This window comes from Sturnira hondurensis, unplaced genomic scaffold, assembly GCF_014824575.4.
Source record: "Sturnira hondurensis isolate 20B ecotype Veracruz unplaced genomic scaffold, ASM1482457v3 Scaffold0018525, whole genome shotgun sequence".
Taxonomy (NCBI): domain Eukaryota; kingdom Metazoa; phylum Chordata; class Mammalia; order Chiroptera; family Phyllostomidae; genus Sturnira; species Sturnira hondurensis.
The window spans coordinates 5,134,225-5,205,649 of NW_028091156.1; the positions used below are offsets into that span (position 1 = coordinate 5,134,225).

Here is a 71,425-nt window from a genome sequence, read left to right on the forward strand (position 1 = left end):
TCAAGAATGCATTCTTCCCATCAGTAAGCTGGGAGCAAAGGCAATGTTATTAAGAAAATCACAAGGAAGAGAAAATACATTTACAATATTTATGGAAAAATCCACATGTAAGTGGTCCTGTGTGGTTCAAATCCACGTGCCCAAGAGTCAAGCACAGTCAGTCATCAGATAGCTACTGTGCACCTCCTGTGTTCAGGCCCAAGTCTCCATACTCAGCATTCAGGACCTAAAGACACGGACGGATGGACCCACAACACGGACGGACGGACCCGCCCCACGGCCAGCTAATCTGTGTGCCCCTCTCAGCAGAGCAAAGTCAGCAGTAACCAAAAGGCACCAGATGACAATGGCAGGTGTACTGGGCTCGAAGGCAAGCCTGGTTAGAGCTGTCAAGAGAAGGAGTCAGCCATCAAAAATATTCACCGTAACAAGCTTCTTTGCTTCACAGAAAAAAAAAAACAAACAAACGTTTTTCTGGAGTCCCTTCAAAGATGCACCCGAGAGGCATCACTTAGTGGGTACAACGTGGGAGCTAAATCATCAGAAATTCACCTCACAGAGACAGCCGGTTGTTGCAGGGAGCAGGTACTGACAAGGTGGCCTCATTTCTGTGACTGACACTGGAGAATTCCTAGTGGCGTTACTACTCGTACAAGGTGTCGGATAGTAAGGCTTTTCCAGACGATGAAATGAACACAGGCCTAGTCACAACAACCAGAAATCAACCAGAAATTAATTTAATTTTGTAATTACCCTTTCGTGTGACCTTGAACAAGTCACTTCCTTTTGGCAAATTTCATGTTCCACTCCTGGGAAAAGGAGGGGTTCGTTGAACAAGTTCTAAGGTCCCTTCCCATCCTGACTGACTATTTCTGTAAGGCAAGATGAAGAAAGTCATCCCCCGAGATCAGTACAGATGGCATGTGGCTCAGTGCATGTCAGACGCAGAAGAAAAGGCACCAGATCAGCCAGAAGGCCCCCTGTCTGAGAGCCCGGATCCGTATCGGGAGCACTGAACAACTGATTTTATAGATTAGGAACATCACTCACCTGGGAGATAATTTTGTTCTTTTCCCCCTGGTCACAAGTGGTCCAAGACCAGGAATGTAAATGCTCCGGTGCTTTAAGAGTAGCTGCCCCTGCGTGCAGCCCGTTGGAAAAGGAGGTATTCTGCCTGAGCGAACTCCCAGAACGCCCCAGCTTACTTCTGCAGACAGCAGCACTCCTTTGACTGGCATCTGACCGATTTTCCCAATGTGGTCTGACCCCAGCTCCCTGGGCACGTTTCGACACGTAACTTTGGTTTTCGAATTCTTCCTTTTCCTCCCTCCCTCCCTCCCTCCCTCCCTCTCTTCCTTCCTTCTTTCCTTCCCTCCTTGCTCTCTTTCTTCCCTTGCCATCTATTCTCTCATTGCCCTTGCTTTTTTGTTTCCCATCTGCTTGTCTGTTCTGACATCACTGCCTAGTTGAGGGCCTGAAGGCTGTTCCACGCTTCCCCCACATGTGTCGCCTGAGTCTTTTAACAGCTCGTGTACCCAGAACGAGCTTTTGGAACTTTCTCTCAGGGCCACAGGGCTACAAGGACGATCTTCATGCAGCTGGTTGGGTATGAAAATCCGTATTTAGAAATGGAGAATTAATTCGTGAGGTAGAGAGTTGTTTGCTTGAATGAATCTCCTATTTGAGATAGGCAGGCTCTGGACTCTGTGAGTGAACACTGGAGGCAAAATCAGATATTGTCTATCGGGACAGGTTCTTGCTCTATGAAACGTGAGAGACCGTTTCTCTCTCTGAACTTCATGCTTCCTTATCAGCAAAATGAGAATAGGAACATGCACCACACCACAGCTGTGAAGTTCAAATGCAATGAAGTTATGAAAGCATTTTGTAAAGGATGATGGAAAACACAATGGTAACCATTGACAGGACAAAGCATTGCACTGTAGTTTCATGGGGATTTATCTCAACCTCTAAACTATGGGCTATTTTAAGACAAAGTTTGCCTGATATCCAAGAGTGATACTCAAAATATTTAACAAGTGGCGGGGCATCAGCCAATCAGGTTGGTCTAATCAAAGCAGATGCCGGCTTATGAATGGCCAGAATGCCTCAGCCAGTGCTTAGATGGGCCCTGCCCACACCACGGGATCTTCCAAAGGGACCAATCCAGTGCCTTGAGCTTAAGGGATGCTCAGTAAATGAATTTAAGACATTACCTGCTTTGGGAAACTTTATTTTACTCACAAAAGTTTTGAAGGAAATTTTGATGTAAAAACAAGCTCTGTGTCTTTCTATTTCCCCAAGATTTCTTAGGGGCATGTGGTCTGTCCCTGCCCTACTTGACTCCCCAGTACATTTTTTTTTCCCGAGCTCAGTACCAGGTACTAATCCCTGAACACCTGAAGCCTCTTTTCCTTTGTAAAGAGTTACAGATTCATTAACCCAGACTTTTCAGAAATGTTATTATTAGAGCTTTAATCACCCATGTCCTCCTTTTCAGTTCTTTCTAAAATTAAGTTCTGGCAATAATAATTATGTCAATCGGGGGGCAGCCAAATATACTGTGGCCCTTGAGCCAAATCAAGACGGGAGTTTCCAGCCATAATCTATTATTTGTCTCCAGACGATTGTGCTAGATTTCCCCCACCTCCTCCCTTCTCTGTCCTACCTGTCATTCTTCTGCCGTGAAGTGACAACGTAGTAAATGAAGCCCTAAAGACCAGGGTAGATTAGATGGTCTATTGCTATGCTGGAGTCTGGGGCCAGATTTTGCTAGTCATATCTTAAAGGAATGCAAAGGCTAAAAGGGAACGGTAAGTAAATAGGGTCTAAGTCCAGGGCAGAAGCCAAAATGGTAGCGTTGTTGGAGGGAGTTGGAAGAATACTTGGGTTGTTCAATTGCATGTAAACAAGGGGAGCCTGGAAATGAAAAGTAGCTGACAGAGTACCCAGGCGATGGGGTTTTCATTCTGAAAGATGGTCTCAGCCACAACTGCTTTTGGCACGATCCAGGAGAGCTTTCAGAGCGTACCAGATTCAGCTACAGCAGCCACCGTGGAAGCGTCCCAGTAATGCCCTCCCCCCCCGCCCCCGCCTTCCAGCCCCACAGCCTTCATCTCTCTCTCTAGAATTCTGTGACTTCATCCACTGGCTCAGCCCAGCCCAGGCACTGAGATTGACACGGCCACAGGCAGCAGTTCATGACCCCTTTCTGCCTCGACGTCACTTATTCATTCAACAACCAGGTAATGGGCGCCTATTATTTCCCAGGCGCTATGCTAGAGGTTGGTCTTGCACAGAGACTCTTTTCCAAGGGGTAAGGAACTGAGGTGACAGACACATAAACCAAAAAATCACTTCTGAAGGGAGCCGCATGCATGAATACTCAGAGGCCAATGGAAGGCCGAGTGCCAGTAGTTCAGAATGCCTGGCTGCGAGGACGGGACCAAAAGCCATTCCAGGGTCTTCACCTGGACTATGAGGAGCCCCTGAAGGGAGGGTGTAGATCTGAGCTTCGGAGAGCTCACTGAGGCAGCAGCGTGGAGGACGACTTGCTTGTGCCTGCGGCAATAACCAAGCAAGACTGTGGCAGCATAGATCGAATGGTGGTGATGAGGATGAAGAGAAGAGAATGGCTTTGAGAACTCCGGTCAATGAAGGAGACGATGTAGAAATAACTCCCCCTCCCCGCCCCCCACCGTGTTTCTGGCTTGGAGACCTGGTGGGGGGAGGCACCAAGTCATAGAGGAAGGTAGTAAAGGAGCAGAAGGAGGTGTAGGAGGGGAGAGCATTGAGGTTGAACTGTCGCGGGGAGGACGTGTTACCCAAAAGCGCCTGCTCTGTGCGTGATGAGAAGGTAACCTCATGTGCTGCTCCTTTCAAAGAGGGTGAGAAAAGCCAGCTGAGCTGGACAGTGCGCTTCATTCTCCAGCAAACTCCTCCCCTGCGTTCAGACCAGGAACAGTCTGTGATTGCCCACAGGTCTGTGAGATGCCCGAGTCTAGGTTAGGGGTTTGGGAGCGTCTGGGCTGAAGTATAGCAAGTCCTCAAATAACGTCGTTTCGTTCAAGGCATTTTGTTATAACATTGATGAGATGCTGTAGGAACCGAATTCTTGTTTAGATCAATGAGACTTGTGTAGAATCAGTGTTATTATTATACATTGTCTTGTTTCACGTTGTGGAACCTATCCATGACATTGAGGATTTGCTGTGATCTGAAATTATTAATGAGGTATTTTATCCAGTCTTTCCTACGGGATCTTCAAAATCTGGTGTGTACTTTGTACTTAGAGTCTTGGTGACTCCCAGGGTTCCAGGGCTCCAACAGCCACATGGGGCTGATGGCTACTGTCCGCCATGGTGTGGGTCTAGATTCGCAAAGTGTGCTCCATGCACCAGGTGCATCAAAGCCACTGGGAAATTGTGTTAGGAAATGTAGAACCCCCAGTCCTGGCCCTGACCTGCTGGATCAGAACCAGCACTCTTAACAAGATGCCCCAGGGTGTGTCCTCAGAGTTGGAGAAGCTCTGGTCTAGATAACAGGCAGGAAGCTTCCAGTCCACTAGGAACCAGGGAGGAAGAAGCCGAGTAGGATATTCACCGTCAAGCATGGCACACATTCCTGATAAGAAGCAGAAAAACTGAAAGCATTAGGCAGCTGCAAAAACAGAGTACATTTTTGCCTCTGATGGGGTTTTGTGGACTGTGACCTCTTCATTTTGATAATTGCTCTCCTTAAGCCCTTGGGCTGAGATTGTATAATGATTCAACCGTATGTTGATTAACTTGGAAAAGCAAAAGTAGCAAGAAATAAATAACGGCAACGAGATGTCCACATTAATTCTGCGGCTTGAAGTGGCTTTCTTAACACACAATAGAAAATTGGGAAGGCAGTCTGTACTTACCATGAAAACTGACAGCCTCAAGATTCAGGGTGTTGAGATAAAGGGGAAACATGCATTTAGAGGAAGGCACAAATATTCATCTCTTTTCTCCTTCGGGCTGAATGGGCACAAATCAGAGGCTCAGAAACGTATCAAAGGCTCACTGTTACCTTTCCAATCCCGAGATTGCTTTAGAATTCCAAGACCAGGGGGGTCATTTGCAATTTTCTATTTTTTTCCTGATAACTTGGGGGTTGGGGGGATTTATTTCTTTCGTATCAATAATTTTAGGTTAGACTTTTTCATTAAACTTTTTGCCATCTTCCATTTAGTAGGTGTATCCCCATTCCCTTTTCAGAGTGGTGTCTCCAGTGACACAGGACAGGAAGGGACACATGTTGATGTTTCACGCAGTGCTCATCTCCCCGGCTTTTCCCGGCTCTGTCCACGGAAGGCAACAAAGATGTATCATCAGTCTGCGTTCCCCAGAGAAACAGAGCCAATCTGATGTGCGCATGTAAAGAGAGAAACTTAGTTTGGGAATTGGTGTGATTACGGAGGCTGGCAAGTCCAAAAACTGCAGGGCAGGTCGGCAGGCTGGAGAACTAGGAAGAACCAATGACCTTGCCACAGACGTCTGAAGGTCAAGTGCCAGCTGAAATCTTTTCTGCTTGGGGGAATTCAGTCTTCGTTCTAGTGAGGCCTTCAACTGATTGGATGAGGCCCACCCACGGTATGGAGGGTAATCTGCTTTACTCAAAGTCCATGAACTTAAACATCAGTCTTATCCGAAAAACAACCCTCACTGAAATGCCCAGAATAACATTGGACCAACTGTCTAGACATCATGGCCAAATCGCCACAAGTAGAAATCACAGTAGCAGAAGCACAGGAAAGAAAAATCTCTGTATATTCACAGGAGGGGGGCACATTCTGCTCCTTTTACTATGGGATCAGAGAAACTTGTCTTTCAGGTCCTCCTAGGTTTGGATACAGTGACTCTGGGCCTGTGCGTGAACAGCCCTACATGTCCTTCTTCTGAGTTTTCCCAGAGAAACGGGGACTGGCTTCTTTCATCTTGGAGGTCCCTGGGCCCCCACACAGGAGCGCTCAGTTGCTGTAAGTCCTGGTGCAACTTTATAAAAGGCAGCTGTGACTCAGACATCTCAGGACGGTGGCCCAGGGACTGCTGGGGACAAGCACACTGAGCTTTAGTGCTTTCGCATTTTTTGGCTGCAAAGCATTCAACAACCTTTTTCTGTGGCCAGATTCTGTCCCAGTCTGCTTCGCTAGTGAAAACAAAAAATTGTCTAGAATTGTCTACCTTCCCTCTCCTTGTCCACTCCTTGCCCTCTCTCTGCCCAAATACACCCTTCCCAACCTGGAAGTCAAAAATATAAGCAAGAGGGAAATAGGAACAGGGGGAGGAAAAAGAGGGTACAGAGGGGGATAAATGGTGATGGAAGGAGACTTGACTTGGGGTAGTGCACACAATACAATATACAAATGAAGTATTATAGAATTGTACACCTGAAACTTCCATAATTTTATTAACTAATGTCACTGCAATAAATTCAATAAAAAATAAGCTATATTAAAAAAAGAAAACCATGGGCAACAAATTCAATAGCGTTAATACCTTTAAAACATACAAAAACAAGCAAACATTATAAAGAATTCCCAGCCATCTCTGTCTCCCTTTTGCCTCCTTTCTTTCCTTCTTTTGATTTTCCCTTCTTCCATGCACACGTAATTTTGGTGATTGGAGGATGGGAAGCGGGAAGGAAGTTTGACCCGCAGAAAAAGCTGTCACAAGTGCTAGGTAGGCTAGAAGCGACCATCAGCAAACTATACTGCGTGATCCTACTGAGTAAAACCCAAAGTCTCCAACTTTTCTAGTCTGTCCTTCTGGGAAACTCCCATACGACGAGGACTGCAACGGAAGGCAGTGTCTGTTGGCATTTCTGCTCTCTAAGGCGTGTAGAGAAAACACCTCATTGGCTGGGTGCTGTCATTAGTCTGGTGTAAAGTTCACAGTAGCCGTTTACCGAGTAGCATCAGTTTCCCTAGCATGAAGGTGGCTAGGGATTTCCCATGAATTATACGTCTTCATGCATTCCTGTGGAAAGGTGACACACGTTCTCAGACACCCACTCATGCTATATCCCAGGTCTCTGGGCATCAGCAGATGAATGAAATGCAGCTCAGCACTTTGGCTGGCCCTTCTCTGATCCAATCTATTTATCTTCTTGAAATTCTAAGTGTTTGTTTATGGAGCCAGTAACATTTCCTCCTTCTCCAAGATTCCTACCTGAACTAAACATGTAGTCATTTGCAACAGGGGTTTTTCTCTCACCCTGTGAATGACTTGACTTGACCTGGCCTGACTTGAAGTCACGTGAGTACCTATTATGTGCTGCGAGGGGTCCTGTGGGCTTAGTACTCAGCACACAGTGGACACTTAATCCCCCTGGAAAGGGACTCAGCCACCCCATTTGGACATTCCTGGCCCTTGCAGGCTAAAAGTTGTGGTAGCCGTATTCACCGTGTCAATCAGGGCCAACACTGATTTACAGGGCCAACACTGATTTTACACTGATTTACAGTTTTCACTTAGACGTCCCCCCAACCCCTCTGGGTGGGACGTCTAGGAGGACCCACGTCACCTTCACAGAACTCTAGGAACAGGACTTCTCAGGTCGCTGCTCCCCGTCCAGCCCAGCATGGGAGGCAGCATTTCTTCTCAGAGCACATCACCAACTTCCGGGAACTTGAACTTGGTGGCTTCCAAGCATAGGTATTGGATGAAAAGCCTCTTTCAGGGAAAAAAAGCAATTTATGGGCCTCAGTCAACATTGGCCTAGCCACCTGTTTGAGGCAATGAATGCCCTGGGTGCCGTCACTGGGAAGGTGCTGGAAGAAAAACTTAAGATATACCTTCATCCTACTGAAACTCAGTGAACAAGGAGACACATTTCCTCAGCACCGAAGGTGCAACAGGAGCTGAGACCTGCAAAGACACAAACAGGTGTGGCTCACAGGAGGAGGGGTGAGTGAGCAAGATGCTGATGTTCCCGCAGAAGCCAGGGAAACAGGGACCAGCGGTAAACTATAAACAAGAGAACACAGTAAAAACAAACAGCCAGAGTTGTGTGTAAACAGTAGGGTTCACCAGAGATGGACACTTGACTCATATCCGCATTTAGAATTCAGACGAGAATTGAATTTAGGGGTTTTCGAGGTCCCTGAACCATTCGCTATCCCAGATAGCCCAAACCAACGGCTGCAAAGGTGTCAGATGACCCAGGGTACGCAACTCGGAGGAGACAATGTAAGGGTCTGTTATAAAAATGCCGTCTGTTGATCGATTCATGAATTTGTTGATCATTCATTCATTCATTGGTTCAACAGAAACCTACTGAGCTCCCACTGCGTGCTAGCTCCCATGCCAGGTGCTGGGGGTGGGGCGGCCAACAAGACAAAATCTGGGCAGGAGATGTGTGATAGGCTCTCCCTTGGATCTGTCAGTCCAGCTGGCAGCAGCCATGGAAATGCCGATGAAGTGGAGACCACTAATTGGGAGGATTCTGGAAACAAAGTAGAGGTTTTAGCAAACCCCAAAGGGGGGGAGGCGTGATGCAGCAGTGAGAGCTGAGACCCCATGAGGATATAATGGATTCTGAGACATTCTAGAGAAAGCAAAGGAAAAGTTGCAAATTCTTCTGAAGAGGGGATTAAAAACATCCTGGCAGTCTATAAAGGCTGAGGGGGAGGGGGTAGAAGTTTGTAAAATCCACAAAGAAAATGAATAACACACTGGGTACATTCTGGCGTCAGACCGTCTGGGTTCAAATGTCACTATGCCGCTTTCGAGCTGTGTGACCTTGGGCAGATTACTTAACCTGTCCGTATGTGTTTCCCCATCCTTCAAGGCTAACAAGAGCACCTCCCTATTCCTTCGACGTGAACATGAAGATTTATACGAGTTAATGTACGTAGATCACTTAGAACAGTACTTGGCACAGAGCAAAACACTCAGGAGTGTTGCATGTTAAAATCTTCCCAATTGCTAGATCTTTAGAATCTGTTCAATGTTTAATTGTAGAGATAAACCAGGAAGATTGTGGCCCACTTGGTGAGCTGAAGGATCTCGTTATTATATTCAGAAGTGGTACCGTGTTCACCTAGGCAGAAATGCTGAGAAGGTTCCATGAATTTGGAAAGACCTGAAGAGGGGCTGCCATCCCAGAATAACCTTCTGCAACACAGTTAGACACCAAGGCTGTGGGGCGAATCCCACTTCCTAATGAGAAAATGATGGCTCCGCCTGGCAAGTAGGAAAATGTTGTCTTGATGTCACAACACATACTCATAATGGGCCATCCGTCTCAGAGCAAGGCACGCTGGAGACCTACGGCCAGCAGTTAGCTTGTTCTTTGTTATTTTCACGGAGGAAATACCTTGGTGTCAATGATGCCTAGCCAGCCCTCTCTTTTGACGAGGGGCAGCAGGCCCTCGCGGTGAGGAAACCACTGCTTGGAAAGGGGAAGCGCTAGCTCCAGCTAAAACGAGGACTTTACCAATTCCCCCGGCTGATCATCACTTCCTCTTCCACGTCCAGTAGTATCCAGGATGGACTTCAACAGTAGGTCTGAGGTCAAGCCTAGCTTTGCCCAGGCCACCTCCACTATCTTGGCCTCACGTTGCTGCAATTGCCTCACATTGTAAAGGAAAAAGAAAACGGAAGATTGGCCAGGATTAAAAACAAAACAAAACAGAACAAGAAATCAACCAGAATCCTTTCTTCGAATGATATGTTACTTTGGAGTCTCAGGAATTAAAAAAAAAAAACCCAAGTGTGCAGGGGTGGCGTGGGAGTGAGGTCTCAAGCCTGCACCAGCTCCTGGCTGCCCCCACATTGGTCACGTGCCCCGGCGTCCCTACTCCCTCTGGCTCAGCTTAACACAATTTGAAAACCACTGGCCTAGATAAGCTCCGAAGTCCCTTCCAGGCCCATCGTTCAGTGGTTCTGTTGCCTTTGGCACTAGAGTGACCTCAAATCAGAGGAGCAATTATAGGTTCTAGAACAGCCTTGCCAATAAAAACATGTAAACTGCACAAGTCATTTCAAATTGCATACTAGGCATATTCTGAAAAGTAAAAATAAACTGGTAAAATTTGTTTCATTAACGCTTTATTTACACCGGCATATCCAAACAGTTTAACATGCGACCGACATAAAAATGATGGAGACAATTTACATTTTCTGTGTTTTTGAAATCCAGCGTGTATTTTAAACTTGGAGCACATCACAGCTCATCTTTGCCACATTTCAAGTGTTTAATAGTTACATGTGGCAAGGGGCCACCACGCTGGAAAACACAGCTATGGAACCTTTAATGGCTCCGAGACTCTCACTGAGCTACCAGGACACCCAACCCATGAATTCAGAGGGCAAGACCTGTGGCCTCCTGTGTCCACACTCGCAGACCGTGAGAAAGCAGATGGGTCCACTTCTATTTCCACTGCCCCACCAAACACTGCACCAAACATTGGCCGGTTGCTACTCTTGCAGGGGTGAGGTGGGGAGGCTGCTTATGAGTCCTTCTCTAGGCCTGGGAAGTGTCACAGGTAGGCCTCAGTGACTTTGCCACCTGGCTTTCGCCTGCCCCACTTCTTGGTGATTTAATATCACCTTTATTCTGGGATGTATTATTTCTAAGTTTTCTCTAAACCCCCCTCTGCCTCAATTCTAGAATCTCCAGGAATCCACCTTGACTTTGAAGACTATTTGGAAAACCTAATTCTCACCCAGTCCCTACCTTCTGCCACTCTCCCCCACACACACATAATTCCTGGAGTACAATGTTGTTTAATTAATACACTTGTTCAACACTACCCATAGTATATCTTATATGTCGGCCTAAGTTAGCTTCACCTTTTGGATTGAACACACAGTACTTTGCACTGAAAGAAACAATATTTTTTATGATGCTTGTTTGTAGGACCAAAGAGATGGCTGAATATAATGTTAGAACACTAAAATACAGTGAAGATGCTTTGCTGTTTCTTTGGGACTAAAATTGAACACAAAGGCTTTGCCGGTCATTTGTATACAGTTCAGGTTCATAGCCATTGGCCGGTTGTTACTACAAATTTAAATCTAAGGGCACTACTTCACATAGCGTGTTCATATTTATGACTCAAAACGCAGGCACAACACCTCTTTTTGCAGGAAAGAAGCTCAGGGGAGTAGCAGCTGGAAAGATACCCATTTCTAATCTGATTTTTTACCACTTTATAATTCGACTATACACTTTGAGATGCCCAATTAAAACAGTAATTACATCATTGTATATGTTAATGACATATTGATTCCATGTTTCAGGTTTGACAAATAATGAGAAATTCTGCCATCATTTCCCAACTTTTCAGCCTGGATGACTTGCCTTTGTAGTCGACTAAGTTATAATCACTAGTTTGAAACTATAATAAAATCATCATGTCATTCGATGCGTTACATTTCTTTTTGAAGTTACTTTCCCCTTCTGGGCCTCAGAAAAAAAGGCTGCTAAGAACTCTCCTGCAACTGTCTACTTCGACTGGGCTTAGATTTTGAGGTGTTAGCAATTAATTTATAATTTATAGCTCATAGGTACCCTTACACAGAGGCACCCCATTTCCTGAAGCAAGGATCGTGATTTTTTTCCTGAATGCCTTTATCAGTAATCCTTTTTTCCCCTGAGCACTTTCACCAGAATTTTTTCCTTTTTTGCCCTTATTTGGGGTGTTCCCATTTCACAGGTGAAGGAGTGAATGCAGTGACTCTAGATGGATGGACACAACCGGTAAGAGTCAGAATCAGGACTGACACCCAGAGCTCTCCAGCCTCCAAGTTAGTGAACTGTTTTCTTCCCCATAATTATCTCTGGTGAGAGACGCCTTAGCTATTGAAGCACCAGGGTAGACCCTTGGGGAAGTTCTTTTATGATTTCTATAGAAAGTGCCCGGAAGGCAACTTTCCTGGCCAGGACCTGTTGATCCCCAAGGATGTGAGAACCAACTGGTGTGCCCCAACCATCGTGTGCGTGTGTGTTGGTGTGTGAGTGTAGACGGGGCTACAAGACTCCTTTCCAGCCTAAGATGATTGTATGCGTTTACTTCCATTTGAAACTCTGGTGTGAAAGCTAGACTGTGGATATATGCCTATGTATCCCGCGCCCGCCCCAGATACCCAAGGGGATTTCTCTGAACAGTGCACTGAGCAGAGCTGGCCAGCAGGCCAGGCTTTGGCATCTTCTGATTTCGGATCTGCACTTAGAGCAATTACATGCACATGTCGCTACCACTTAGCTGACTTATCAGGCCTGGAGCCTGAAGCATGTCTCCAAACACCTTCAGGCTGGTGAGAGAAAAACCATAGCCAAATATTCTATCATGCTCACAATGTCTTACTGCATCATAATCATTTCACTCTTTCACCTCCGCCTCTCTGAGCCAGGAGAGGGATAAATGAAACAGCTCTACTTCTTCAGGAAGAAGACTTGCGGACTCTCTGCAGTCCGTCTCCGCATCTCCACTTCTGTTCCTACTGCAAGTCAATTCTCCCTCAGTTTCCCTGAGATTTTCCAGACGCGTTGCAGGCAAGCCCCACTCCTCCAGATGCGCTCCTTGGCCAGCGACCCCTCGGGGTTGCAACTCTGGTGGTTTATACCGACTTCACGCTGCCTTCCGCCAGCCACGACTGCTGCAGAAGATCCGGCCTGGCAGTCCTCGGCTTGCCAGGGGCCCTGCGGAGTGGCCGGCGACTGCCTAGGCTCGCTGGGAAGGAGGGTGCAGCGCGGGCGCCCTGCGCGCCAGGCTGGAGAAGGGGCGCGGACGGTTGGTACCGGTGCCGAGGGGCGTGGCGGACGCACCCGGAGCCCCAGGACACCGGGCCTAGGCTGGGGGCGACTGTGCTACCGTTCCCGGTGCGCCTCCTGTCGCTTCCGGCCCGAGCCCAGGCAGCCGCCTCCGAGCAGCCCTCCGAGCCGCCGCCTTGGTGCTCCGGCTCGAGCCCCGGCAAGTAAGCGGGGGAGGCAGCGGCATGACCCGGGCTCAGAAAACCGCGAGCCAGAGGGCGCCGCGCCACCGCCGTGCGGGGTAGCAGTAGGGAAGCCAGAGGGGCAGCGACATCTGCGGGCGGGCGGCCGATGCTTCCCTGCGGCGCGAGGCCCAGCGGGGCGGCCCCCCGGACGCGGGCAGCGGCGAGCTGGCCTGGCCTCACTGCCCAGGGACGACCGGCCGGCTGGCTGGCCAGCTGCGTCCGAGCCCAAACCCCCATGACCAATGGCCCGGGACGCGGGCCGGAACAGAAGCGATGCTCCTGGCTGCACGCTCGCCACCGTCCCAGAGCCCGCGGCTCGGCGACGTCCGCGAACCTTGGGTCAGGGTTTGCCAAGTCACCTCGAGCCAGTCGAGGATCCCAGTTTTCCCACTGGGGACAGTGACAGTTCTCGTTGTCTCTTGCTTTCAGAAAGTTACTCCGACACTTTTGATCATCCGCCCCGAGTAAGAAGGAATAAAAAAGCGACAGTGTGGTCTGTCCCGCGTGACGGGGTCCCGTAGGATCCCGTCAAGTGGTCAGAGCCGGTTGGAGCCGGAGCGGTTAGTCCAGCCAATTGACAATTCAGCCCCGGAAAGGGTTAATTGCATCCTGCTGGTTCGGTTTACATGTAAATAAAGAGCAGCTGCTCCGCGCGGGCCCCGGCCGGCCCTTTTTAAGTTTTTGATTGGTTGCCAATGACATCACCGCCCGTGTTCTAACACCGTGGATCCGAAGCGGCGTAGAAGCTACCCTCCTTAAAGAGACGAGGCCACGCCCCCTGGCTCCTCCCCCCAGGTCGCTCATTGGCCGCGGGCTGCTGTGAGGTAACGGTCAGTTCTCTCCGGATTCCTATTGGCCCAACGCGCCGTCGGTCGGCACCCGGCCCGCCCCCCCAGAACCTTACATTTACAGTCTAGCAAAAGAGAAAGTAACTATGTTGTTGCTGGAGATCAATGAAGCCAAGTGAATGGGGGCTGGATGTGCAAATCCACACTGAAGCGGAGCGCCAGATGGTGGAGGGCTACACTTATTTATGAAGTAAGTGGAAGTCACCGCGGCTACTCCTAGAGCCTAGGAGTGTTAGGCGGCGTGAGTGTGAGTCTGAATGCGTGTGCGTGTGTGTGTGTGTGTGTGTGTGTGTGTGTGTTGCGATGCGCACGGGGCAACACAGCAGGTGAGGTTAATAGGGTTCCGGCTGTTGGCTCACGCCGCCCTGTGCGTTCACTGTCTCTGCAGTCCATTTGGATTTGGGCGAAGAACAAAAATGAGGTTTGTCGGGATGCTTTGCGGCAGTTTTAAATGCCTGGGGCTCGTTAGTGCGCTGTGTTGCGAAGGGGGGTGTTAGGTGCCCCAGGAGTAGGGAAGGAGCGTTCTCTCGCCGCTTGATCTTATCTCCAGCCTCTCTGGGAGGCTTCCCGGGCGATATATACGCCCGACCCTCGGTCTGCTGCAGGGATGCCGATCTCGTTATACACCCCGTGCATGTGCGAGCCGCGCATGGGGAGGCGGGGGTCCCAGGCTGTGTCCCCGTGAACACACTCCTGCGTCCCTCTCCGAGGAAGCGGACTGTCGATTCTGGGACGCGCCTTACTAGGGAACACAATAGCAAAGACTTTCCCCTCTTGCTCCAGCTGGGAAACAGTTATAGCTTCTGGAATAGTACTTGCTCTTCAAAAAATACTACGCAAGGGAGAGGAGAAGGCAGCAAGGGAGGGCGGGAGGAGAGGCGTTGGATCCTTCGCTCCCATCCAAAGGTGGGGAGAGAAACCTGAGTCGTGGGGACCTGCAGATGTGAAGGGTGCGTGCCCGTGTGTGCGCGCGCGTGTGTGGATTCTGCCTGTGACATTTGGGCTCTGTGTCAGAAAATGGTGACGGCCCGGTGTAGACGGATGATAGATGACATTTTCCCAGACATCTCTTAAAGTTCGTTTAGGTGAGTGACTCTTGCATGGGGTTTGGTCTCTTCGCTGTGTGCATGGCTAACAGGAGAGGAGCCAGCAGGGCCCCGTTGTAGGGTGCCCCTGCGCCTACAGGGAGGAAGGAACTGTCCCTTTCTTTACAGGCGCCCTCTCGAGACAGGAGGTAAACCCGGAGGGCAATACTTCACAGCCTCCTTTAACAGGGACAGGCTAACTGGGAAGTCATCTTTCTGGAATCCATCCCCTCAGAGAGGGGGATATCTGTGTGGGGTTGAAGTATCACGCACACCACCTGCCTCCTGTTGAGAGAAGCTTTAGGATCCACAGCCTGTGTCTGTGGGGAAATGGAGAGAGGAGAGTCAATGTGGTCCCTCTCTTAAAGTCAGGGGTAGGGGTGTGTGGTGGGGGCTGGCAAGAGAGGGCTGAGAGGTCCCCCAGGGCTGGGGTTGCCCGACCTGGCTCCTTGGCTTGGAGCTTCATTTCAGGCAATACCAGTTTGTAATGAAGGGGGAAATGCAGATTAATTAATAAGAGGCCAAGAGGAAGCATGGGAGGGTTTAATATGACTGTGTGTGCTTTTCAAAGGGCTCAGTCGGATGGAAAGCAAGAATAGCTCCCAGCTAAAGACATTCACTTAGGGGGATACTTTCATTCTGATGGGCAGAAAGTTGACGTCCGCCCGGTTGTATATTTAGCTGCTGTATATTTCTGTGAGCCATGCCCGAGCTCTTGGTCATTCCTTTGCCTTTGCAGTGGGTGAGGAATTACATGGAAAGTATGCAAGGGTGGACAAATGGGTCTTTCTCAGCTAATTGCCCTCTACTTCTGTCCCGGAGATGAGGCCTAATAGTTACCTCTTCAGAGCCTTCCTTTCTGTCTTCAGAGTTTCTAATTCTTTGTGCTTTTACCTTCCCCAAGGTTGAACTTTGATGTGGGTCCAAGAAAGGTGGTTATCACCATGTGCGCGGACTATATGCATTGTTAACCTTAGACACAGTGAGCGAATAGATGAGGGCCCTCGGGTTGACATCCTCTTTGAATCCATAAAATGAGTTTCAAGCCACAAGAGCAGCGTGATAAAGGGCAGCAGGACGGCTCTGCCCGGAGGGATGCAGTGGCCTCTCGTAGGGACTGGACGAGGCTGCCTTTTGTGTCACGTGACTTTACCCTGTCTTTCCCCCTCCCCTTCTTTACAGACTGTCTTCAGTTCTTCTTGAATTGCCAGCTTTCAGCCTCCTCATGCCTCCATCTCCTTTAGACGACAGGTTAGTAGTGGCGCTGTCCAGGCCCGTCCGGCCTCAGGATCTCAACCTCTGCCTAGACTCTAGCTACCTTGGCCCTGCCGCCCCAGGCAGTAACAGCCGCCCTCCTGTCATCGCCACCACCGCTGTGTCCCTAAAGGCTGCGAATCTGACGTATATGCCCTCATCCAGCGGCTCTGCCCGCTCCCTCAATTGTGGATGCAGCAGTACCAGCTGCTGCACTGTGGCAACCTACGACAAGGACAGTCAGGCCCAGACCCAAGCCATTGCTGCTGGCTCCGCCACCACTGCCATCGGAACCTCTAGCCCCTGCCCCGCCACCCAGATGGTCAACAACAATGAGAACGCAGGCTCCCTAAGTCCGTCAGGTGGGGTGGGCAGCCCCGTGTCGGGGACCCCCAAGCAGCTCGCCAGCATCAAAATCATCTACCCCAACGACCTGGCAAAGAAGATGACCAAGTGCAGCAAGAGTCACCTGCCCAGCCAGGGCCCCGTCATCATTGACTGCAGGCCCTTCATGGAGTACAACAAGAGCCACATCCAAGGAGCTGTCCACATCAACTGTGCCGACAAGATCAGCCGGCGGAGGCTGCAGCAGGGCAAAATCACTGTCTTGGACTTGATTTCCTGTAGGGAAGGCAAGGACTCTTTCAAGAGGATCTTTTCCAAAGAAATTATAGTTTATGATGAGAATACCAATGAGCCCAGCCGAGTGATGCCTTCGCAGCCACTTCACATAGTCCTCGAGTCCCTGAAGAGAGAAGGCAAAGAACCCCTGGTGTTGAAAGGTAAGGCCCCCTTCCTTCCCCAGCATGTTCCTGCCTCGCCTGGGGTCGCTCGGGGGCTTCTCTTAGAAGCACCAGCGTTCTCCTGACCCCTACCTACAGAAGACCTAATAGACGTTCTTCTTCTTCTTCTTCTTGTCTGTCTTCCCATGCCCTTCCTTAATTATTTTGGTTCAGAGAAAGAAACCCCACGGGAGATTTGGGTTCTGGTCTTGCTTCACCTTCCCATTTGCATGGGGCAAGTCCTTTCACCTTTCTGAGGCTTTTCTTGTCATTTTAAAAGGGGGCTTTTGAAGCACCAGATGGTGTCTGTAGTCGTGCCTGGGCCAGGAGCTCTATTGCAATCAATCACTGCTTGGAAAGTTATTGTTGCTCAGGCTTAACCCAAGTTGACGGAGCTGAGGAAGCAGCCACCGTGTAGGCTACAAGTAAACTTGCAGGTACCCATTCTTTGTTGTGGGAGAATCTCCTTCTTTCTCACCTCTCTGGCCAGCTTGGATTTCATGTGACTTATACAGGGACAGGTAGAGGGACAGAGATCCTTATTGTAACGCCCCACAGTGTATCTGTTTCTCTGCCACAGCTCCAAGGGGACAGAGTCATTCTTCTGTCATCGTCCCCAACACACTGTTCCCTCTGGCTGTACATGACGACTTCTGGCATCATGGCTCCTCCCAAGGTGGGGCAGGGGTGGGTCACTTCCCTTAGGACACTCAATGCAGAGTGACTCTGAGCTCATGGTCGCGGAGCCCTGGCAGGAGGAATGAATTGCCCACTATTCTCTATGCCCTGCCCTGACCTAGCAGGGCAGCCCTTGTCCTGCGTCTCTCCCCGGTGTTGCCTCTTTGCCCTCAAATACCAGCCCTCGGGGGGCACCACACCCCATTCTTCCTCTTTGGGGTCTTCTGTCCGGTGGGGGTGGCCCTGAGAGATAGTCATCTTTCTTCTCTTCTGTTGGTCTGAGCCAAGGTACACAACCCGGGCCACATCACCTCTGCTCTCCTGAACGGCGTGGACCAGAGGCTTCCTTTGAGCACCTTACATACTTAAATCGCAGCAGGCGCTGAGGTGAGCAAGGGGGTTGTTCCGTCTTCGTGAAGACGGCTCTGCCCCTCTCCCTCCCGTCTTCCCAAAGGTGCATCTGCCTCTTATTAAGTAGCCTTCTTGGAAAGGTGGTTCTGAATTCCTTTGCTCTAAGCCCTCTGCCCCACCCTCCACTGCCCTTGGACTTGCTCTCATTAGACCCAACTACCACAAAGGCACAGATTTCCTTAGGGCTGGTGGGTTCTGATGAGAAGAATGGCCTCAGGGAGATTGTATCCAGAGAGTTCCAGAAACGTCCAGTTATGATTTTGTTGCCGTTCCTGGGTTTCCTTTGGTTTATCGGGATGTTCAGATTTCTTCTGTGTAGCTCTGTATTTTATTGCTCTTCCGTTGACTTTGAATGATTCCTAGTAAGTTTACCCAGCTGGTGTTTTCTTACCATGATCTTGGCTTGGCTTGGCTTCTTTTGGATGAGAAAGTACAACCTACCCATTTCCCATTGGTGATAGTGTGTATTGGGGGGGCAGACAGAGGGGGTAGCCAATGGTCTTAATTGTTCCCGAAGAGTAGATACCATTGAGGAAAAGCAGTCCTTTTGTGCCTGTGTGATCTGGGGGTAGGCGTCAAACAATACACTCTAAGATGACCCTGAACTTGAACACATGGGTGATTAGGAGGAGCTGTAGATCTGACCTTCGGTTTGGCAGCAGGCATTGTTGTGTATGGGGGTGACTTGCCAATCACTGAGAAACAGTCCCCTGGCTGCTACTGACAAAAGCGGGGTTCCTCCCCACTTTCCTGTGGGGCAGCTGAGACTCCAGGCAGCCTGGGCTTGTTCCTCGGCGTCAGGGAGTGAGGTGGCCTCTGTGGGGCGGGGCCGGACATGCTGCTGACCTCACCACTGGGCGCCCGGGGCCGCCACTGGGAGGGCTCGGCATTTTCGGGTCGGTGAGACACGGCGGCGGTCGGCCTGGAAGACGCGCTGGTCGTAGAGGTCGGATTATTTGTAGCTTTGGGGTTTTTTTCTTCAAGTATTTGAGAATTTGGTTAAAAATGTGTATTTTAGAAGCAAAGGGGTCTACAGTCTACTTTATTTATTATTATCGTCATTACAATTTGGGACGCTGGGGGGAACGGCCTAGAACTGGGACCATGATGGGAACGAAGAGAGAGCAACTCCAGGATGCCCTAGCTACCTTTCACCTGGGCAAACCAAAGGGGACGCCAAGCACCATCGAATGGGGAATGAGGGGCCATCTCCGAGAAGGCACGGCCAGCGACTTCTTCTGGGCTCTTGAGTGGGGCCAGTGACCACTCTGGTCTGGCTTCTCTGCCGAGGTATATTACTCACCCCAACCCCCGGTGACGTAAGATTTTATTTTAACCAGGGTGGCAGCGGTACCATCTTGGAATGAGTGATTTTTGTCAGGCGGCTCTGGTGGTGGGGGTAGTGAGAGTCCGCTGAGGGAGGAACTTTGAAGGCCTCATTGATTTATTTTCAGAGATTTCAGTACAATCTCGGGTAATTTATGGCTGGCCCACCTGCTGCCCTTGTGTGTGTTTGTAAACACTGGTTGCTACCCTCCCTGTCCAAGTTTAACGTCCCCTGTTTCAATGCCACGTTCTCCATTTTTGGAGCTGCCTGTCAAGGAGAACGGCCGCTCAGCTGCCGTTTTAGCCATGCTGTGTCAGGTTGGGAAGAGGGTGAGCGGAGGTGCAGGAGCCCCTGAGATTAAGTTACTGCTCTGATTGACAGTCCCCTCCCCGTTGTGACCTGTGTCTGAAGCCATGTGTCTGTCTCAGCTTCTGAGGACAAAAATGGCATCAGGACCTGCGCTCCTACCCAGCCTGGAGAAATGAGTAAATATGCAGGGACTTGCAAAAGCTCTGAAAAGCATTATAATTTGTTTTATCGAAGCTCGATTCTTCATAGGATTTCTAACCACACTGAATAAGAAGGCTGGACAATGCTGGGCCTTCCAGAAGGAAAGGAAGCATCTTTGCTATGATGTGTCTAAGGCTTCCACGGTTGCGTCCAGGGGAATAATTTATGATGTACCTGAGTAAGAAAGGATAAGGCACTGTCACCTCCTTCTTAAAGATAGTCTCTGCCTTTACAGATTTTATTATAAAAATTTTCAAATACACAGGCAAGGAGGAAGCAGTATAGTGGGCACCCACATACTGGTCACCAGATTAAACAATTATTGCTCTTTTTCCCTAGCTTCCTGCTTTAGTTGAAAAATTTTATAGAGTAGACAATACTCTAATGTGTTTAAATATGTGCTGTGCTTAGACATAATGTTTTAAAATGAATGAGGCTGGGGAGATCTCATCGTACAGTATGGACAGTGTCACATGCCCACGTTTGAGACTTTTGCCAACTTCGAGTTCTGCTGTGACCCACAGGTGGTCAGGTCTGCGGAGAAGCAGCCCCTCCTCCGAGTGGGAGGCTGGTAGGGTCCCTAGCCCTCGTTCTGCACAGGTGGGTCAGGGCACCTGTGCACGGGCACCTGCTTGCTCTGTGCTGTCACCAAGCAGAGCCTGACGGTCCTGCTTCTGTACCAGAGGCATTTGTTGGGAGCAGGGGGAGGAGAAAGAATCCCTTCAAGAGGCTGTTACATAGAGAATGTTGAATGATGTCGGGAGCTAGACTCCAATACCATAAAGCTTTCCACCGTAACTCCTGAGAAATGAGCAACATAGACAGCACATTCTTCCACAGTCAACAAGGATTGGGAAGTAAACACAGGCAGTACGGAGTCTGATCACAAAATGAATGGCTACGCTCAGAAATCAGAGACCCTGTGCAAATATCCTTTCTCTTTCTTCTTTGTTTTGTGGGAGGCACACACTTGCCTCTTGTCTGTCAGGGGCGTTGTGAGTACATGTCTATATTCACAAACTGTTATTATTCTGAACCTCTGTTGCACATCTAAAACATGCCAAACATTAGCCCTGTAGTGAACGGTGGACTTGGGATTCAGTCTGAGTGCTAATTTTGGTTGCCCCCGCTCCCCTGACTTGAGGGACACATTACATAATCCCTCATTTTCTTAGTTCCCTCATTTCTGAAAAGAGGACCTAACAGGAGCAGTCTCGTGGTGTCGGTTCAGGAATACAAAGACCTAATGTGTGCGGCGTATCTAAATAGTTCTTCGTGCGTGGTAAGCACTCAGAAATGCAGCTCAATCTCCTGTGATGACTATTGGTTGAGCAGGGCTGATGGTGCTGGTGAAAAAGGCCATTTGGTCTCCTTTTCCAAAGGAGTACAAATAACGAGCTAGGTACAGCCGTGTGTGTGCTCGCGCGCGCATGCGTGCGTGTGTGTTGCTATAGCCTAAAAATAACTTGGTGACCGCTCCGTAATTTAAGCACTATACAGTCGGAGCACCAAGTAATTACAAAAACATGTTGGGTCAGGAGGCCAGAGTCATTGGGGCCTATCCTAGAATTATTCATTTGTAGGGGAATTTGTGAAAATGTGATGATGAATTTATCCACCGAATGTCCCATAACTCAGTAGTGAAAGCATAAGACTATTAAGCTTTGCTTTTCCTGGCCTCTTATCAGGCTGATTTATTTTTGGACCAGGGATTGTAGTCTGACTATAAAAGGGGAGGCGCCAGGAGGGAGCCGTGCACTTTGTGTTGAAAAGTTCTCGAAGCTTTGAGTCGGGATGAGATTCTGTGAGAGGGGAGAAGGGAGGAAGTCATTGAGAAGCCTGCTGGTTTCTTCCAGCGCATCCTGAACCCTCTCCCCGAACTGGTGCACAGTTGCCTGTACCCTCTCTGAGCCCTCGGACACACTACCCTCCTCCCTAATTAAAATGTAAGTGAAAAGAGATAAGGGAGCCCTCTCTCCGTCTCCCCTTTACTCTGTCTGCCCCTCGTTCACTGTGTGCTCAGCGGAGTGGCGCTGAGCTCACCTATACCTGGCTCCAAATCTAGGCGTTTCCGTGTGCAACGGTAGGTGTCCTCAGGCCGCTCAGGTTACCTCTCGGATCCCTGTTTTTTTTTTTTTTCCATTGTAAAATAGGAATAATTTCAACATCGCAGGGCAAACTGAGATGACGTGAATCAAATGCCTGGCACATAGACAGCTCTCCATAAGTCGGGCCTCTGGGCCCTGATTCCCAACCCCCATCCCTTTCAAAACCTCTTACATTAGACATTGAGTGTGGGTTTTGGGGTTTTTTTTTTTGGTGGGGGGGGGGATGTTAATAACTTGTTCTAAGTACACTACTGTGGGAGCGTGTTAAGGATGAACCACGTGGCCTTACCATGTGGCTCGTCAAGGACAAGTTCCAGAAACTCCTCTGCTGGCAGGGGTAGCTAATGGTTTTCAGACTGGATAAAGCAGGGTCAAGGGAGGGAGACTGGACAAAATCACAGGAACAGAAGAATGTTTCGCCACAGTCTTGTGGCTCACGCACCCAAAGCAGCTAGCTGGGAGCTTTCCACGAGGAGCCACCTGCTTCCTAAGACTCAGTATCACCAGCAGCCAGAGTCCCCCTGTCCCAGCATTGCTGGGGAGTGGTCTGGGCATAAAGATGTGTAGATTTGCAGGACATAGGCAGTTTGATTCAAGTGAGCCGATAAGGACACACTACCTACCCACTAAGGGCAGAAAGTCTAATCCCAAGGTTTGAGGGGATCAGCTCCTTTTGCAAACCCAAGAAGCCCCGTTTTGAGAACAGGAAGGATGCTCAGCAGCCCCCTGGTCCAGTTGTTTTCCCAGCAGGCTGCTCACTGGGATGAACTGGGACATTTTAAAACCTTTGGTGCTCAGCTCCCATCTCTGATCAAATTGGTGGGGGGGACAGCCTGCGCATCGGGCATTTTAAGGCTCTCTGGGTGATTTTAACATGCAGCACAGTTTGAAAGTCATTGATCTAGTCCAGTCTTCTCATTATTCAGTTGCAGAAATGGAGCCTAGAGAAGTTTATCGCTTGTTCAAGGTCACATGCATAATTAATTCTAGAGCTTTAGTCCTTACTGCTGAAATAGGTCTCCCAGGTCAACAGACTGATGTGTGTTCCTAAGACCTCACGATAACAGCATCTAATAATGTACAGCATGCATTTAGCAAAGAAGGTCATGGATCGAGTCAGTCACGTTGCGTATTGATCTTTTTGGTGGAATTTTCAGATTTCAGTCCAGAACAGAAAGGACCTTCAAGCCAGCAATTCACAATCCTACTGTGGACCCGAGTCCTAGAAATATGGGTCAAATATGAACACTGACTTCACCCCATCTTCTAGGGGATTTACTGGTTTCAGGAAGGACTGGAAAACCCGCATCAAAATGCACCCCAAGTGTCTCAGATTTCTGGGAACTTTTGGGCAGATTAGTCTCCATGTATGTAGGGCCTTCTGAGTACAAGAGATCCATTCAACAAGTATTACTGAAGTAGGTGTGCAAGGGACCCAGCGGGGAAGGTGCCATCGTCACCCTGCCATGTTCCCACTGGAAGGAGAGCATCTGCGTACCAGACGGGTACGCCTGTCCCCCCACTGCGATGGGCACAGACCCCCTGCAGTCTCCATCGCCTTCTGCCACACCACCCTGCCGAGGGAGCCGTCACCCTCGGCCTGCGTCATTCTCCTGGGAAGTGTGCGTCTGTGTGGGACGTGGCCTTTTTGTCTTCTCTTGTCCCCTTACGAGATGGGGCCCGGCCTCATCTACACATGTCTTCCTGGGCCAGCAGAATTCCTTCTCACATTCTTCAAATGAAAAGAAAGAACTTATTTTTTTCTTTTGCTGGTTTTCAGCAGGAAAGGGAATATATGTTCGCTCTCTGCCTCAGAAGCTCGGGGCTGACAGGGTCCTCTGGGTGTCAGAGTGGAACTTTGTAATTTGGACTTCACCAATTTTGGACACGATGTTGATAGGAACAGGGCCCGTGTTTGTTTTCCCTGCATGCCATCTATGAAAAGAGTACATGTTATTAAACAAACAACGCATTGTAAACGATATTTCAAAAGCAAGGTTTTGGCCTACTTAGAAAAAAGAAAAGTTTGCAAGTACAATTAAAAACCACTCTCAGAGACAGGGCTGCCGCCAGCCTGTCATTTCAAAGCTGCGCTGTTTCCCCTAAACCTGTCTCTCTCGGACTATTTTTTATCGGCTCTGCTTCCACATAAACCGTATGCACTACGTTCACGTTGCATGACCTTGCTGATTCAGAAGAAATTGGAAGAGAAAAGGATGAGTATAGGCCGTGGCCTGAATTTTATGGTAGAACCTTAAAAAATATACCTGTTCCATTCAAGCTGGTGTAGTCGTGGCCTTTCAAATTGTGAAGTCTGACTCTTCGGAAGTTTTTTTTATCCATTAGCCAAGAGGATGATCTTAGCATCGATTCCGCCCCCCCCCCACCTTATGTCTGTGTCATCTATTATTACTTAAAAGTTGGGGTGGAGGGAATATATATATTCCACTCCCTCACCCGGCAAGATTTCTACTGTACGTGCCTTGAAGGCAAAGCCACTGTGAGCCTCTATTCTGGGATAAGGAAATGAGCATGCACCTTGCCCATTCCTAAGGTAAAGGCTGTGTCTGGCGGAGTGAAGGGTCACCCACAGGAAGCTCTGGGCTTGCAGAGTCATCCAATTATCTGTGTGGCCCCTTCAGGTTTTATTTATGGTGAAGGCCTACTCGGCACTTTTTTTCACCCCCTCCCCCGCAAGACTCAAATTTCATGAAAAACAAAACGAAGCCCAGCTCTTCCCCACTGCTTCAGCAGAGGGTTTCCAGTTTTCTTTGTCTCCCTGCTGAGCTGGGACCCCCTGGCAGGCCTCTGTCTCCCGTTTCTTCCTGCAGTGGGCAGCAGATGAAGCAGTCAGACCCAGGGGGCCCCCATCAGCCTGGTGCTCCCTTCGAGGAGCATAAACCTCTCCTGGTATGATGTCAGCTCCAACGATCTTCTGAGCGCCCCCAGGTGAGGAGGCAGTCACTGAGACGTGTCAGACCATCACTGTCTGGTTCGTTAGTACTTTTACGTGTATTCAGCGGGAGAAATAGTCCCACAGTCTTTGAATCATGGCCCCGAGGTCTGCTACCACTGGGCTAACTATTACCAGCTGTTACTACTGGCAAGGGAGAAGAAAAAACAAACTGGGAGCAGAGGGAGGGGGAGCAGCGAGAACAGGACAGCGGGAGGGCAGAGAGCTCTATCAGGGGGACTGGGACAGTCTCTTCCTGCTGCTCCTGGACTTGAGGCCCAGGTTTCATTACCACGGAGGGTCTGCTTCTCCCCTCAAACAAGAAGGCTAGATGCAGGCTTGTAAGAGGATCTTCCTTGGAGCAACAGGGGACATTTCGTGGGTCTGGTATTTCAAGTTCTATTAAAATGGCACATTTTGACCATGAGACTTTGTAAGCATGGTCTTATGATTCTCATGCAATGGTATTTTAATCTGACAGCGGGATACCACTTAACCCATGTAACTACTCTGGGTCTGACCGGCCCATCATCCTTGAAATTAGAAAATTATTACCCAGAACATTTGAAAAAAAAAAAAAACCCACTAATAGCCCGTGCGTGCATGCTTTCTATGTGCTACATACGAGGTTGTCATCTACATGTCTTTTCCAGTTCCCAGCTCAGCTTCTGGAGACCGGTTTCAAACCTCCAGTTATTCAGGTGGGAATCTGAGGAACAGATTCAATATCCCCCCCCCCCCATGTTACTAACCAGTGTGTTGGAGACAAAGAATTGAAACCCAGCTCTCATGGTCTCAAAGCTCAAGTTCTCTCNGGAGCAGCGAGGACAGGACAGCGGGAGGGCAGAGAGCTCTATCCGGGGGACTGGGACAGTCTCTTCCTGCTGCTCCTGGACTTGAGGCCCAGGTTTCATTACCACGGAGGGTCTGCTTCTCTGCTCAAACAAGAAGGCTAGATGCAGACTTGTAAGAGGATCTTCCTTGGAGCAACAGGGGACATTTCGTGGGTCTGGTATTTCAAGTTCTATTAAAATGGCACATTTTGACCATGAGACTTTGTAAGCATGGTCTTATGATTCTCATGCAATGGTATTTTAATCTGACAGCGGGATACCACTTAACCCATGTAACTACTCTGGGTCTGACCGGCCCATCATCCTTGAAATTAGAAAATTATTACCCAGAACATTTGAAAAAAAAAAACTCCACTAATAGCCCGTGCGTGCGTGCTTTCTATGTGCTACGTACGAGGTTGTCATCTACGTATCTTTTCCAGTTCCCAGCTCAGCTTCTGGAGACAGGTTTCAAACCTCCAGTTATTCAGGTGGGAATCTGAGGAACAGATTCAATATCCTCCCCCCCCCCCATGTTACTAACCAGTGTGTTGGAGACAAAGAATTGAAACCCAGCTCTCATGGTCTCAAAGCTCAAGTTCTCTCCGGGCTGGCCACATGCTATTTATTGATTCAGGTGACTTACTGATCCCGTTCCTGACACTTCCTCTCCCTGTACTTGACCTCCGGAGGTGCCCTAAGTTATAACACTTTCTCCCTTTTCTGCTCTCGCCTCAACTGAACATTCAGTGCCAGGAAGAGTGGCCTACTCGGTGTCCTCAGAGCAGAGGTGACTTTTCGGTGACCTCACCCTGAGTCACATCCCAGCTTCTGGAACCTTCCCATTTTGGTTGTGGCAGAGGCTGCTAAGGAGTAACCAATGGACCAAAGAAACACGTGAAAGCTGCAATAATTATCTCTAACACTCACAAAATGCTGATTATACGCCAGACCCTGTGCTCGGGGCTGTTTATCTTGTGATGGCACTCCCGTTTTCATACGAGGGACCGAGGCCCAGAGAGGCCCAGGCACCTGTCCAAGGTCACTCAGCTGGTGCCTGGTGGAGCCTGTGCCCAGCACAGTCATGCTTTTGCACCCCGTACCATCAATGGAGAGAACATGAGAATGTGTTCTCGCGGGACCCCATGGGCATGAGGGTGCTGCTTCCCTCTTCTGCACGTACCAATGTCCTCACTCAGTTTCTGGAATGGGAAATAGAGGAGTGAGGAGCACGACAGACAGACACAGGGTTAGATGTGGTGGGCGGGACAGAAGGGATGACGATCGCGGATGACCATGTCCCGAAGACGCTAAACCCCAAAGGTTGCCTGTGTTTTATATTCACCACGCATGCCATTAGTGTGGAAAGTAATATTAACTGCAGATTATTTCGACCCTCAAGGGTGTCAAGGAAGCATCTCTAGTTAGGTTATCAGTACCGTTTGGGAGAATTAGTTCTCTGAGTGAATGGGGATCTTATCGAGCTCTTTGCTCTCTATTGTTGTTCTCTTCTGCTTTTCTCCCCTTCCTTATCTCTCTCCTTCCCTTCTACAGTCTGGGCCAAGTACAGCTCAGGGAACCTGGGAGTGGGGCAGGGCCAGGCCCTGGGAAGCCTGTGCCAGGGGCCGTGTCCATTCAAGGCCGGTTACTGAGCATCTGTCCCATTTTACAGACGGGGAACTGATGACTCACCCAACAGCAAGTAAGGAGCCGGTAGCAGAGCTGGCATGGGATCCCTGTTTCCTAAACTTTCAGTTCAATCACTTTGTAAAAAATCCCCGTGGGAGTATAGTCCTTCAGTTTGCATCTGATTTGTTATTAAATCAGAGATTCCACTGGGGCCACGTGTTGGGCCAGGTCACTCCGTGTTTTCTTTCTCTTTCCCTTTGTAATGAGCTCAGTAAGTGGCTTCTCAGTGAATCAGCCTGCTGTTTCGTATTTGTGCTCAGCCTCCCTGCTGGGACTGCATGTCTTTCCTAGAAGAGGGAGCAGAGTATGGGTGTTAATGGCCCAGGTTCGACAGCCAGGCTCCTGAGCTTGAATTCTGACTTTGCCACTTATTCAAAGTGCGAACTTGAGCAAATGAAATTGGGCGTGCCTCCACTTTATCATCCATAAAGTGGGAGGGTAATGAACGACACTTTTCTCATGGGAGCGATTGATGATTATATTAGATAATTTATGTACAAGTGCTTTGAACAATGCCAGACACTTAAAAGCTAACCTTTATTAAAACTTTACCATGATTATAATACCAGATACCTACAATAATAATTTACCTGTATCTACGTATATCCCAAGGATATATGGCTGATATAATTCAGTCCCATGATTTGATATTGCCACTGGTGGAGTATATATAGGACCTCTTTGATGCTCTGTAAATCATTTGTTTTAAAGGTTTGGAAAAACCCAGTGCTTCAAGGGGAGGGGGGGTGGATGGATAACTACATCAGAACTTTTGCTGAATCAGTGCCATGCTGGAAAATTCTGTGCTATTTCTCGGTGAGGAAATCTTATAAAATTAAGTCTTTGCAAAGACTCAATCGTATACCCACTGTTGGAATATTAGAAAAGTTTGAGAAAGAAAAGAACCAGATGATACATGAATCCCCCTGACCGGCCTAGTTTCATTTTCGCATGTTCTCCTCATTCTTTACCCATATATGTGCATATTTTGCAGAGCGTCTCATATAGAAACTGAAATTCATTTTCACTTGGTTGTGCCTGTACATTTGCTTCCCGTATGATCATCACAGATATTCTTTCTGTGTTAGAATGTCTTATTTTAGGGGTGTAGCACATCACCAACTCCTTTTACTTTTTTATGCCTGCTTTTCTCTTCAGAATACAAGAGTCAACGGCCTGTGAAAGTTACTGGTTCTTAAGGGAAGGCTTGGTCCTTGACTGCAGGGCTTAGCCCAAGTTCCAACTGGGTGCACAGCACCCGGGCCCTCATAAGGAGAGTGTTGTCAGTCCTGGGCTTCATCTTCGGTGGGCAGAGTGAGGAAGTGTGCAGGGCCCACTCAGCACTCTCCAAAAGCAGAAGCTCTTGTGCAAGTGAACGGTCCAGCCCGTCCAGCCCCATGTTCTGTTGTAAATGGGAGTCACTCCCAATTCACGCTGTTGATGAGACACTTTGACATTGCGAAAGGAACATCCTCGCGCTCACACCAGAATGAGACTGCGAGGTGCTGTGTAATTTGTGTTTGTGTCTTCCAGCCTCCCCCGCCCCCTGTCCCCGTTGTTTTTTTTTTAACGCGGGGATTTTAAGAAAAGGCCGAAGTCTTCGTAGTGCTTAAGCAAACGCAGTCAGAAAAGTGTCTCAGAATGGAAAGACAATTCCCATTAGTTCTTTTTGCTAAATTGAGGTAAAATGCCCTTTAAATAGGTGCTAATTCTCCAACAGATAATTAGCTTGTCTTCCTTGATAAAGTGTGTGAGTTGGATTGAATTCATTATAATGAATCTTACATATTATGTAAAAATGCAGTCATCTGCCCTTATTAGGTGAACCTCTTTTTTCCTGTCTCAAGGGCAGCTGGGAAGCCCACCCTAACCCCACTGAGAATGAATGAACTGAATGAACGATCTGGCGACAGGCAGCTCCCTCTTACAAAAGTTGGGAGAAGCTGAACGTGGGATGCACCCTTTAAAGAGACAGAGCTTTCGTATTCATACCGGCATCATTGTAGAAACCTTTGAGGACACTTTGGGGACTGAGAGTCAGATGCTACAAAGCTGCCTAAATAATTACCTTGAAATCAATCTCCTGCTAGTGACTTGACATTTTTCTGAATTGGCAATGCGATGCTTTTCCCAGGGAGCGAGTGAAGACCAGGGTCCTTGGCTTGGTCCCCTTAGCTGGTGGCCGAGCCATGACTCTGGGTGGGGGCCCGAAAGGGCTGGGACCCGCTGCTTCCTGCACTTTTTCTTCCTCCCCCCTCCCCACCCATTCAGACCTCTCTGAGCCTTCCCCCTCCGGCAGCACAGTGCTCAAAGGGCATTTTTTTTTCCCACTGGAAGCTTCTGTGCATGGCCACTGCCCTTTGCCCATATTCAAATGTGTGTTAGGACGACGGAGTATGGGAACAAGAGAGCACGCTCCGGACAGAGCCTCTGCTCCCAGTGGACTGTTTCTTTTCCGAGAGGAGAGCAGCTATTTGAGGTTTGGTGAGAGCCGACCGACATCGGGTGGCTTGCTGCCCCTTCGATGGCAGGCATTGGTCACTGCTCGAACACGTGTGAGCACACACGTCTTAGTTCCCACTCGTAAAATGGGGATGAAATGGGCGCTGTGTGCTGACTTGTTCAGTGGGGATAACAACAGTCGCAGTATCTGTCTGCACTGTCCACAGTGATGTCCACGATGGAAGCCGTGAGTCACAGTTGCTACTGAGCGCATGCCATGGGACTAGTCCACATGGAAATGTGCTTCGCGGGTAAAATACCTACTGGAGCTCAAAGACTTTGTATGAAAACAGTCGAGATATTTCATTAATAATGATTTGATTCTTGATTCCTTGTTGAAATGATACTATTTTGGACATGTGAAGTAAAATATATTATTAATATTAACGCTACCGATTTCATTTTACTTTTGAAAGTGCGGCCACCAGAAAACAATTTTGTCATGTGGTAGCTAGCATTATGTTTCTACCGAGTGGTGCTGACCTCTGTGTGGTGACACCAGTACTATTGATCCGACACTTCGGATGAGGAAACTGAGGCTGAGAGAGGTTAGGTAAATTGCCCGGAGGCACACAGCAAAAAGCCACACCGGGAACTGCCTGTTTCTGGAGAAATGTCCACCACCCTCACAGAATTGCTGTAAAATAGAGAATTTGTCTAGCTTTTGTCCTTGGGCCCTGGGAGGTAACCTTCAATCCCACCTGAGCTCAGGCTCGTGAGATGATTCAGAATAGGGGCGGTGGTCAGAAAGACCAACAATGTGGTTAGGAGGTGGGGGCTTGTGTTAGCCTGAGCTCCGCCTGGGAAGAAGCGGGTAGAGATTGAGTTCAGCCACGTGACCAGTGGTCCGATCAATGATGCATGTATAATGACACCCCAAGGAAATCTCTGGACTCCCAAGCTCAGTTGAGCTTCCTCATTAATGAGCATGTGGACCTGCAGGGAGGGCAGTGGGTACTGAGGGTTCTTGCCCCTCCCAGACCTCCTGCTCTGTGTCTCTTCCTTTGGCTCGTCCTGATTTGTATCCTTGGTAATAAAGCCCTGATAGTGAGTATGGTGCATTCCTGAGTTCTCTGAGTTCTTCTAGTAAAGTATCCACACAGGGGGAGGGAGTAGAATCCCAGAACTTTTAGCCCATTGGTGGACATTGTGGATGGCCTGGGAACCCCTGAAGTGGGGTCAGCTCACTGAGGAATGCGCTCTTCACTCGTGGAGTCTGTGTTGCTGTCACGGGGGTCAGACTTGCTCTAAAGTCGACTTCCTTTTGTCTGGAAATCCACTGGGCATGGTGATGGGGAAGACTAAGCACAGGAGCTCAACTTGCTTGGTTCTTGAACCTCATGTCCTGGGTGACAATGGTCCGTTAGACTCTAGACTTGTAAGATGACTCGGTCTTCCTGAAACTGCTTTTCACTAGTAGCCTCAGCCTGGAGATAGGGGAACCTCTGACACCACCACGCCCAGTCCCCACCAGCCTGCAACCCTTGGGGTCCCCTCCCCAGATGGTACCACGTGAGTGGCACTGACATCCAAGTGTACTGACACCTCTTTGCTACCCGATCCTTAATTATTGATGTTGGGATTGAGTTCCTTGTAGGAACCTGCTGGGGGGTGATCATGTGATTACGGAGTGTTTGTGGTGTTTTGTTTTTTTAATAGTTTGCACAGACTAGAATCGTACTTTTGAAGCATGTGTCCTGTTACATTTCATCAGCACTGTGTTCAAATCAATTATTGTCTTTTCTTAGGGTGCTTTTGTTTGGATTTTTAAACTGTGATCGCCTGTGTTGTATTTTTCTTTTTTTGGTTTGGTTGCTCCTTCCCGCCTTAAAATAGACACTGTTTCTTGCCTGTGGTCGTGTTTAACCATGACCCTTCTGCTCATGCTCAGTCCTGGTCCTTGTCCGGCAAAGGTCTCTCATGTCACCATCTCCTAACAAGTAAACTTCACAAGAGCATTTTGGGGTCACCCTGGAAGGCAGTACATATCTTCAGGAGATACATACTTTTTATTTTTTTAGTCCCCCAAGTCCCTGGCATTATGCTAAACAGCACATAGTAGGTGCTTTACAACTAACTGGACTTTTTCACCTCAGGTTACCTAGAAGTATTTAATGAGCAGCTACTGCACAAATCATGCACAGCAGGTCCTTGAATAACATCGTTTTGTTTGACATCATTTTGTCATAACATTGATGAGAGAGCATAGGAACAGAACTTGTTTATATCAATTAGCTTATGGTGAAATTTGTGATATGTCATTTTGCTTAAAGTTGCAGAACCTATCAGGAATGTCAAGTGAGGGCTCACTGTATTGCTGCAGGTGCTAACCAGTGAATACTTTCCATTTCTATTAATAACTACCAGTATTAGCTCGTTAAGTTTGCACAATAACTCTGTTGTTGCCTCTTGGAACCATTATCAGCTCCATTTTGCAAATGAGGAAACTAGGGTGCAAAAAGGCTAAGCAATTGGCAAGATTACCCTGCTGTCGTGTGGGGGCAGCCTGACCCCCCCTCTGTGAACTGTTATGATCAGTTTCCACTAAGGCAAACAACGGCTCGGCATTCTTGGGGTCCACATTTTAATAATAAAAACAATCACCAGGCGAAGAAATGAACAAATAATTTCAGAGAGTGCTAAGTGCTTTGAAGGTTATTCAACTTCAAAACTTCATGATATAATAAAATAGAGCTATGGAAGGGTGGCTGTGAATTGGCTGTTAGGGGAGACCTTTATGAGGAGATCATACTTGACCTGCGGTCAGAATTACCCACGTGATGAATAAGGGGAAGAGAGTTCCAGGAAGAGGGAACAGCAAGTACAAAGGCCCTGCGGTGAGAAGCAGATCACCCAGGCCTCTCACACCCTAAAACGCTGGGCTCCTTCTTGCCGTTGTTTATCCATATCAGGTTATCAAAGCCATGTTGACATCACAGAATGCTAGAATTGGGAGAAACTTACAGAGGATCCAAACTCCTGATTTGAGAGAAGTGGCGATGGAGGTCACAGAGCTGGAACCCAGTGTCCCTTCAGTGTGGAAAGAGGGCTGTGTTCTGAGTCCTTGTGGACAGGACTTCTGTCACCTTGAGCGGCGTTAGGCTGCAAGGGGATGTGGTTGAGCAAGCCGATGGTGTCAGATGTGGGGGCCATCCCGGGTCATCTCTCCATTGCACATGTCCCAGATTGAACCGACCGTTATGTGGCTGGCCCTCCGCTAAATCTCAAGTTCATGTGGACAGGATAGAATCGTAGCTCATCTCCTTAGAGATGCCCCGGCCTTTTGATTTTTTTTTCCTCCTTAACCTCAGAAGGCAGTCACACCAGCTTCTGATACGATGCAGCCTTAGGATTCTCCTGGTGCATGGAGGCCTCACCTGGCTTCAGGCTGACCTTTCCAAGATCAGCCCTTGTGGGGTGGCGTGATTGTTGGGCATGGCCAGCGGGGCGAGTCCTTGTCCAAGGAGAGCTCACGCCTGCTCTTTCTGGCAGTCAATCGGTAATCTTAGTATTCTTGCCCAATATAGAATTCGACTCAGGGACTTGAGGAAGTTGTCCCTCTGCGTTTTGTGAACCGAAAACATGGGTTCAGTAAAAACAGCTCCGATTTTGAGGATGCCACTGGGTCCCTTCCCCTACCACTTTCGGAGTTTCCTAAGCCACAACCCTTTGACCTCCGGGTCGGACTAACACACGTCACTGTGAAAGCCGTCCTTCTGGACTTGGGGGTTTCATCCAAAGCGAGCTGAGATGTGCAGGGCATTATCGGCCATAGGCTTTGGTACACAACGGAGCAATGGAACCACCGGGCTTCGCTGGTGTAACCTCCCCTTGCTCCCTGCCTTTCCCTCTTTCCTCTTGCCGTGGATGTGTCTCGATGACCTTCTGCGAATGTAATTTCCACTGGGAATGTTTCACCGTAGAACCATGCTCTCCCTCGAGGCTTGCTCTTGATATTTCCAGAGATTTATTTAATTGGACTCTCCTCAAATTCCACTGGGAAACATAGTTTTGCTATGAAGCTGTGATGTGTTTAATTTGGGGTCTAAGATAAATGTCGGTCCTCTGGGGAGGTGGGTGGTTAAGCAACAGTCTTCCTTTTGTCCAGTGGGTCTGTTTAATGAATAGCTTTTCTGGGCTTTCCTCTGTTTGTTTGTTTAGTAATGCTCCATTATTTAAACTTCTGCACCAAAAAGCAAAGAATGTTTTCCCTCTCTTCAGAGAATTAAACAGTGATGGAGAGTGGTTGAGCTCTTGGGAAAAATACAGTTTTGTGTTTTCTAGCGCTCTCCTGTTAACATTCTTCCCCTGCAGCCTTCCAGTATGAGCTCATGGATCCCCTCTCCTCCCCCCACCCCCACCCCCTTAATCCAGCTTGATGGATTAACCAGTATTGAGCTTTTTAGTGAACAGGAAAGCTATAGAGTCGCCTCCCAAATACACTGAAAGCCTCCAGCTAAAATATTCTTTGGCCCGGATAGATGCTGCAGAGACCGGCACTGATTCACAAGGAAGGTATAACTACAGTGGAGGTAAGAGTCTTTTGGAAAGGCGCGGGCTTCTCTGCTTGCAGTTAGTTGGCTAGTAACACTGAGGTTCTGGAAGGCTCTATGGTCTTGTCTCTTATGGGCTCCTTTAGGTTGCAGTCCCATCCCAACCTTGGACCATCCCTGGCTTGACTTTAAGATGTGATACCAACTTGGGTTGGCTCCCAGGGGCCAGGTTCCCAGCCAGTCCACAGGTTTTGGTGTGGTTCTTTGAAAGTCAGAATTATAATGGATATTTTAACAAGTAAGCTGTACTGGAAATCAAAACTAAAAGTGGTACCCTGTTAGGTCTGGAGGTTGGAAGGCCAGGATCAGGCTGCCTGCATGGTTAGGTCTGATGAGGTCTCGCTTCCTGGCTTGCAGAGGGCCACCTTCTCTGTGCCCTTCAGTGTGGAGGGAGAGAGAGACAGCGAACTTTTGGCGAACTCTTCTTATAAGGGCACTGATCTCATCACAAGGGCCCTACCCTCATGACTTCATCTTAACCTAATTATGTCTCAAAGGCCCCATCTCCAAATGCCGTCACATTGGGGGTTAAGACTTTATGTAGGAACAGGAGGGTGCATAAATGAGCCCATTGCAGGTATGAAAATGCCTTCAGAGAAAGAAAGTGTACGAATCTGCCCAGGTACTGGAGTGTAGGCGCATTGCACCATCTGATAAATTAACACCCCTTTTCCTCCCTCCCTCTCCCCTTTCCTTTCAAACATGTATTGATCATCTTTTTTGGACTTCTGAACCTTCAGGAGCTCCCAGTGAATTTAGGGTAAAACCCCAACCTCAAAATGTGCTTGAGAGGCCTTCTGTAGGCTTCTGGGACCTCCTCTGGGACCTCCTTCTGGGACCTGTCTCCCCGCCCACTCATTGTGCCTCGCTGGTCACATTAGGCCACTTTGAATCACCCCAGGCCTTGCCAGTGTCCTGCCTTCACCACAGTGTGGTTCTCTTGGCCTCAGCTGTTCTCCCGGACTCCCTCCCCTCAGCCCCTTCCACATCCAGTCAGTCCGATCGAAGTAGTTCCCACCCACACACCCAGGAACTGGAGAGTACCTCATGGCTCTTAAAATTAATTATTACCTTTTTCTATGTAGGCTTATATGTTTATCATCCATCTCCTCCCATTGGACCCTGACCAGTGGGGAGAGAGTGAGGAGGGGAGGGGGAAGGGGCAGCTTGTCACTCAAGCCCCCAAATGTTTGAGGCCTTGCTCTTAGATAAAAGAGATTCTTAAAGTGAAAAAAAAAATGTTACTACAACTGGTGTGTCTGTTAAGAAAATCCAGAGGCTTGAGCTGAGTGTTTATGGAGGGCCGTTCTCGCTGGGAACCGGTTGGTGTGTGCTAATACAGGTTACGTCTCCACACGGAGGCTTAGGGAAAGCAGAAGAAACATGAACTCGCACGTTTTCAGGGACGGGGCCTGAACTTGGCTGTGCCGGCAGCCCTCTTCCCACCACACACCCAGCCGGTCTTTTGATGTACGTGCCTCTTTGTGGGAAGCCGCTCCCCTGATGACTCCCCAAGCCCTGTCGGATATATAAAACCTTTCCACTTTTTTCCACGGGCATTTTTGTTAGTGAGAGTGAAGCTTAGGCGAACGAACGCCCAGTGACAAAGGCATGCACAGGCTGACCTTCCAGTGGGAATTGCGGGTGAAGCAGACCACTGGGCCTACCAGAAAGTGCTCTGGCCAGTCCAGGCACAGGGAATGGCGGGGAGAAGTCAATTATGCCAGCCCCCCACCTTCAGGGGCCTCTCAGTGAAACGGTTCTGAGCCTGGACGATGGGGCAGGTGCATGTGCAGATGGGGTCCTGGGCACTAACAGGCCCATCCCTGTGGTTGGGGGAGGAGGAGGGGGCTTGACCATTCATCCTAAACCACCCTTGACCCTTTAAAGCTGGGTTTAAAAGATGGTCTATGGATTCATTGGAAGTTCAAGCATCAACTACATCCTAGGTAGAACCCCTGCCACCTCCCTGTGCCAGGGGCTGGTTCTCATTGTCTCTTAAGCTTCTGAGGGGTTTAGGAGACTGGAGAGGGAGGGGGAAATTGGAAAGGAGGGACACAAGCTGACCCTGGTGAAGAGGGGACAATAAGGGCTCCTCCTTAGAGTCACAGCGACTGCTGCATGACCTGGGGGAGTTCCTGGCTGTGGGAACTCACAGACCTGCCCCTTGGAGTCCCGCTCACAGAAAAGTCATCTGCTCATTAAAATAACACAACGCTTTTTTGATTGTTGTCCTTGTGGAAAATTACATGACTGTCATCAGCTGTTGCTTCTGGCAGGGCTTTCTGTTCTAATGTAAATAAATGAGGTAACAGATTTAAAGAAACAGGCTGTATTTACATAGTGGCACAGCAGCCTGTCCAACAATCTGCCCGTGTTAGTCAAATACACACAAATTAAACTTGTGGTGTCCCAAACACTGCGTACTCATTAGAGCTTTAAGGAGGGAAGTGCAGGAAGGGGGCGTGGAGGTGCGACTCCCTTCCCTGGGGTCAGGGGGTCAGGCCTCGAAGCTGCCTTCTCTGTGCGGCTGAGCTACTGTAGCAGGCTGACCTCGGATCCCCAGCCCTCTTTGGCACCAGCTCGGCACTGGGGCCCTTCTGGGTACCCATTGAGCTGGGAGGGTGGGTGGGGTGCGGTGGGCACCCAGAGACTTTTTTTAAACCGGATAAAAACAAGCAGGGTCAGCTTTTCTTGGAAGGTATACAGTTAAAGCTTCATTGTGGTCTATCACCGTTTCTAAATCATCGCATCTTTCTGACTCAGTTCACCTTTTTTGAGAGAAATATTTAGACAGGAGTTTTTTTTTTAAAATACTTGCATGGAATACATTACAAAGATTTTACCTATCAAAGAAGGGAGCAATCTATTTTAAAATACAAGGAATAAGAGCACCCCCCCCCCCAAACACGTTAGTCATTGAAAATAGTTGTAGAAGTGTACAGAGCCAAAAATGTAGCTGAAACCATATTGCAAACTAGACGAAAATTAGGAAGGAGCAAAGTTACTGTTTTTAGTGTTCGGCCTATATTATAGTCAAATATTAGCTTATTTCTTGAATGCTAGATCCTGTAATCTACCAAATTGTTGGGGTCATAGGGAGGACAGCTGGTCTGAGGGAAACAAACACAGGTAGGGTAACCTGAGGTACAGTGATGATGCAAGCAAGGCCTACCTGTTTCTAAAAGTTCTAGGCTTTTCTAGAACATTTGCTCGGGATGCATTTATGGCTCCTTGATAAGCCTACGTGTCCTTTTTCTCATCAATTCTACGGAAACCTTAGGACACAAACAATAAATATAATGAGGTTTCCAGGGAGAAGCACCAGGCACAGACCCAAGCCCACTCTGCGTGCCAATCCCTGCTGTGTTGTCGAGTCTCCCCTGGGACCCACCAACGCTGAATGCGACCTTTACAAGAGCAGCGCTGCAGGTGGGGTGCCCTGCGGTCACCACTTTGGCGTCCTTTCCTTCCCTTGCTGGGGACTGCCTCTGGCAGATGGCCTCCTTTTCCCCAGTTCTCTGAACCAACTGGACCATCCTACAAGGCTGTCGCAAAACCGACTGTGACCAGGAGGCCTCGGGTAGTCCTCTTGCCTCCGACCACCGGGAGCTCTCGTTATCTGTGCCACTCCATGGCCCGTGGTCACCCAGACAGCCCCCAGGTTTGCTTGCCTTCTTACGGGTGCGAGGGAGGGTGTTTTATACCCAGTCTCATTGGGTCGTTACAGCACACCTGATAGTTGGGATGGCAGGTCCTCAAATAAGTGTTGTCATGTAGTTCAACTCATTTCACTGTACCTTTGGTGGGGTGCCCAAGGAGCTGAACTCTTGTTTCTGTCGGTTGGCCTGTGTAAAATGATCAGGGTTGTCCTTTAAGTCTCAGGACCTATTTGTGATGCTCAGTGACTACTTACTGTGCCCCCACATTGTAGTTAAGAAAGCGAGCTCCGAAAGACCCAGTATCTTTCATAGAGTCACACCCTTGGCACGTGGCAGGGCCATCGCTCTAAATTCGGGGCGACACTCTTTCCCCGCTGCCTCCTGTTTCCTGGACTGCCTTCTAAAGTTGCTTTTTCAAATAGATCTATAAATAACTCACATCTTCTACCAGAGAGATCCGACAGTAAGAAGCCCATGAGGCGAGGGACTGACTCACAGAGAAAATCTTCCTGGAACCCTAATGGCGTTTGCCCAAGTAATCAACCTGTGCTCAGTTGGATTCCAGATAGTGAGTGTTTGTTTCGTTGAAGTTTTAAGCATTATCTTCCCTGCTTGTTTATGTCTTTTCAAATATTGGCCATTTTACTTGAAAGCGGTGAAATGAGATGATCAGAGGGCCACTCCTTTCTCACTCACGGTCCCCACCATCAAAGCTGCTTAAGTCATAGCCTCTCAGTTTCCCTTCCCTGGGTAACAATACATGTTTATCCTTTTGTTTCTTACCTGACACCTAGTGACACGCACTGTCACTGAAATTACTCTCTTTTTTCAGTATAGGCGCTCTTCGTTCTCCTTAGGAAAGAAATACACTGTCTCCTGGGGACAAAATCATGAAACAGTTTAGATGATACCATCTGGTAATGAACTTGAAATCTTTCCTATTGTAAAAGGCCCCATCCTTCCATTGACTATAGAGACGGGTGGTGGAAAACAAAAAGCGGAAGGAATCTTTGTGGATCTAGCTGGCATCCCCAATATTTCTCTCGCTAAAAAGAGGGCGATTTTTCTGCCCCCCCCCCCCCAAAGTATGAGGCGACTCTGACTCTCTGAGAGTTTCAGTTCTGGAAGCCTGACATCAGCTTCAGTTTGTCCAAACCTTTGTTTCCTCCACAAGGGTCCATGTGCAGACAGAGTCGGGGCTGCCTGCTTCGGTGTACCCCAGTTTCCTCGGAGATCCTACGGGGGGTTCCATTAGGGCTCCATTGTATACCAATATCATCCCCATGTATGGTGGCTACATCTGACTCACGGAGCGTTTTGTCCATATTCAGAGCCTCATAGACTTCGGTGCCTCTGCTGTTTCCATGTTACAGATGCGGGAACTGGGTGCAGAGATGGCAAATAACTTGCCCGGGGATAGGGACCCGGATTTTCAGCTCAAGCAAGCTGGCTCCCGTGTGTGTGTCTTGACCACTCCCACCCAAGTCCCGTTTTACTTTAAAAGACTAGTCGCCCAGTAAGGAAAATCTAGTCAACAGAAAGGGGCAATCAGTATGCTGGCAGCCAGCCCCGAGTAGAGTTTCATTTAGTCCCCCTTCCCGTGTCTCAGGGGTTAATTCCATTTGCTGACCTTCACTGAGCGTTTTTGTTAACATTCTGGAAAGCGTTCCCTTCCCAGCCTAGCACGGAACCAAAGTGCTCGTGTGCAAAAGCGCTGTCCGTCTCTGGAATATGGAAATGTCTCGCTTATGAATTCTGCATTTGGCTGTGGCTTCTTTCATTTGCCACGCAGAGCACTGCTCCTGAATCACGCCGCACAGGCTGCTCTGTTTCCAGGACCGCAGGAGCCAAAACAGCCACACGACCCGAAAAGCGTGGACCAAGGGAGGCTTCCCACCCAAAGGTGAACCCCAGGCTTCCCTGGGGCTGTCCTCTCACTGACCTCCTGGGCGAGCTCTGGGTCTCCGTATTTTTCTTTAAGGGCACCGCTCAGCATCCACGGGCCGACCAGACTCATTCTGACAGAGAACCTAGTTTAGGGATAAGGGGTGAAAATGCATGGCGTCTATTATTGTCACTCGGGCCTGGGAAATGCTCGCGTTGACAACTACAAGCAGTCGTGCCTCAGGAGATCACTGGAGCGGGGGCAGGGGCGGGTGTGGGGGGGACTCGAAAGACGGGGGAGAGGAGCACTTTTATTCAATCAGTCAATTTTATATGACTATCTAACCACTATGCTGTAACCTGAAACTAAGCCTAAATAAGATTGAGTGTAAAGGGTAAGTGAAGAATAAAAAAGAAGTTTAAAAAGTTAAATTAAACACTCAGTACCCCACTGGAAAAAACAGAATCCAAACACATGCGGCCTTGTATGAGGAAGTTTTGATTAAAAAAAAAAACCATGAAGTTCGATATATTCATTCAGGAAGGACAGGAAGCTGTTGCTTTCTTTATGAGCATTTTATTTAAACTTTAAAACTGCTCATGTACTTTGCTTCCTACTTCTTTTTAAGTAGAATTTTAAGAGGAAGAACTCAAAGTACATTTGCTTACTTACCATTACAGTCTTTATGTGGAGCAGAATCTTTCAAGATTTTTTAAAGGGCAACTCCCCAAAGTATTAAAACATGTGCTTTAATATGTGTTAGACAGTGTTTTGAAGGCCTTTATTTTTATTAACCAGTTTAATCCCTGTTTTATGTATGGGGAAATTCAGGAAGCAAAAGGTAAGAAACTTGTGCAGGGTCAGGGCATAGCTCGCTCGTGTTTGGGGTACAGCCCCGAGCAGTCTGGACTCAGAGTCACCGTCCTGGGGACTGCTGTGTGGCTGGATAAGCTGGAGGTGGGACAACCGGGGTGACATCAGGGTGATAAGACCTTATTTATCAAGCATCTGGTTACACATCAACGTGTTTCCATAGGTTTCCTGCATACTGGGGGTAGGTGATGTTACGTCCACTGTACGGATCAGTAAACTGAGGCTTAATGAGGGAAAGCAGTTTGCCCAGGTCTGTCAGTTCTTTGAGGCAGTCACAGTTGCAGCCTGGGACTGTCTGCCTGCCTGCCTCTAGCGCCTGCCCCTAACTAGCCTGCCACCCTGCCTCTGCTTCTGTTGCTGGTTATCATATTGTTACATTCTTCAGTACTAATAACAAACATGAAACCATCCTAGCTTTGCACTGAATCGGGATCATCACAGCTCCTCAGACAGGGAGCAGTTAGTTCGGCCCCTAGTGGAGTAAGATGGGGTCAGATGGGGGAGAGGATATGGAAGAAAAAACCTTATTAGCCACCTCCTTCCCCTCCCACCTTCCTAGCTTCCAGTTCCACCCCGCCAGAGGAGAGAGCAACTTCTCCCTGCAGACACGACTCTGAAAGCCAGCACTGTGCCTATGATGTGCATAGCCCTTCTGGGGGGCTCTTGCCGGAGCTAATCACCAGACCGGCGCTCAAACAGGAGACTGTTTCTTCACACCCTTCATGGAGAATTTTCCTACTCAGCTAACATGTTTGAAGTACGCGATTTCCTTCTTTCCCCCTCTCTACCCACTCCATCTCTCAGCATTCTCCAAGCTGAGTTCCCACATGGCTTACACGTACAATATACCCCGAATTTTGCACATGAGCACCCTCTGGGATGCAGACCTTTCCATGTGTGTCTGTCTCGAATTCTCCCCCATCCCCGCCCCCTGTGGTTTTTTCCCCCATTAGGCAAATGGAAGGGCCATGCCACCTGTTAGCATATTACATCACTGCCTCCCCAGAACACAGTTGCACCAAAGGCCTTAAACAAAGTACTTCTTCTTGTATTGTTTGCACTCAAAGAGCTGATATCATGCCAACTGATGTCATTGTATGGCTTTGTATAACTGCTATGGCAACTGGGCAGGTGGGGAGCCTCCAGCTGATGTCATTGGGTAAGGAGGTGTAGAGACAGAATTTTAAAAAGCTGGATTCTGCTTGTTTCTGTGTGGGGGGTTTTACTGGCGTGCATTAAAAAAAAAACTAGCTGTTTTTAAGACAAATTACAGCTTGGGTACCCTACATAAGAACAGAGAGAAGTTCTTTTTTTCCTCTCCCCACCCCCTTAGAAAGTTCTTTTGAGTTCATTTTGTTGTTCTTTCCTCTCGTCTTATAGGGAGGAGTATGTAACAACTGCCTTTTTTCTTTGGGAAAAGAAAAAGTGAATTAGGGTTCCCATCACAGAATCAGTGTGGAACTGTTTACTTGGACTTTACAGAGGCCATGCTGGGCAGATTTTAAAATAACCCTTTAGTCTCTTTTGTGTAACTTGTGACGGGGACCGTGTGTAATTTTAATTTATTGAAATGTTTTCCCTAGCGAAGTTTCTCAGGTTTTCCATTTCCCCTATCTCCTTTAAAAAGGATCTCTTCAGCCCACACTTTTTTTTTTTGCCATTATTTCATAGCAGAGTCAAGTAATAACATTGAAGGGCAAAGTTTAATTCTAGACATCACTTAAAATGAATTTATAGTTTTTGTTTTTGTTTTCAAAAAGAAGAAGTAGGCCCTGACCGGGTGGCACAGTTGGTTAAAGTGTCACCCTGTGCAACAAAAGGTCATAGGTTCAATTCCCGGTCAGGGCCCATATTCAGGTTGCGGGTTCCACCCCAGGTCAGGTTGTACAGGCGGCAGCCAACCAGTGTTTGTTTCTCACATCGATGTTTCTCTCTCCCGTCCTCTCTCTCTAAAATCAATACACATATCTTTGGGTGAGGGTTAAAAAAAAGAAAGGTCTTGACACTTACAGATGAGTGATATGATCCTGATATCACCCCTTGGAACCATCTTAGGGTTATAGCCAGACCTAAAACTATGACTTCTCTGGCTTACATGACCTGCCCTGCACGCGCTGGCCATAAACAGCCCAGACTGGGGTCCAGGTTGCAGTCTGGAGCTTCTGGCTGAGGTGGCTGCAGATGAGACTTGAAGGACACATGTTAAGTTCAGAAGCTCAGGGACAGATAGACTTCCTGTCCTTGTTTCAACACAGCCACATCCTGTTCACGCTTTCGTTTCCTGCCTCCCCTCCTGACAGTGTCAAGAAGCGTTGGAAGGCATCTCTCTAGGGGCGTGAATGTTGTGTTCTGGGAGCTTTCAGCTTTTCAGCTTCCTCCTCTTTTCAGAGGAACAGCCAGAGTGTGTCTATTTCTGTTTGATTTGAATTAGAGCTAATTGGATGGCATAATGTCTGATTGCATAGCCTTTACTTGTATATTAAATAATTTGACCCTTATAATAACCCTTCGGGCTCATCCATGTGGGTGGTGCATATCACAAATATTAAAGCAAAAATTTAAGCAAACTATGCTCCATAAATTTTCTAACTTACACAAATTGTTCTTTTTTGTGTAGTCTTTCAACTTTTGATCACATGCGTGATGGCTATTTTTGAATTGGCTTTTTTCATTGAATACTGAACAGAAACATTCTCTTTGCTTTCCTATTTTTCCACAACCTTGAACAGCTACATAATGTCCCATTGAATGACTCTATTAACATTCCCCCTCAATTTTTTTTAAACTTGGCCTTTGCTATAAAACAGGTAATGCTGTAGTGAACGTCTTAGGTAACCAGCTGATTTCCTTAAGATATATTCTCATAAGTAATTCCCCACCCCCATTGAAGGGGCGTTCTGTATTTTTAAAATGGTGCAGTTTTCAGCCTTTTCCACTAGACCCGACACATTTAGGAGGCAGGGCAGAGCCTTAAGCTAACTCAACGGTGTGTGTTCACCGATCGCTAGTGGTTTTCTGATGGGTGTGTGGCTGCCCACGCTGCAGAAAGGCGCGGGGCGAGGGTCCGGGCTGCTGCCCCGCAGAGTCCTGTTGGAAATGGGGGTGGAAAACTGTCAGGCAACTACATGGAGAATATCAGAAAAGAGATCATAAGGCAAACTCACCTCACAGCTCCTTTTGTGTTTTCATCTTCTCCAAGCATTTCTCTGCTGCTTGAACCTGTGGGCCGTCATATAAATATTACGTATAAATATTACCTATAAAACGAGCAAACGCCTGCTGAGCGACACTGTGCCAGGCAATGTGCGGAGTACTACTTTAGCGTATTCATTCATCCCAGACCCCAATCACACTAAGGGGTGGATGCCAGGACCCTCACTTTACAGGCAGGGAACTGAGGCACAGAGAAATTAACGTCCGCCCTAGACAGAGCGAGGAAGGAGGGGGACTGGGGTCCCAGCCACGGTGCACGGGCTCTCCCAAGGCCCCCCGCTCGGGAGCACGCTGCTGTATTAGCAGCAACGCTGTCCGTCTGGGTGAGGTGGGCCTAGGAAGGGTGCAAGCCTCCTGCCTGCAGGGCCCAGGTGCCGGCCCAGGTGCTGGCTCAGGTGCTGGCCCAGGTTCCCCAGCCGGTCACCGCACCTCGCTCCACTCCCCGGGGCCCGCTTCTGTACAGGCCGCTGAGCAGAGGCCCTTTGCGGCAGATCGAATTCAGAAGTCGGGCTGAGGCCCTGTGGGCTCTTCCCAGGGGCCCATGGCCCAGCGCGCACACAGAGCCCATCGTCCAAGTTCAGGTGCGGTGAAATCCTCCGAAGCCCCTCCCGAGCCCCCAGACGGACTTTCATTTCGCTTCATTGGCTGCATCAGCAACAGCGCGCGCCCCTTCCCACGGGGCGAGCCCGGGTGGTCACACGCGCGCTGTGTTTGTGTTCCAGGCGGACTCAGCAGTTTCAAGCAGAACCATGAGAACCTCTGTGACAACTCCCTGCAGCTCCAGGAGTGCCGGGAGGGGGGCGGCGGCGCCTCCGCGGCCCCCAGCGCGCTACCTCAGTCCGCGCCCGCCACCCCCGACATCGAGAACGCCGAGCTGACGCCCATCCTGCCCTTCCTGTTCCTGGGCAACGAGCAGGACGCGCAGGACCTGGACGCCATGCAGCGGCTCAACATCGGCTACGTCATCAATGTCACCACGCACCTGCCCCTCTACCACTACGAGAAGGGCCTGTTCAACTACAAGCGGCTGCCGGCCACCGACAGCAACAAGCAGAACCTCCGGCAGTACTTCGAAGAGGCTTTCGAGTTCATCGGTAACTATCTCCCGTGGGGCATTCGCCTCCTCCGCCCTCCTTTCCCCTCTGGCTTTTGCTTTGAGGTCAAGTTCAAGATTTAATGTCTGGGTTTCCAGTAAAAAAAAAAAAAGCTCACCTGAGTGGTTTTTCTGGCGGCTCAGCTGCCTGGTGCAGCCCAAGTCTCCTAAGTCATAGCCCACTGAGTGTACTGGATCCATCGGGATGAGTATAAAAGAACAGTGATTCCATGTGGTTGGGATCTGTTGAGCGAGAAATCCTCATTCCCTCAAGTTCTCGATGAAAAAAGTGGTGGGGGGTTGGCAGGGATGTGTTCCAGAACATCATTTCTGTAAAACAACCAATAGGGAGTAAGAAATTAGAGACCAGAGCTGGGACTGTGGCTTTCTGGTCTACCTCAGCCCCATGCAGGAAATAACATGTAGTGAGTATATTTTCCCTACCTCCAGACACACCATACCCCCCTTACCTTGAGTTCATTGAACTTGTGGCTGGGACGGCCTCTGTACATGAGGCCAACGCATTACTGAAGGGTTGCTTCTGAAGAATCTACATCAGTCGAGCAAAATGCTGTAGTGAACATCATTCCCCGACACATCAGTGCAGAGGAGAGAGAGGACTGGAGGTAGGGAGGGAAATGAGTTCTTTTCCCTTCTACCTGCTTCGTCTCGGTTCTTAAACACCGGGTAGGAAAGGGGGTGAATGTGAGCACCAGCGAGATGGAACTGGATTTTCCGAGACTGTTTACCCAGACTCACTGAAGTAGGCGAGATCAGGTGGTGTAGCCTGAGTGGTTCCCAGGGAGGATCATTCTAGCAACAGCAGGCTTTAATCTCCAGCAGGAACCTTCATCCTAACTTCAATTTTTGTTGCTTCTGTAGCCTCAGACTGTGGTAAGGCTCACAGGATTGCCTGGGGAACACCTGGCATCTAGCAGATGCTTGACAGTTTTGTTTTTTTTTCAAGGGACTCTACCTTTGTCGTCACAAAGGAGTGACCCAGTACGTTTCCTAAATGTGGCAGCACCTTTTACGGGCCTGTGTCCCAGGGAGAATGCACTCACATCTGGTGCCCCTCTGTTAGAAAAGAGCCTTGGGTTTGACAGCCACTGGGTCTGGTGGGTTTGCTGTTGAGCGGAGGGCTCCGGCCACCTAGTCCCGCTATTGTGCTTGCTAGTTGTGCCTTCAGTGCAGGACCGGGGAGTATTTAGTCCAGAAGGAAGTTGTGAGTGGTCACCAAACTCAGAAAAGGAAAGTGACTTCTCCAAGGTCACGGGAGTGTCAGAGATAGGACCAGAACTCTGGGCGCTTGGCTCCAAGGCCAGGGCCCTTCCATGATAAACTGGGCCCAGGTGGACAATGCAATAAACATGAGCGCAAAAGTCGCTTGCATTCTTTTAGCAACATCTGAAGCAAACCTTGAGCCCCGAGGAAGAAATGTCTGTTGTCATCACGTAGATGAGGAACTCCCTGGTTGGTACACGATGTTATGGATGCAATTCTTCTGATCTAATTCCAGTTGAGGGAAGTTAGGAAATTGTTTCTCTTGAGTGAGTAGCATGAGATAGGCTTCCTCTAAGAGGACCGCTTGCAAAGCACCCCCATTCCTTGGGGTATCCAGACTGAGCTGCTTTTTCAGATGGAGAACAACCAGTACCAACTGGCATTTCGCCTGAAAGATGATTCTGGCTGGCAGCCTGCACAGGCCCGATTTTATTTTCATTGTTACGTCACTGGGTAAACTGAAATCCTCTAGTTGCTCTGAAACCTGCCCAGTTGCTTTTGGACAAACACGCACATTTTATGAACATAATCATTCACTGAGAGTCTAAGGAGACTGACTGCACAGAGTCGAGGTTCAGGGTTTAACTATGCCATTTGTTTCTGAGTTGGGTGATAGTATTCCCATGATCCCTGAGACTGGTGAGTTGGTATTATTCCCATTATGCAGACAGAAGGTTTGAGGCCCGGGGGAGCCAGGTGACTCCCACAGGGCCACTAGCCTAGTGTGTAGTGGGAGCAGTGGTCAAACCCAGCACTCGGTAGCTCCTCTCCTTACGACCATGCCTTCGAGTCTCAGTGTGGCGCTGGGTACATAGTGTGTGCTGAAAAGAAGACACGGAAAGAGGGACCTACTTTATTGAAGTACTCTTTCTATGAGAAGTAAGCCCGATCTATACATTTTTAAGATGAAAATTTGCACAGCATTTCATTTTCTGATGGTTTAAGTTAAATCACGACTCCCCTTACCCTGCTGTTCTCTCCAGCTCTGCACTTGACTGGTACCAGCTGCTTCAGGGATGGTTGGAGATGTCCCTTTTTTGGAGATGCCTTTTAGTCTAGAAGCATCATTAGGAATCCATTCAGGCAGTGCTCACAAGCTATTCTCCCGAGCTGTTACTACTGAGTATATCTGAAACGTACTCAGTCTGGCCCTTGCCAGTTGCTCTGGATTCCAATCCATTGATGAAATGCCTCCAGCTTTTCAGTCATAGCCATGTGCCAAAGGTTCCCATGGGTGAGGGGTTAACAGTTCAGATGTAGGCGACCCCTGCGCCTGGGGACCACAGTCCTTAGCTAACCTTACAGCAGGGTTTTCCTGTAAGAAGCTGAACATAGTAACTTCCTGGTTGACTTTTGTTCCTGTAACCCCGGTCTTAGTTTTAGCAAGACTAAACTTCTCATTTATTCAATACCAGTTCCTGTACAGAGCAGTTCTATAGCAGAAGGAAAGAATTGGGTTTTTTTCCTCTATCACGGATGGGAGAGATGTTGTCAGTAACTCTAGTTTTGATAGGTCACACGGTTTGGCCGTTGGAATGCAGACCCTTAATCAGAAGGGTCTACTGAGTCGCTTGTTTAACATGGCAATTAATTGTTATTGTGGCTTGTGCTTCCTTCAGTCGGCTGCTCTCACCTGTGAAGTAAACTGCTACTATGAATAGTTCCTTTGCCTACTCTTCCCGTTAAATGTAGAAATGCAGCATCTTATTTATGCCAAGATTGCTTTTAGCCAGTTCTGGAGGTTGTGACATAAACCTACACAGTGAACCATCAAATTATGCTTGGGTCTAAAACCATTTTAATCTATTCTTTCCCTACAAACGATGGCATGGCCAAGGCCAGATGAAAGGTCACTCACCCTTCCCATCACTGTCTCCTTCCCTTCACCTCTTCCCTCTCTCCCTTTTTCCAGAGGAAGCTCATCAGTGCGGGAAGGGGCTTCTCATCCACTGCCAGGCCGGGGTGTCCCGCTCTGCCACCATTGTCATTGCTTACTTGATGAAGCACACTCGGATGACCATGACTGATGCTTATAAATTCGTCAAAGGCAAACGACCAATTATCTCCCCAAATCTCAACTTCATGGGGCAGTTGCTGGAGTTTGAGGAAGACCTGAACAACGGGGTCACCCCGCGGATCCTTACACCAAAGCTGATGGGCGTGGAGACGGTCGTGTGACGCCGGCAGCCTGGACGGGAGGGGCTCCTGTTCCCCATCAGGAGACGAGACGAAGAGGAAGGAGAATGGCGTCTTTTGTTGCTTTTTCTTTCTTCTTCTTCTTCTTTTTTTTTTAAAGCTGGGGATACAAGCTTTGTGAATGGAGACAAACTGGTTTAAAAACTTATTTTTAACAAGTGTGAGAAGAATTTAATTTTTGATGCCCATTGAGATTTCCCTCCCAAGAACTGATAAAGGAGGGAGGCGAATGAAGTCCTTTTTTTAAGCCAACAATAAACATATAATAAAACTTGTCTCTTCCCCTTTTCATTTGAAGCTATTTGTAGCGTTTATGATTATATAGTCTGTGCAGGTTCATAGACCGAATATACTACACTTTCAACCAACGTAAAAGAACCAAAAGGAAGTGGAAAAGACATTGAATCATGAGGACCCAGGATCTCCATGGGCCATTCATGCAGAAAACAGAAACCCAACCAAACCGAGCCCTGCGTTGCTCACCCGTGCCGCGCGAAACTGGGCAGCTTGTGCGGTCAGAGAAACCTCCACATTCTCGAAAGAGACAAAGGACACCGTTGATTTTGTGTGTTTCATACTCTGAATTATTATAGTTTTCCCTTTCCGGGTTTAAGAGATTTTTTTTTTATATAGCAAGGGACTGACCATGGTACCATATGCCTTCACTGTGCAATACAAGGGTGTTTTGAGTGGACGAGTTAGGGCTGGCCGCCAAATGATAGGCAAATAGTGCAGATGTGCCAGCTTGGAGATAGAAAGGAATTAAAACTGATTACTCTCCTCCCCACCTTTTTCCTTTGTTTATTATTTTTTTTTTGGATTTGATTCTGGTTACAGTGCCATAACCCTTGTTACATATGTATATCAGAATGTAAAAAAAAAAAAAGACAAAAATTTATTTAAAAATATTTTTCGCAAAAAAAAAAACCCACTGGGTGTGTTTCTGTTGATTGTGTACAAATTTATTTTCATTATATAAATGAAACTCATCTTGGGACGTGTCTTGTTTCCGCCTGTTTTCCTCCATGTGGGGTCCAGCATGTCTGACTTCTGGTAACTTGTTCGTGTCGCATAACTGGGAAGGAACACACGTTTTTCTAGGGAAAAGAGAGATGAGGAGGCAAAAATGTTCTCTGCCCTCAGTGTGATACAGAGAGAATGAATCAGGAAGCAAGGTAGCTCCAGCGTTCATCAGGGCTCACCTCTCTTCCCACAGCCCCACACTTTTTTCCCTCTGAGGCAGGGAAGCGTTGAGTAAGTCACGTTAAGGAACGAGGGGTTTCTATACCCTCCGAGCTTTGCTCATCAATCAGGTCACTGACTGATGGATTGGGTAGAACCCCATTCTCTCCCCAGAGTCTCTTTGACCACTATTTGTGACAATCTGCCATTTGGGATTCCTTAAGGTCACCCCCATCCCTCTCTCACCACTTGCTCACTTGACATTTTTAGTGCCGTTAACGATAGAGTGTGCACTACAGCAGATATCCATTTCCTACTCTTTTGCCAGCAAACTGAAGTCAGCTTCAGTGGGTATGGCTTCCCGATCTCACTGGGTCAATGCATAGCTTGCATTCCACGGGCTTCCAACCCATAGACAAGTGGGGGTGGGCATAGGGGAGGCTTACAGTCCAGATGTTTTCTACATCTTATGACAGTAAGATGGTCCTCTGTCCAGAGGACCTCAGCCTCGGAAGATTCACAGCAACTGAAACTTGTGGAAGGTAACAGGTGAAGGGTTCTGGTGCGTCCAATTCTGTATCGATACATTTGGCGTAGTTTTGTGGCCATTTGCTTACAAATGTTATAATGAAATATTTTTGACGTTTACTTTTTTTAAAAATAGCTTTTCTACTAGAAGTGGCTTGATTGTTTCTCTAATAAGAAAAGTGGAGCTGGAAGTGAACAGGCATTAACCTATTGAATTATTTGCATTTACCACAGTGTTAGTGAAAAGTAAATCCCTCATACGGTGTTTTATATTCTTCAGACTAATAACTGGTGGTAGAGCATATTTAAGGAGTTGGGTGGATCTGTACTTAGTGATTTAAAATATCTAGACATTTCTTTTAAACTTCACTACACATTTCTTTTTGTGGCTTCTAAATCCAAATATTAAATTTCTGATAGAATGTAAGACATATCCCCTTTTTTCTTTTCAAACACACAAGGGAAATGAATACAGTTTCTCTTCTTTAAATATGTGAACATGATTTATGTTTTTCGGACTTTCTGATTTTGAGAGAGAGGCAGTCCTGGGGGCGGGAAACCTGCCCAGACAGCATACCAAGAATTCTGAGAGAGACTCAGGTCTTTTTTGCTAATCTGGTGTGAGTCACTTAGCCTCCATTTCTTCGTGAGGAATGTTAACCATTTCATGAAAATAATATGGATTCACCAAGACATCGCCCCAGAAGCCAGACTCCCCAGGCTTCTGGGTCTTGCTGGGCGCCTGGGAGCTTTAGGGTTGAGCTGGGAAATAATTGAGTATCTTCTTCCCAAGAAAGCAGTGTCTGGCCAACGAGTGCCTCATCCTCAGAGTCTACCCTACCCAGCAAGGCTTGTTTCATGCGGAATGAATTTAATGACTTCATAGAATGAATTTATAATATATCTCATTGGAGTAAAAACAGATACAGAAGGCACCGTCACCGCAAGTTGAACAGAATAACAACTCTGGCTTCTGTATGTGACTTTATGTCAACGGTTAATACCTTTGCAATGGAGGCAGGTTAATGAGGATGTAGAGTTCACATTTCACAGAAGAGCTGGTGCTACTCTCAGGTGAGGACAGGAAGGGCGGGTGGGGGAGCAGGGGAGGGGACATGCATAAGGGGTGTCATGCACACAGCCCAGCAATCACATTTTTCTGCTGACAGAAAAATGAGGAAAGGCGAACTTCTGAAAGGGACACAAATCATGGGAAATAGGAGAAAATGGGATTTTATAGCAAAACACAAAGAAGTATTTCCGAGCGAAGACGTGAATCACACTCCACAAGTTGACTAGGACAGAGCGCTATTGCTCTGACTCCATCTTCTGGAAGCTGAGACAGCGGGCAGGCCAAACTGAGTAGGTACCGAGCGACGTGATGACTACCTTGTCTGTGAACAGACTCCAGTAAATAAGCCACAACGTGTTACATTTAGGCGTTATTCCCTGAACATGGAGCATCTAATCTCAGAAAAGGTGGGCTGGTGTTTGCTTTCAAGCTCTAATTGGAGACGGTTGTTACTCAGAGGTGAGTGTGGAAGAGAGGGCCAAAAATGACTAGTAAGGATGGGCAATAAATAATACAGTATTTAGAAAAACTGTTTAAAATTAAATGTCTGTAGCAGACCTCCTGCCTTTCTGGAGGTGACAGCCCATGAATGCCAATGCTTTTCGTGGCTCCTGGTTTCCTCTGCTGTGACAACGTTGCTCAGTGGTGCAGAATACCCGTATCAGGGTTCGACCAGAAGGAGAAATGCAGAGAAGCAGAATGAGGGGTTCGTTCTAGGCATCTGGAGGAGAAGTCCGTAAAAGTGTGTTGCCTCCGTGTCTGATGATGGGCTGGTCTCCAGGGGTCAGCGAGGCTAACAGGGAGAAAAGCTGGGCATGAAGCAGAGGGCAGGGAGAAAGAATGGAATGAGGAGGAAAAGTTAGAGTCCACTCTTGCCTTTTACTGACCTCCACGATGTGGGTGACTTTGGAGAAGGATCTCGTGTCCTTTGCCACAGAGCTGAACATGGACCTGGCGCAGGCCTTGCAAAATCGAGGGAGGAGTTCTGGAGGGAGCCCTAAGAGTTGCAATCACTGCTGTAGCCCTGAGTCAAGGTCAGCTGCCAGGTTGGTGCACAGATTCACTAGTGCCTAGTGCCCAGTCCAGAGTATAACGGCTGCTGCTCCCTGTGCACCTTCCCCATCTCATCCACGTTTCTCCCCAGGCTAACCTTAATGCAGCGTGAGACAGGAAGGGAAATTCTGCAAAATGCACCCTCTGATTTAGCTAAGTCAACACTGTACCAGACACCACAGTCCACCCTTGCCAATTTGGCACCTAGCTACACTCCTTGGAGCCATACATAACTTCCAAACGGACATTAGAAAATGATGTTTGCACCTAATAAGATGCAACTATCACTTCTCTGGTTGAAACACACTAACACTGTCTCCAAAAGGAGATATGCAGCCCCGGGTGCAACATTATCCATTCTTGGGTGGTTTCGTTCCCCCTTTGGTTGAGATCCACTCTCCCCTCAATGTCCTGTAATTGAAGTACATAAAATACGAGGATATTATAGACTGCATTATGTTTGCCAAAGAAGATGTTTTTGAAATTTTATACCCCGGCCCTTGTAAATGTGATCGTATTTGAAAACAGGATTTTTTGCAGATACAATAAGTTTTTAAAGGGCTCATATTGGAGTAGACAGGCCCTTATCCAGTCACTGGCTTTCTCAAAGAAGAGGGAGAAACTGGACACACAAAGAAATGAAGGCCACGTGCTGAGGGAGACAGAGCAGAGGGGCATGGCCCCAAGCCAAGGACAGCAAAGGTTGCTGGATGTCTCCGGATGCTAGGAGAGAGGCACGGAGCAGGTACTCCCTCAGAGGCCCCAAAAGGAAGGCTAACACTTTGGTTTCAGATTTCTAGCCTCCACACTGTAGGGGAATAAAATCTGTTGTTCTAACCCACCTGCTTGGAGAGACATGAAAGTGTAAGAGGCGTCCTTTTTCTGACATAGTTCTGTCTCCTCCTAGGGTAGCAGTAATGGAATTTCCCCTTGAAAGCAACATCATCCCAGCCAGTACATCACCCCATGCTTTGCCTGTTGGTCCTTGTTTCTTTTTTAATCCTACCGAAGGATATATTTTAATTGATTTTAAAGAGAGAGGAAGGGGGAGAGGAAGAGAAAGAGAGAGATCTATTTGTTGTTCCATCATGCATGTATTCATTCGTCAGCTCTTGAGTATGCCCCAACTGGGGATAGAACCCACAACGTTGGCCCATCTGGACAATGCTCCAATCAGCTGAGCCGCCCAGCCAGGGCAAGCTTACTCTTATTCACTCCCCTGCCAGACGCAAGGCCAGCAGCCTCCCGGAGGGCATTTTTCAGACTTGAATGTTCATGCAGATGTCCTAGGGACCTTGTTCAAAGGCAAGTTCTGGTTCAGAACATCAGAGGCCCCAGATCTGCATTCCTACCACACTGGCAGGGGGCAAAGCTGCTGCCCCGAGCAGGACACTCGGAGCAGCAAGCCTCAGAAGCCACATTTCACACAGAGGTGATCACCAAGGAGACTGGCAGCCACAGTTGCTCAGGATGGCTCTTTCCGGGACCTACCGCGGGCTCTGCCCTGGGGTTCGTTGTTACTCTCCAGCCAATGCCTAGAAAGTAGAGATGACAATAAAATCTGTGGAATGGAAAAAAATACCTGTTTTTTCCCCTCAACCACTCAGCAATATCATGGAAAAAAACTTAATTTTTTTTTAAGTTGTTCTTGTCAAATGTAAAGTTCAGACGCATGGCACTGCCTCCATCCTAAGCTGAACTGTCCTTTTCAATGGGCTGGTGATAAGCCTGTGGCTTCGAAGCCAGGCTCATAAATGTCAGGGAGCTTCCCAGGGGCCGATATGGTTTTTCGCCCTGGTGTTGGATCTGCCAGCCCGTGTGGGGCTTTTAAAAGACTGGGACATTTATTTAACGGTAGCGAAGCAACACCCAAATCCTCCAGATGGAAGCTAAATCCCCCTTTTACTGCTCTTCAACGGTGTAGGCTCAGCCCGGCACAGATGCGGCGGCGCTGGGCTGCTTCTCCTATATTTAAACCCGGCCCCCGTTCCCCCCAGGTCTCTGAGCGAGGAGGGCTGTGAGCGGTTCCAGTTCCCCACATAGAAATGGCCCCAGAATAGTTCCAGTGTTGTTTCTAATTGCCATGGATGAGCCGACTGTATCATTAATCCTCCCCTATCTGCGTGCACACTGGCTGCCCCAGAATAGCCCTGAACTCAGCCAGCCCACAGACAGCTTTGGGGCTGCTGGGTTTGGACATATTTGGCGCGGGAAGGATCTCTTCCCCAGGGGTGGGTATGTGTGTTTGGGCACGAGGAGCAGTGTATGGACTCAGGAATCCTAGGTTGACATGGAAACAGGATGTGGAAGAGTAAAGAAGACCACATTGGGTCTGAGCAAGATTAGTTTCCAAAAGCTATAGAATAGCTGAAATGTGTCCTTCAGACATCTCCAGTATGTTCTTTCACCCTTTTACCTCTCTGTGTAAATATTTTACTGTGTCTAATTCTCCATGCTCTATCCTTTCTGTCTCTACCCAGTGCAGAATCTGATATCAGTCATGTACACCTTAGTATAAATGTGCCACTGATAGGTTTTTGTGTGTTTAAAGCTTTCTCATTTACAAAGGTTATTTTCCTTTACGATCTGTTTTGTTAGACCCTCCCATCAATCTTGGGAGGTTAGCAATGGCGGGCATTATCTCAAGAGGAAATTGAGGCTCAGTGAGTACCTGTGAGCACCCCACGGTCACGGGGTTAGCAAATGACAGACCTGAGACAAAAACGAAACAAAGAAACAAAAGCAAATCTTTTCTCTGGTAGTTCTGGAAGATACTTGTTTCCTTGTTAGAAAAGTGTACCCTCTTAATTATGGGCAGGATGATACCATGAAGAAGAGAAGGCTCTGGAATCAGACAAATTGGTATTTTGATCTCTGTGACTTCAGGCATGCTGTGTGGATTAAGTAAGACCATGCACTTAAAGAACCACTCGTCAGCAGAGTGCCCATAAGAAGAAAAAAGACAGCCTTCATTTCACAATGCCAAGTTCATTTGTCCTTTCCCTCAGGGAGAAGGAGATAAACCTTCAAGAGCATGGGGTTCATTAAGTAACACCTGGACCAGATTCCCTTCCTTCTCCTCCCTCCCTCCCTCCTTCTTCCTCCTCTCCCACCCCATCCATTTAGGAAACCCCTCACGTGTGCTAGCCATTTGGAAGTCAGGTTGTCCCCAAATTCCAGACCACTAAACCCAGCCAGCTGTCTTTCATGTCCCACTACCTCCACGATGCAGAAGCAAAGGAGGAAGAGCTGCACGGAAGAGAGGAGGGCGATAAGTAAGATTTGTTGAGCAACTCCGAGGTTCCAGACACTGCTGGATATTTATGTACCAATAATATTGTATGTTAATATTGTATCACATATACATATACATATACATGATCTGTAGCTGTATGTGTAAACTTTTATTTAAGTTTCACAGAACACCCACAAGGTATTCTTTGCATTACAGAGGAAAGGATGAGTGTGGAAGATGGAGCTACCTTGTGGAGTCCGTACAGGCAACATCCTGGAACAAGCAGAGCCCATACTGTTCCCAAATGTACTCTTGCATTTACAGCCAAAAGGTGGAGTTGATAAAGCCATCACTAAGGAATATACAAAGTCACCTCTGTCCCTGGGGAGATATCTGGTTGAATCACTCATGACATCAAGTTAGATCTTGGGTTTGCCTTACATGAACTGTTGCTTAATGTAAACAACTGTTGCTTTTCTGAGAAAGAAGGAGAAAGCAAATGTCACTGTCTCTTCTGTCCTCAGTCTCCTATCAAACCTCCTTCCCCACCCTGAGCGTGCCTCAGCCCTAAGAGATAACGCTAAACTCATCTTATCAAGAAAGTTCAAGGGTTATTGTCCATTATCTTATCACTGGGGTCCCACACTCGTCTTGCTAACAACTCTCCTAATAACACAGGACAACAGAAACAAGTATCTATTCCTTTGCAAGTCAACCCAGCTTTTTTCTACACCCGCGACAGTGGACGGGCCCTGTTGTTCCAACCTTGAACTCCCAGTGGCGGTCTGGGAGCGGGCTGCAGAGTGAGGCCAGTGGTGAGCAGACAGCATCTCCCAGCTGTTCCCAACAGGAAGCGAGGGAGACTGCTCCAGACAACTGTTGGGACCCCAGATGAGGATACCACAGTGCCAACCTTTTTGAAGACAAAACACCCTTTGCCAAAAGACCTTGAGCCGTTTGGGAGAGAGATGTCAAAAGCTGTTTGGCTTTCCCAAGGAACACTGCCCCATTTTATTTTCCCTTCAGGTTGAGCTCTTTGGTCTTTGTGCAACGAGGATGGAATCTGTTGGCTAGATGGAGGCAGTGAAATATGGGGGGTTAAGGAAGGGAAAGGACAACTGATCCGCTATCCCTCCTGGCCAATAACTGTCTGGAATACTATAATTAATCAGCAGTCACCTATGACTTGATTGACAATGGGTTCTTCCAGGTTACAGAGAAAAGTGCTGTAGAAAATATGGGAGTGGGCCACCTGAGAATGAGCGTGAAATGATTATAGGATAAATCACCAGGCTACTCCAGTGCAAAGGGACTGTGCCGTAGACAGATACAGGACATTTATAAATATTCATGTTTCTGCACAATGGGTGGGGGTGGGGAGAGCCTCACGATCTGAGAGTTTCTCTTCCCAGGAGAGCAGGGCCATCCAAACTTTTGGCATCTCTGGGCCACACTGGAAGAAGAGTTGTCTTGGGCCACACGTTAAATACTATGCAACATGTAATGACAGAAAAAGTCTCATAATATTTTAAGTGAATTTATGATTTCGTGTTGGGCCACATTCATGGCCATCCTGAGCTGTGTACAGCCCACGGGCTGCAGGTTGGACGCCCGTGCATTAGAAGGGGCGTAATAAAATATCTCTACAAACACTAGAGTTTCAAGAGATTGAGGCAACCAGGTAGAAATAATAGACATAATTGCATATTTGCAGTGAAAGGGGAGACAAAGAGCTACAGCTTTCTCAGAAAGACCTGGCCACCTGTGGTTCGCCGTGTTCATTGACACCAACCCCAGCCTTGTTGACTACACCTTTGGTGGAGTTTCGCCTTGTGTGTTTGCTCAAAGCTAACTTCGACTTTGCAGCCTGAGCGTGAGGGTTGGATACAGGTGTGAAAATATTTTGCGTGGAAGCACAGAGGAACAGGTCCCAGGAAAGGGTTAAGGAAAACGTAGAAGCTGCACATCTAAATGAGAGCAGGAGAGGATTCCTTCGTGGAACTTGCTGAAGATCTTCCCAGGGTCCTTAGCAAGATGCAATTGGAAAATAGTATCAAAGTGATGTTTATAGTGTGATTGGGTGAATGTAATTATACTCGAGTCACTTGTACACAGAGGTGGCTCTAGAAGTTAAATATAGGATGACGTAGGGTTGGCAATCTAAATGAGGGTGGGTAGCTGGGACCTTTACTTGAACCTGCATTTGCATACTATGTGTCAAGCTTTTACTTAACTTGTCTAATGCTTATTATCTTTCAGGGACGGCTTGAGCGGGGCCTGAAGGCTGTTATTGGGTTGTCTCTATAGCATCTCCAAATGAGTTTTTTGTTCTACCCACTATTCTCATTTTATAGTTTTTGTAGTTATTTCTATCGTACACTACCATTACCTGTGTAAAGCTCTGAACAGCAAGAACATTTGAGGGGGGTGCCAACAAAGATACACAACTGATCCACGAGGATCCCCTGGCAACTGCAGTTCAGATTATGGCAGCCAGTGAGGGCAAGTCAGAGAAGGACTCTCTGATCCAACGCTGCATTAACAAGGTTTAGTTTGTATATAACACTGGGAAGAGCTCTGTGTAATGTACCAACAGTAAACTCCTCTTCGAAAGCCCTGTGGTCTCTTACTGGGTTGGTTTGGCCATCTCGGTGCCTTGCTACATCTGTACCCCTTTCGGGGGGGCTGCCTCCTTCCCCAGATCCCCTGGTGAGAGAGGGAAGAGCCCAGGAACCGTCTGGTGCTTGTAATTTTGCTTCAGGTCACTGGATGGGGAATGGGGAATTGAGCAAGATGGGCTATGTTGAGTCACATCTCCAAGAATTTTAGAATTAGGCAAGAGAAGAGAAACTGGTTTCTCTCTGAGTAGGTGGACACGCCCTCTGTCAGTTTAGGAGACGGTGGTGCCTGTGATGTGGGCAACAAAAACAATGAAAGGAGATGTTCTAAAAGAAAGGAGCCAGACAGGTAGAGATAACTGCCCGGGTATCTTACGACTTCCTGACTCTCATTTCTTTCTTCAGGGAAGACCTATTGTTTCGGGGCCTCTCTGAGCTATAGCAATGTAATCCTTACATTTTTCTCTCGTATTGCTTAAACTTGGCCCCAGTGGTCTCTGTTATTTACACCTTCAAAGGTTATCACTTGGAAAGCAGCTCAAAAATGTTTGTCATTCCAAGGAACTTGAACACCAGACTTGTGAGAAGTAGACTCACCACTGTCCCACGTCCTAATAATGTCCACTCGCTTCTCTATAGGGCTGGGCCACTGGTTGTCTCTCTGTTCAAGTCTCTGTGGACTTTGTTAGTAATCATTCTTTTTTTTTAGATTTTATTTATTTATCTTTAGAGGGGAAGGGAAGGAGAGAGGGAGAGAAATATCAATATATGGTTGCCTCTCATGTGTCCCATGCTGGGAGCTGGCCTGCAACCCAGGCATGTGCCCTGATTGGGAATCGAACCGCGATCTTCTGCATTTGCAGGCCCGCGCTCAATCCACTGAGCTACACCAGCCAGGGCTGTTAGTAATCATTCTTAATATTTAAATCTTCATTTTAGAGCATAGAGGTGGAAGGAGAATTAAGTACACTCTACTCAGAATTACTGATGATTAAACTCACACCACGAGAATGTATGCGTCCAAAGTTGCTGTGGGTCCTGGGAGAACGAAAGGGTCAAGGGTAATCAAACATGTGTTACGAATGGCCAGAAGTGAGTTCTCAGTCTTTGGAGGGAATAAGAGACTGTCATCTGTGTCACCTTACTCATCCTGGTTCTCTCTGACAGTCCCCTAGAGAGGGTGTTAAGTGTAAGTATCCAACTCCGCACATGTAGACAATGAGGCCTAGAGAGGTATGTGCTCCTGAGAGAAGGATACACGAGTAACCCATTCTCTTGAGAAGCCAGTGCTCACCCAGTTTTAATTATGCATCTACTATATGCTCATTAACATGATTTTGAAAATAGAAAAATTCAGAAAATGACCTTTTATTTCCAGTAGATGTACTTTAGTTCCTTTCCTAACACATGTTTTCTCAACCTTTCTTACATAGTTGTCCTCATGCTACATACACAATTATGTAATTACTCTTGTCACTTAATGTGGTATCAAAGGTATAGCTTAAGTTATTAGTTTTACTGATCGTTTTTAATAATTATACCATATGCCATCTTGTGAATATATGTTGTGTTTACTGAAATACGCTGTATTTTAGATATTAGGGGTGTTTCTGGTTTATTCCCACAATTATGGACATCCCTAAGCACTGTCTGTCGAGTTAAAACACAGTATGTCTGTAATTACCTCCAAGGCTGCTCTTTCCTCGACTGCATAACCTTCTCCCTCCCTCGCGCCAGCCCATGCTCACCATTTCCTCCGCATCACTTCGTCCTGGCTACGAGGCTGATTGCGTCTGAGCGGGCCAATCTCACTCCTCTCAGGTCGACCTCTTTGCCACAGCCCTCAGCTCTCAACTCCGAAGTTGCTGTCATGTCATCTGGCATCTGCCCACATGTGGCTGCACACGCTTGTAATTTTACCAGGTCCTGCCCACCAAAAACACTTCCCATGAAGTTCAAGATTCGTAATTCCTCATGGAGGAGAAAGGAGGGGAGTCAACAAGGAAGTCGGGAGGGAATGACATATCACTGCTTTTTAACTCCCTGTTAAACTAAGTTGTGGTTTTCTTGGTCACTGAATGGCTAACACCAGTTCTATTTCGAATGACGTTACCAGCTTCTACTCTGCATGGTGGCCTTTTTCATTATATCACAGGAAACTTTCTTAGTTTGCTGCCTCAACGTTTAGGTACATAAACCCAGTATGGAAGTTTACATATATAATAGCTCTCAAGATAGGGCACACACTGGGCAATTCAACAGGCTCTTCATCCAAGAGCAAGTCATTCCACACACATTTCTTGCTTCCAAGACTCTGCCATGGCACATGAATTCTTGAAACACGATTTTCCTCTGGGTATTCTTTCCTTTTATTTGAGACTTTCTGTCTACTACAAAAATCATTTTGCAAAAGGCCAGGGGATGGTTGGAAACATGCCTCGGAAACTTTGCGGAATTGGTTGGATGGTTATAGAGAAACCAGTGGGCCCCACAGGCGGAAACTCAGAAGAAGGACGCTCGTTTCAAAGCAAAGGATAATTCTATGGGTAGTCTTGTTGTAGGTCCTAGGGTTTGAGTTTTCTTTCGCTTTTTTCACCAAAAGATGAAATCTTAGAGTGATAAAGGTGAAGGAGACCAGGGATGAAGAGGTTAGTCCTTATGGCTCCTCTTCTGGAGACAAGAATTAATTCATCTTCACCTAGTGAGCTGGTTCCCTGCTCCCAAGCCTTTCCCATCTGAGTGTCCTGGGCAGCACACTCAAAGGCTGAGCAGTACTGGGTCAGGTTCCTGAGAATCACATCGCCCCATACAAGTCCATCCAGCCTGTATTCAAACGCTGCCTTAAAATTATGCCTGACCGTTTATATAAATACCGATAACTAGTATCCTTTGCATCTGGTCTAATCAAATTTTACACTGTTTTCTTTCCTGGGGTAGTTCTCCAATATCCCTAACCAGTATTACTATTGCCAACTTTGCCTACATCTGTGTGCATTTTAGTTCTCATTTTATTCACATTCTCTGAACATCTCCACTGTCAGGTGACAAAGGATATTTAGGTAAACATTTTAATGGTGTTTGGTATGAACATCCCAATAAAGACTTAAAAAAAAAAAACCCCCAACAAACCCAGGAGAGTAAGGCGGGGTTGAAGGAGGTTGGAAGAGCACGGATGCTGGTGATAAGATACGAATACCACGTGTTCAGACACTGGACAAGGAGAAACACGGAAGTGTGTGATTGGTCAGAGAAGTGAAACCGACGAGCCGGGGGGAGGAGCCCAAGCCCAGCGGGCACTCAGCATTGGCCCCTGCAGGGACAGACACAGAAGTCCAGAAGCTGAGACAGTGGGAAAGGCCAGAGGGAGGGGTCCAAAGAGACTCTGGTCAAGAAGAGAGTCCTTGTCAGGACCAATACACACATGGCTGAACCCGGAAAACGTTTTGCTAAGGGAAGAAGGCCAGCCACGCGAGCCGCAGTACACGATTCCATGCCTATGAAATATTCAGAGCAGGCGAGTTCATAGAGGCAAAAGATACATCAGTGGTTGCCAGGGTCCGGGTCTAATTAGCATGAGCTTTCCTTTTGGGGTGTTGAAAATGTTTTGAAATTAGGGGCCTTGGTGGCACGATTTAGGGACTGCACTAAACACCACGGAACTGGGCACGTGAAAAGGGAGAATTTCATGGTATGTGAATTGGATCTCAGTTTTTAAAAAGTTACTACCCACCCTTTCTCTTGACTTGTACATGGAGAAGACTTGCTTTCTTTACGGGGGCATGTGGGAAGGCAATATATTTCTTTTTCTTTTCAGCGTCCCCAACACCTGGGTGGGGGGACAGAATAGAGCTAAAGAATCAGGAGCCACATGTCAGCTCACCGCCATTTGGACCCAAGAGTGTTTACAAGTCACCTCTGCAGTAGATGTCTCACAAAAGGCAGCCCACACCCAACATCCGTCCTGCATGATCCTGAGTCACCGAGGGGCCTTGTCACAATGTCAAGTCTGACTGAGTTGGTCCGGGACCTGAGAGTCTGCATTTTTTCACAGGCTCCTGGGTGGATAATGCTGATAGATGTTGCTGTTCCATAGAGCACACACTGAGTAGTGAGGCTTTGGACAACATGTAAGTGTGCATTTTGTTTATCAGGGAGGGCTCCTTGGAGGAGGTGCTTAGATGACGTTTTGGAGGAAGAAGAGATATCGGTTGTTTACCAGGGCAGACAATAAGAGTCCAGAAGGAATAAGATGGTTGAAAGGTAGAAACATGCAAAGAATTCGCAGTGAGAAGCAGACTCCCCATTCTTCTAGGGAGGTGAAGACACAAGGTGGGAAAAACTAGCAGATCGAGGAACATGTCCCCCTAGGCCAACGACTCAGAGGCTGTGTTTGTCGGCTGGTGTGTGACCACCTCTCCGTGGTCATCGGCCTGGCTGTGCCATCAAGTTAGGAGAGGAAATCCTGGATTTAGACACTTACTTCTTTAGCTTAATTTTTAAAATGCTTCTTCCCCTTCTCAAGGCAGAGCTCACATTCTCAGCTCTTTTAAAAATGGTTCCCTGTCACTGGGTATGTTCTGGCTTTTAAAAGGTGCCAAATGACAGGTCTTCTTTTCTCTCTCTTTGGAAGACTGATTCCATTCCTGACCGCACATCCGAATGATCTAGGGAGCTTCTTAGAAATATCAGTGCCCAAGCCTCCTCTTTAGACATTTTGATTTAATAGGCCCAGGGAACACTGTTTTTAAAAAGCTCCCTCCAGGGACTGGAATGGGCACCAGAGCTCTCTGATCACCGTCTGAGTGTGGCAGGGTCCCCGCTGAGCTTCCTGGGGTTACCTGGTAACAAGAGGCCTCGGGAAACACAGGCTGGGACAGTCTGGTCAATCCTTCATCAGGTGTGCACCTACCTGCCAGGTTGCATTAAGGCAGGTAGGAACGATACAGCTCTGGTTCATCGTTGTCTCCGTGAACCAAAATTCGGCCCACTATTCAGAAAGAATTTGTTCCCATTTTATTATTTTCTTTTTCCATTACAGTATCATTAGCCTCCTAGTGAGAGGACGATCACTCGACTAGTTGATAAGTTAGTCCAGCTGGTTATTCCTTTGGGGCAGATAGTGGATAGGTCTGCGCCCATATTAAAGTAACTGACGTTTTAGGCCATTGGTTTACGTAGCCCGCACATCCTGTGCTCGCTTGACCTGGGCTTGGTGTCTTCACCATTTGTTGGAGTTACTGGAGAGCATCTAAGCTGTAGAGTTTTAGCATTAAAGTCAATAGTTACTTTCACTAGCATCAAAAATTGGAAGTCAAGGCAAACAGAGAAACAATAATTGAGGATGGTGATATAGTGCCTCTTCCCGGACTCCCACACACAGAGAAAACTCCTACAGAACAAAATAATAACATTGTTCCCATTTATTGAGTGACAACCACGTGTTAAGCGTGTTTTCCATGTCATCTTGCTTAATGTCCCATCATCTCTCTGAAGCAAGTATTGGATTCCATGTCTGGGAAGTCCCCACTCTGAGAATGAGAAGGCCAGTGTCTTGCTCAAGGTCTCAGAGCTGGTAATTAGCTGAGTTGGGTTTCACATCTATGTGTCCCTCGCTGAGGTTCTTCCTTATGCTAATCTGCCTCTGCTTGGTGATACAATAATTCAACCTTTAAAGAGAAAAGTATTCATAAATAATTAGAAAATCACCAACTCCCGAGCTATAAAAGTATTGTTTTATTCAAGAATAATGCCAAGCAAAGTTAATTATTGCTGCTTTTTCATAGGATTATAAGATTAATGCCTTTATACCCAATGGAGAGAGAGGAAAATGCAAGGTTCTCGTCCAGCGGGGTGGACCAGGGTGGAGGCCATTGAGAGAGTCTTCCTCTTTCCCATTCAGGCAGTGAGTTCAGAATCCATTTCCAACCCACTCCCACCACAGACACAGGCAGGAAAGGACCAAGTGAAATGAGATCATCAAATCCAACCCTCAGCCAACAGAGAGGCCATCCAAAATGCAAGAACAAATGAAATAAAGACCTCTGGCAGAGCTCAGAGCAAAAAGACTGCAATTCAAAGGGGACCAAAATCACCTTTACTAGATCTTGGTGAAGCTGCTGAGAAACCTCAGTCTCTCCCCTCTCCGTATTATTTATTGATTGGGCCTGTGTCCTTGCTGAGTCATGAATGCTGTGCAGAATTACACACGCTTCAGGCTGCAGAATGCAGCCCAGGAAGGAGATGCCTTGTCTCCAGAGTTATTTCTTCTCCAGCTATGTGCTTCTCAGGCTTTTGCTCATGCTCCAATGTCCTTTTCTGGGGAACCAGGTCATGCCCTGCAGGCGTTTATAACCTCTCTCGGAACGATTATCTAGATGGCTATCGTGCAGCAATAAGAGTTCCCATTTCTCAGATTTAATTATGAATCCCTCCAAACAACACTTGCTTCGGTGTTTTTTATCTGTACTTCCTAAGTCAATGAACCTGCAGAAAGAAGCCCTAAGCGTTCTTGAACTTGATTGCAGCCCGGGCTGCGGTGGTGGGGGCATCTCAGTTGCCTCTGATGGCCATCGCTTGGTCCATAAGCTGTCTTGAGCAGAGCAGTTACATAATGTCAGAACTTGGGTTCTCCCCGGGCGTTGTCGCCAGCTTGCTGTAAAGTCTGGAACGAGAAAGTTATTTATTTATTTTTCTCATCTGTAAAATGAGAGGATTGGACTAGACACCTTTTAATGTCCCTGCCAGCTCTCACAGTCTATACTAGAGTAATGAAATTTGTGACATTGCTTCTCTTTCAAGGGGCCAAAAAAAATTGGCTGTAAAGACACCCAAGAAAAATCGTGTCTTCCTTTCACTCCATTAAGGACAGCTCCTGTTGCCAAATTAGGGACATGCTAAATTGGGGTTACGACAGTCAGTGTCTCTCCTTACCTGGCGCAAGTTGGTAAATCGATCCTCCCTCTGCGACAGAGAGCATTCTCTTAAAACAAAGGCAGCACCAATCATCTCGATAGTGATATAAATCCAGAAAGATAGAAATCTTTTTTGGCGTACGCTTGCTGTTAAATAAGTAGCATTTCTTTTTGAAATGAAAGCAGGAGTATGTTGTATGAAGTGGCCGTTGCCTGTCTGTCTGTCTGTCTGTCTCACTCCATCCCATTTCTCTCTCATGTCTAGTCACGGGCCTTTAATCTTGTCCTGGATAGACCGAAAATTCCCAATTCAAAAAATACATCATCCGCTCTTGGATATCTGTCATGTGCGTCTCCGATGTTTTCTTCCTATTAATGTAAAAGCTTCAGCTGAATCCCCAAGCCAAAGACTGAGCTGTGTTTTGTTTATTTCTTTTTTCATTTATTTGATGGTGATGGGGAGAAGGTGTGACTTCCTTGGCTTTTGCCAATAGTGAGGAGACCTAAAAGAGGATCCCAGCAAATGACAATACGGTTTCATTTTGTACAGATGAAATAGAGGATGATTTCTTCCCCCCAACTGAGCTGAGCTGATTCCCAAAGAGCCATTGATTGCTTTGAGGAAATGTTGTATCACATTTGGCCATACTGCCGTAACTACTCATGGCTGTGTAGATTTGGATGAAATGGCAAGGAGCAGGGACAAGCAGGGGTCAAGGTAACATGGAATGTGGAGGAAGGCGTGGCACTATGGAGGGAGTGTATCTCTATGGTGGGGAAAGCAAGTAATATGAAGGAAAAAGAAATGTAGTACGGATGCTGTTTGGCAGTGAGTCATGCCAACTAAGCTCAGGAACATTTTTGGCCAATAAGGCCTCTACTCAGTAGATGTACCAAGGCCTCTCGGTGCCCAGCATTCTGCAGGACAACACTGAAGCTGCAAAAATCGTATTTTCAACTCAAGAACAGTGGATTGATGTCCAATATGTTGTGTGGTAGGCACAGAGGAGAACAAGAGAAATAAACTGGAAGAAGGCAGAACCTCAAACAGCGTGATTTAAGCAGGGCTTCACCATAAAGATCTCTACGTGACGTGCAATGACTCAGCCAAGCAGACCCCTGGCCGTGCGGAAGCTCCTTTCCAAACTGAAGCTTTCTCCCAGTGAGTTTAGGTTCTTCCTTGCCTTTGTTGTGCGTGCGCTTCCTCTGGTTTCTAACGGCTCCTCCTGTTACGCCCTCCTGGGAAACTCCCACTGACCCCTGAGGACTCACCAGCGTGTCTTTCCCAGATGGCATTTAGCCAGTTCTCCATCTGCTCAACCCACTGGGTTCCCCCATTTTTCTCTGCAAGTTGCCCAACAACGTCTTTGAGGACCATCTCCTTCTCAGGTACGGTTTTATAGTTCATACCTACAAATAGCACAGCAACCTTCAGCCAATCGGAGTGATGCAGAGCATCCTAAAGCAATGATGGATGCTTTTGGAGTCTGTGTTCAGGATCTCACTATCCTTACCATCTTTAGCCTTCTCAGGACACTTCAGAGCCATGACAGAGAAGGCTGCTGCTTCCTCAGTATTTCTTATTTGATCACAGTTTTGATTTTTTTCTCAATGGAATCTACATAACTAGAATTGAAGCAATTTCAGTGCAAAATCAGCAGGAAGTCTCGTTTGCATTGGTAGGTGAGGCTTTGGCAATGGGCCTGCATTGCGCACGTATGAGACACAGCAGCTCTCATTGCTGTGAAATTTCTTCTATCTGTTCCAAGGGATTTGGCAACCTTTCCTTGCTTCAGTTGATTTGCTTACTGACTGATAGGCAATCCTTTCTCGTGCATCTCAGGAACAAAATGTACAATGGCACAGCCTCATCTACTTGGAGATACATTTTTTCCTTAGGGCTAGTAAAATATTTAGTAGCTGCATTGTAAAAAAAAAAATACAGGACTGTAATTTGTCTCGTATCAAAATGTACGTTACTAACATCCACGTGTATCCTGCTGATCTGTTTCCATGTATTTCTGAATTCAGAATAACTTTCTTTCACTGTCAGATTATAGGGGAAATTTTGAAGACATTTCATATGGCATTTACCAACAACGCTCTCCTCTCAAGTGACGTGGTACAAATACACACACGTGGGGTCAAGTTCGGGCAGTGACAACCACATCACAGTTGCTCCCTGACCACCATGATGGTAAAATGCCATGGAAGGTGAATTCCTCAGAGACATTACAAGGTTAGGGGAAAAGGGTGTGTTAGAATTGACTAGATGCGGTAAGCACTTACAGATAACATCTAGAGCTTTTCTCATAGGAAATTCAGAGCTCAAACACTCACACTGTAAAATAATAAAAGAGCAAGCAAAGTGATTCATTTCAGAAGTCTGAAGAGGGTAAAAAGTTAAATCTAAGGTAGCCCAAAGGAAGAGACGGATAAAGCTGTATATAAAGAAATCAACTAATCAGAAAACCCAAAGCAATAGTATCTTTTTGAGGAAACCATTTTTGTATTTTCTGTTTTTATTTTGTTGTATTTCCTGGGCCTAGAATGAGATCATCTGCAGAAAGTATTCTCTTTCTCTCCTCAATATCTGCGACTCGTTTAGCTCCTTCTCGCCACATTGCACTGGCTAGCGTGCGCTGGCTGTTGGTTGGAGATGTGGACCTGTAATCATGGATGTTTCCTGGGATGTTCTTTTAAAACCTGGAGTAGATGTGTCTCTAACTCTAATGCCCTTTGCTTTCATCATTCACTGAAATGGTCCCGGGGACCATCCCTTTGATCTAGACACGGAGCACATGTCAGTAACGTCCAACTAACACAACATCCTTGAATCCGTGGGCCTTGGTGCTCTTGTGATTGCGCGTCAGTCTAGCAAAACACACCCGGTCATGTTATGCTCTATTGTGTTATTAGATCCATAAGGTAAATATCCAGTTTTAACTGAATAGATCTGAACACGCTCAGCTTGCTGTGCCTTGGATGGGTGTTGTCCTGGGGTTTTGAGTTTTTGCATTTTCTTAACGCTAACACCAGTACTCTGGAGCAGAGGCAGTCATTATACTTAGCAGTAACACATGTTGTAAAGCCACTGTAATGTAGACAATAGGCACAGGCAGAAGACTAGACAGCCAGAGAACAGTCTAGAAATAGACCCAAGTAAATAGGAGGAAGTATATGATGCTCAAAACCAGAGGACTCTGAACATCAAATAAAAATCCAGGCCGTCCATTTGGTCTTTGAGGCCCCAGCCGCTGATTCCTGGCCTCCTTCATCCTCGAGTTGGTGCCAACGGAGGGCTTCCTCATTTCTCCTTCCAGACGTCCCAGGAAGGCAGGCCATGGGAAGAGACGGGGTGTCTGGGTTTGGCTGGTGGATCTGGACAAGTAGAATCCTGTAGACTCGCTCTCCAGTGCCTTCTCGGCCGGGCCACTGGTTCTTGTCTAAACAAACACGTAACCTGAGTGTCCGACTGGTGTCTCAACATTGCTATCGGGTCCTTGGGTAAATATCTCTTCTGAACAATTATAAACAAATGACTTCATGTGTAACACGCAGAACCTCTGTGGTCTGGAGTTACATCACTTCTCTTTCTCTTCCTCCCTCCCTTTTCTCTCTCCTCTCTCTCTCTCTCTCTCTCTCACACACACACACACACACAGTCTAAATGCTCAAACAACAGGGTTTTTTTTTCTATCTAAACTAAAATAGTTTAGAAAGAACTTTCCCCTGAGTATAAAGCTTGAATGCCTAGTTGGACTGTGGCTGAATTTTGAATATGGGAATCTTAGTTTCCTGAAAGACATGTAGGATTGTAAAACCCAAAAGTCACCAGAACACCTGTAAGATAATTCCTCTTTTTGGGGGGCCAGGATTGTTGAGACAGAATCGATCAAATGCTTTGAAACCCGCTGTCAGGGTGGGAAAGCGCTTAACCTATCCCCTCCCCCTGTCCCCACCCCATTCAGGTTCCCTGTTGAATCACCCCTGGACCTGTCCCCCCCGCCCCCCACCCCATCTCTGCTCACCTGCCAGCTCCTGCCTCAGCTGGAACAAGAATTCTGCTGAGTCAATTTAGCCTAAGTTCCCATCCTTGGTATCTGATCAAGTCCTTCGTCCCCACCCTGGAAATCTTATCATCCAGCTCAGCGCTCAGCAAGAGTCCTGTCCAGTCTGTCTAGCTAGAATGCCCCTGGCCTCGAGGTTTCCACAGTAATTTTCTATGGTCCCCTGACCTTCACCCCGCTCCTTGGCTGGAAACCCCCAGGTGCCCTTGCTCTGTCTGGAGTGGAGCCCGATCTCTCTGCCCTGCTGCACAGCCCAGCACAGCGGGGCCTCCCGGATAAAGTCTTCCTCACCATCCGTACGAAGGGTCCTCAATTTTTTTCTCTAACAGTTGCTCCCTTCTGCCCTCCTCGCCACTTCCACCCACCCCTGCCCATTAAACAGTGCAGCTGGGAGGTAACGAGATTCGAGGGGGCTGGGTGAGGTAAGGAGGGTAATAAAGTCACAGAAGCAGCTGGTCGTGTTACGCCACAGTCAGAATAACATGAAAAGCCCACATACCACGCACACTCATTTGGCAGTAATCTGAGAGAGAAGCGCATCGATCCAATTACTGTTCCTGGCACCCCAACCCACTTACTACCTACCAGCTTTTAAGAGCTTAAATACCTCCAGGGCCAGAATGATGACATGAGCCCCAGAATAAACAAAACTCATTTTAGGGCCTGTGAGTCACCACGGGAGGCTCGTATGGCCACAGGCCACGTTTCTTCATTCTTCTGGACATGAATGAACCAGCTCCTGCCCCTGCCCCTGGGGAACCTCCCCATCCTCTGTCCTGCCCTCTAACCATTCAGGCAGTGGCAGTTGTCCATGATTTCACAGAGCAGCTTCTGCGGTCCTACAGTCTGTAGACCCCCGTTTGGGTGTGTGGGAGGGGACTCCCGGGCGCCTGTACTTGCTAGCCCTTGGGGGTTGAGGAAGGATCATTGCTAGGCATATTCCAGGAGCAGAAATTAAAATTCCAAATGCCATGTGGCGTGGTCCTTCCTTTTTATGGATGAAGAGTGAACAGATCTAATTCTTTTTTAAAAAACATGAGAGATTCAAATTAGCTCCTTTGTCTTACTTATATATGCATACACATTGTATTCTTTTATAAACAGTGGTTTCTATTCCAAAGTAATGCAGAAGTCACTTCAGAGAACTCTCCACGGAATGGTTGGTGCCCTGCCCGACCCCTGGCCACATTGTCCATAGGTGTTCTCTGAATCTAAACTCTCATGGCAGCAGCTACTGACATTGTCGTGTGAGTGGCTCCTCCAGTCTGTCTCCTCTGCCACCCACGGTGCTGGTTGCTCCTGTGAATGGCGGCAGAAGGGTCTGGCATTGTTGAACAATTACCACCTCTGGGCGTGGGGAGTGCAGGGGGCACAGGGCCTTTGAGGGCAGGACAGAGGGAATCAGAGCCTGTACTGTGAAGATGGAAGGAAGCTTGGGAGGCCGGCAGGACAAAACGCATAGAGCCATTTGTTCAGCCTAGGATGCGAGATATCATCACAGGAGAGACTCCATATGGACTGCTAGGGTGTGAGTGTTGACACCGATAAACCACCTGTGTCGGGAGGGGGAGGGGAGTGTTACAAAATCACACCCCCGGCAATCGGGGGAGCAGCCTCACACCTGGAGGCTGACATCTCTCAACAGGAAGGGAGGCCTGTTCTCAGCCAAGGTCTGGTGGGAGAGAGACTTTGCAGAGGCGCTTGGTGGATGGAGGTAAATAGCCAGGAAGCTGGCGTAACACCAAGAAAGGCACAGAGGTGGGGATTAGCCGCCACCAAACAGGCACACAGACAAATGACAGAACCCTCAGAGACCACAGAGTCTTACATTTGCTTTTTTCCTCCGGAAGGAAACCAAGGTCCAAGACATAAAGGCATTTGCCCAAATTTTCACAGAACGAGTGACAGAAATAGAACAAGGACTCAGGGGTCCATAGAGGTTGTACCATCTCCCCCAAAAGTTTACCAAGTATTCAGCTGCAGGGAACTCAATGCTCTGAGATCTAAAATTGTGCACACCTTTTCTCCACCAAATGCCCCAATGTC

At 47.7% G+C, this 71,425-nt stretch overlaps 1 protein-coding gene across 2 annotated transcripts; it reads left to right on the forward strand.

Moving 5' to 3' along the window:
- The first annotated feature begins 13,882 nt into the window (after nucleotides 1–13,882).
- Nucleotides 13,883–49,724, forward strand: DUSP10 (dual specificity phosphatase 10). Of its 2 annotated transcripts, none has more exons than XM_037069362.1 (4): nucleotides 13,883–14,009; nucleotides 16,087–16,940; nucleotides 44,860–45,231; nucleotides 48,427–49,724. In XM_037069362.1, the coding sequence occupies exons 1-4, from the start codon at nucleotides 14,005–14,007 to the stop codon at nucleotides 48,690–48,692; spliced, it is 1,497 nt and encodes a 498-aa protein (XP_036925257.1). In that variant the 5' UTR covers nucleotides 13,883–14,004; the 3' UTR covers nucleotides 48,693–49,724. The 2 variants fall into 2 exon arrangements, with proteins under 2 accessions (XP_036925257.1, XP_036925256.1); XM_037069361.1 differs by lacking the exon at nucleotides 13,883–14,009 and adding an exon at nucleotides 14,104–14,240.
- Nucleotides 49,725–71,425: the final 21,701 nt, after the last annotated feature.

Excerpts from the sequence above, each read along its gene's own strand:
- DUSP10 (XM_037069362.1), top strand. Across the intron at positions 16,941-44,859 it reads AGAACCCCTGGTGTTGAAAG|GCGGACTCAGCAGTTTCAAG; the intron begins GTAAGGCCCCCT and ends TTTGTGTTCCAG. Across the intron at positions 45,232-48,426 it reads AGAGGCTTTCGAGTTCATCG|AGGAAGCTCATCAGTGCGGG; the intron begins GTAACTATCTCC and ends CCCTTTTTCCAG.